The 59,088-nt window shown below is 50.2% G+C and overlaps 1 protein-coding gene across 1 annotated transcript; it reads left to right on the top strand.

Moving 5' to 3' along the window:
* The first annotated feature begins 275 nt into the window (after nucleotides 1-275).
* Nucleotides 276-28,543, top strand: NLRP12 (NLR family pyrin domain containing 12). The gene is made up of 10 exons (XM_039466534.2): nucleotides 276-680; nucleotides 10,898-10,978; nucleotides 11,637-13,338; nucleotides 15,962-16,132; nucleotides 16,611-16,781; nucleotides 18,181-18,351; nucleotides 19,224-19,394; nucleotides 23,219-23,389; nucleotides 24,187-24,357; nucleotides 25,780-28,543. The coding sequence occupies exons 1-10, from the start codon at nucleotides 389-391 to the stop codon at nucleotides 25,865-25,867; spliced, it is 3,189 nt and encodes a 1,062-aa protein (XP_039322468.2). The 5' UTR covers nucleotides 276-388; the 3' UTR covers nucleotides 25,868-28,543.
* The last annotated feature ends 30,545 nt before the right edge of the window (nucleotides 28,544-59,088 follow it).

Genomic DNA, 59,088 nt, shown 5'->3' on the forward strand with positions numbered 1-59,088 from the left:
TACGCTCGACCACACACACTCGTGAAACGAGGAAAACAAGAGAGCAGCGGAAGGAGAGGGACTGTTTTGTCCAGATTGCTGGGAAGAGACCACAGAAGTGAGAACCTTCTTCATCAGCCGGTGGTACCTAGCATTTCATCATTCCTCCCGACTTCCTGTTCTTCGGTGAGAGCACCCATTGGTGAGCGGGGCAGGGCAGGAGGGAACTGAAAGGTCAGGAAGCACTATTTCAGCAAGAGGTCTCTCCTCCCTGTCTCAGTCCTCCAGCCCCTGGCACAGCCTCCCCCTGAAAATGATGCTGTGGAAGAAGCGCTGGAGCTGCCCCGTGTCCCATGCCTAGGAACATCTCGGCCTCCAGCTCCTCTCCTCTGGGGCTCACGGCAACCCCATGCTACGCCCCGCAGGCAGGGACGGCCTCTGTCGCCTGTCCACCTACTTGGAAGAACTCGAGGCTGTGGAGCTGAAGAAGTTCAAGTTCTACCTGGGGACGGCGACAGAGCTGGGAGAAGGCGGCAGGATCCCCTGGGGACGCATGGAGACCGCGGGTCCCCTAGAAATGGCCCAGCTGCTCATCACCCACTTTGGGACAGCGGAGGCCTGGAGGCTGGCTCTCAGCATCTTTGAGTGGATGAACAGGAAGGACCTGTGGGAGAGAGGACAGAGAGAGGACCTGGTGAGGGGTAAGGAGGTGGCGGGACAGGCAAGGCTAGGACCCCAGCCAGGCACGGTGGCTCACACCTGTAATCCCAGCACTTTGGGAGGCTGGAGAGGGCAGATCACTTACGGTTGGGAGTTCAAGACCAGCCTGGACAACATAGTGAGACTCTGTCTCTATAAAAAATAATAAAGACTGGCCGGGTGTGGTGATACCCACCTGTGATCCTAGCTTCTCAGGAGGTTGCAGTGGGAGGATCACTTGAGAGCGGAAGGTCTAGGCTGCAGTGGGCGATGATCCTGCCCCTGTACTCCAGCCTGGATGACAGAGCAAGACCTTGCCTCATATATATATATATATACACACTTCAAATATATATTTTATTCAAATATATATTTTATTAAATATATATTATATTTTACTCAAATATATATTATATTCAAATATATATTTTAAGAGATGAGGTGGCCAGGCATGGTGGCTCACACCTATAATCCCAGCACTTTGGGAGGCCAAGGCGGGTGAGTCACCTGAGGTCAGAAGTTTGAGACCAACCTGGCCAACACAGCAAAACCCATCTCTACTAAAAATGCAAAAAGGCCAGGCGATGTGGCTCACACCTCTAATCCTAGCACTTTGAGAGGCCGAGACGGTTGGACCACCTGAGGTCAGGAGTTCAAAACTAGCCTGGCCAACATGGCAAAATCCCATCTCTATCAAAAATACAAAAACTAGCCAGGCACGGTGGTGCACGCCTGTAATCCCAACTACTTGGGAGGCTGAGGGAGGAGAATCGCTCGAACCCAGGAGGTGGAGGTTGCAGTGAGCCGAGATCACGCAACCTCATTCCAGCCTGCGTGACGGGAGTGAGACTCCATCTCAAAGAAAAAAATAAATAAAATAACCAGGTATGGTGGCACATGCCTGTAGTCCCAGCTACTTGGGAGGCTGAGGCAGGAGAAGCACTTGAACCCGGGAGGTGGCAATTGCAGCGAGCTGAGATCACATCACTGCACTCCAGCCTGGGCAACAGAGTGAGATCCCCATGTCAAAAAATATTTTAAAAAGAGATGAGGTGCCGGGCGCGGTGGCTCATGACTATAATCCCAGCACTTTGGGAGGCCGAGGCGGGCGGATCACAAGGTCAAGAGATCGAGACCATCATGGTCAACATGGTGAAACCCCATCTCTACTGAAAATACAAAAAATTAGCTGGGCATGGTGGCAGGTGCCTGTAGTCCCAGCTACTGGGGAGGCTGAGGCAGGAGAATTGCTTGAACCCGGGAGGTGGAGGTTGCAGTGAGCCAAGATCGCGCCACTGCACTCCAGCCTGGTGCCTGGCGACAGAGCAAGACTCTGTTCCAAAAAAAAAAAAAAAAAAAGAGAGAGATGAGGTATCCTCACATTGCCCAGGCTGGTCTTGAACTCCTGGGCTCACACGAGCTCTTGCCCTCACCTCCCAAAGTGCTGGACCACAGACAAGAATGACCACTCCCTGGTCACCAATTCCCTTTTCTTTCATACTAATCCCTGAGCCTGGGAGACCTGGAATTCTAATTTATAGACAGACAGACAGACAGATGGATACATAAATATAATTTCAACTTTTTTTTTTTGAAATGGAGTCTTGCTCTGTATCCCAGGTTGGAGTGCAGTGGCCTGATCTCGGCTCACTGCAACCTCTAACCCCCAGGCTCAAGTGATTCTCCTGCCTCAGCCTCCTGAGTAGCTGGGATCACAGGCACCCATCACCACACCTGGCTAATTTTTGTCTTTTTAGTAGAGACGAGGTTTCACCATGTTGGCCAGGATGGTCTCAAATGCCTGACCCCAGGTGATTCACTGCCTCAGTCCTCCTAAGTGCTGGGATAAGAGGCAACAGCCACTGTGCCCGGCTAATTTCAACTTTTATTTTAGATCCAAGGGGTACACGTGCAGGTGTGTTACATGGGTATATTGAGCGATGCTGAGGTTGGGGGTAAGATTGATCCTATCATCCAGGTACTTGAACATAGTAGTCAGCAGTGAGTTTTCCAACCTCCCCCGACAACGAGCCCCCGGTGCCCAGTGTTCCCATCTTTATGTCCATGAGAAGCCAGTGTTCAACTTCTGCTTATCAGTGAGAACACGCAGTCTTTGCTGTTCTATTCCTGCATGAGTTTGCTTAGGATAATGGCCTCCAGCTGCATCCATGTTCCTGCAAAGAACACGATTTGGTTCTTTTTTATGTCTGTGTGCGGAATTCTAATTTCATCCCTTTGGTCTTTGTTCATGCTGTCTTCCTCCTTCTCCATCTTCTTTGCCTGGAAAACTATTACTTATTTACTTACTGAAACCTTGAAGGTACTACCTTCTCTCCTTTTTTTAAAAAAAATTGTACTTTAAGTTCCATTGTACCTGTGCAGATCTTGCAGGACTGTTGCATAGGTACGCACATGCCACGGTGGTCCGCTGCCTCCATCCCAGTCACCTACTTCAGACATTTCTCCCAATGTTATCCCTCCCCAACATCCCCACTGCACCCTTCCCCCCGACCTTTTTTTTATACAGTCTCCGTCGTGTAGTGACACGATCTCAGCTCACTGCAACCTCCACCTCCTGGGTTCCAGCAATTCTCCTGCCTCTGCCTCCCAAGTCGCTGGAACTACAGGCATACGCCACCACGCCTGGCTAATTTTTTTATTTTTAGTAGAGACAGGATTTCACCATGTTGGCCAGCTCCTAACCTCAAATGATCTGCCTGCCACGGCCTCCCAAAGTACTGGGATTAGAGGGGTGAGCCACCGTGCCTGGCTTGAGCTGTGGTTTTTAGTATCATTTCTCACCTGTTTTCTCTAGTAAAACACGGACCCCCTCAAAGGCAGAGAGAGAGCATCCTGACTCCCCTGTGTGACTCTCTGTGATTCCAGTGTCTGGCTAGGTCTAGGAACAGAGTAAACCTTGATGAACATTTGCAGAACGAATAAGCAAGCCCTGCCAATAACTGGCTATACACAGTCACTTCTGCGAAGCTTAGTGACTCATGGTTAATGAGATGTGATTGTAGTTGTGTGCTGGGAAATGTTAAACATCTCTGAAAAAAACAGTCTTTAATGACTCTGAAAAAGCAAAGGCACTTGTTGGTAGCATTTATTTCCTTTTTTTTTTTTTTTTTTTTTGAGACTGAGTTTCTCTCCTGTTACCCAGGCTGGAGTGCAATGGCGCCATCTCGGCTCACTGCAACCTCCGCCTCCTGGGTTCAGGCAATTCTCCTGCTTCAGCCTCCTGAGTAGCTGGGACTACAGGCACACGCCACCAAGCCCAGCTAATTTTTTGTATTTTTAGTTGAGACGGGGTTTCACCATGTTGACCAGGATGGTCTCGATCTCTTTTTTTTCTTTTTTTTTTTGAGACAGAGTTTCGCTTTTGTTACCCAGGCTGGAGTGCAATGGCGTGATCTCGGCTCACCGCAACCTCCGCCTCCTGGGTTCAGGCAATTCTCCTGCCTCAGCCTCCCGAGTAGCTGGGATTACAGGCACGCGCCACCATGACCAGCTAATTTTTTGTATTTTTAGTAGAGACGGGGTTTCACCATGTTGACCAGGATGGTCTCGATCTCTCAACCTCGTGATCCACCCGCCTCGGCCTCCCAAAGTGCTGGGATTACAGGCTTGAGCCACTGCGCCCGGCGGTCTCCATCTCTTGACCTCGTGATCCACCCACCTCCGCCTCCCAAAATGCTGGGATTACAGGCGTGAGCCACCGCGCCCCACCTATTTTTTTTTTTTTTTTTAATTAAAGAGACAGGGTTTCACCATATTGGCCAGACTGATCTTGAGCTCCTGACCTTGTGATCCATTCACCTCGGTCTCCCGAAGTGCTGGGATTATAGGCACAAGCCATTGCACCGGGCCTTTTTTTTTTTTCTGAGATGAAGTTTTGCTCGTCACCCAGGCTGGAGTGCAATGGTGAGATCTAGGCTCACTGCAACCTCCTTCTCCCAGGTTCAAGCAATTCTCCTGCCTCAACCTACCCAGTAGCTGAGATTACAGGCGGGCATCACCACATCCAACTATTTTTCGTATTTTTAGTAGAGACAGGGTTTCACCATGTTGGCCAGACTGGTCTCCACCTCCTGACCTCAGGTGATCCACCTGCCTCAGCTTCCCAAAGTGTTGGGATTACAGGCATGAGCCACCGAGCCTGGCCAGCATTTTAAATTTCTGAGTGTAAATCATTTCAGCATGGTGAATTTCTGTTTTTTTTTTTTTTTTTTTTTTTTTTTTTGAGACGGAGTTTTGCTCGTTACCCAGGCTGGAATGCAATGGCGCGATCTCGGCTCTCCACAACCTCCGCCCCCTGGGTTCAGGCAATTCTCCTGTCTCAGCCTCCTGAGTAGCTGGGATTACAGGCACGAGCCACCATGCCCAGCTAATTTTTTTGTATTTTTAGTAGAGACGGGGTTTCACCATGTTGACCAGGATGGTCTTGATCTCTTGACCTCGTGATCCACCCGCCTCGGCCTCCCAAAGTGCTGGGATTACAGGCTTGAGCCACCGCGCCCGGCCCAGCATGGTGAATTTCAAGCTACCAAAATTACAAGTCAAGCAGCTGGTAATTCGTAGTTTTTTTTTGAAATGGAGTATTGTTCTGTCACCCAGGCTGGAGTGCAATGGTGTGATCTCAGCTCACCGCAACCTCTGCCTCCTGGGTTCAGGTGATTCTCCTGCCTCAGCTTCCCAAGTAACTGGAATTACAAATGTATACCACCACACCCAGCTAATTTTTGTATTTTTATTTTACCTATTTATTTTTTGAGACAGAGTTTTGCTCTTATTGCCCAGGCTGGAATGCAAATGACATGATCCTGGTTCATTGCAACCTCCACCTCCCGGGTTCAAGGAATTGTCCTCCAGGGTAGCTGGTATTATAGGCACGCTTTCCCATGCCCGGCTAATTTTTACATTTTTAGTAGAGATGGTGTTTCACTATGTTGGCCAGGGTGGTCTTGAACTCCTGGCTTCAGGTGATCCACCTGCCTTGGCCTCCCAAAGTGCTGGGATTACAGGCGTGAGCCACCATGCATGGATGAAATTGAACACTAGGCTCTTTGCAACCAGTGCCGTGACGGGAACAGATACACCTCTTATGTCCTCGTCAGATTTCATCTCGTACAACTTTTTCTCCCTTGTCTTTATTAGATCATTTGGAGGTGCCCTGTGCATGGGGGATATGAGGCTGGGCCACTTTTTTTTTTTTATTTGAGACGGAGTTTTGCCCTTGTTACCCAGGCTGCAGTGCAATGGCGGGATCTCGGCTCACCGCAACCTCCGCCTCCTCGGTTCAGGCAATTCTCCTGCCTCAGCCTCCTGAGCAGCTGGGATTACAGGCACACGCCACCATGCCCAGCTAATGTTTTGTATTTTTAGTAGAGACGGGGTTTCACCATGTTGACCAGGATGGTCTCGATCTCTTGACCTCATGATCCACCGCCTCGGCCTCCCAAAGTGCTGGGATGACAGGTGTCAGCCACTGCGCCCAGCCTCAGCTGCAATTTTCAAGGATTACCTTTAAAAGAAAACTTAGACCCAGATCGGTGGCTCACCCCTGTATTCCCAGCACTTTGCAAGGCCAAGGTGGGTGGATCGCCTGATGTGAGGAGTTCGAGACCAGCCTGGCCAACATGGTGAAACCCCGTCTCTACTAAAAATACAAAACTTAGCCAGGTGTGGTGACGGGCACCTGTAATCTCAGATACTCAGGAGGATGAGACAGGAGAATTGCTTGAACCCAAAAGGCGGAAGTTTTAGTGAGCTGAGATGGTGCCACTGCACTCCAGCCTGGGAGACAGAGTGAGACTAGGTCTCTAAGTAAAAATAAGTAATAAAATAGCATGAGATGACTGAACATACCAGAGCCAGCACTGAGCAGATGAAAGACAACAGTTTATTAGTTACACAGACGCACACGGAAGGTGTCTCGTATGCCAGGAGGGTGCAGAGGGCCGTGGGAGGTGGGCTGTGTGGTAATGAGGGTGCTTCCTGGCCCTGGCAAGAGGATGTGCTTTGCTTTTGTGAATCATCTCACGGACTAGCAACCAGCAGGGTGGTGAAAACTTGTCAGAGTGAGGACCAGACGGGGTGCAGCTGGGTCAGCTGCTAGGAGAACTAGCCAGGTGGGGAGCCTTTCCCACTGGGCGGGCAGCGTATCAGGTGAGAGCATAGGCACTCACTCTTAGGACTTCGGGGGTCTTCTTGGGACCAAAGATGCCAAGGAATGACTGATGTGTAGAATCTTTTTTTTTTTTTTTTTTTTTTTTTTTTTTTGAGACGGAGTTTCACTCTTGTTACCCAGGCTGGAGTGCAATGGCACGATCTCGGCTCACCTGCAACCTCCGCCTCCTGGGTTCAGGCAATTCTCCTGCCTCAGCCTCCTGAGTAGCTGGGATTACAGACACGCGCCACCATGCCCAGCTGATTTTTTGTATTTTTAGTAGAGACGGGGTTTCACCATGTTGACCAGGATGGTCTCGATCTCTTGACCTCATGATCCACCCGCCTCGGCCTCCCAAAGTGCTGGGATCACAGGCTTGAGCCACCATGCCCGGCTAGAATCTTATGATATATCCAGACAAAAGCCTTTTATGGCTTGGGCACCATGACTTACACATGTGTTTCCAAGACTTTGAGAGGCCAAGGTCAGAGAAACCCTTGAGACCAGGAGTTCCAGACCAGCCTGGGTCACATACTGTGACCTAACCTCTACCAAACAATAAAGATAAAAAATATTTTTCTGTTGGGTGCAGTGGCTCATGCCTATAATCCCAACACTTTGAGAGGCTGAGGTCAGGAGTTCAAGACCAGCCTGGCTAACGTGATGAAACCCCATCTTTACTAAAAATACAAAAATTAGTTGGGCATGGTGGCACGTGCCTGTAATCCCAGCTACTCGGGAGGCTGAGGCAGGAGAATGGCTTGAACTGGGACCCAGGAGGTGGAGGTTGCAATGAACCAAGATCAAGCCAATGCACTCCAGCCTGGGCTACAGAGTGAGACTCTGTTTTAAAAAAAAAAAAAAAAAAAAAAAAAAATCTTTTTAAGAGACAGAGTCTTGCTGTTGCCCAGGCTAGAGTGCAAGGCTGTGATCGTAGCTCATGACTACAGCCTTGAAGTCCTGGGCTCAAACAATCCTCCTGCCTCGGCCTCCTGCTAGGACTACAGGTGTACAACGCCACCACCAGCTTTTTTTTTTTTTTCTTTTTTTTTTTTTTTTTTTTTTCTTTTTTTTTTTTTGAGACGGAGTTTCGCTCTTGTTACCCAGGCTGGAGTGCAATGGCGCGATCTCGGCTCACCGCAACCTCCGCCTCCTGGGCTCAGGCAATTCTCCTGCCTCAGCCTCCTGAGTAGCTGGGATTACAGGCATGTGCCACCATGCCCAGCTAATTTTTTGTGTTTTTAGTAGAGACGGGGTTTCACCGTGTTGACCAGGATGGTCTCGATCTCTCGACCTCGTGATCCACCCGCCTCGGCCTCCCAAAGTGCTGGGATTACAGGCTTGAGCCACCGCGCCCGGCTTTTTTTTCTTTTTTTGAGATGGAGTCTTACTCTGTCACCCAGGCTGGAGTGCAGAGGCACAATCTCAGCTCATTGCAACGCCCCTATCCTGGGTTCAAGCGATTATCCTGCCTCAGCCTCCTGAGTAGCTGGGACTATAGGCATGTACCATCACACCCAGCTAAGTTTTTATCTTTAGTAAAGACAGGGTTTCGCCATGTTGACCAGGCTAGTCTTGAACTCCTGGCCTCAAGTGATTCACCCACTTTGATCTCCCACAGTGCTGGGATTAAAGGTGTGGGCCACTGCACCCAGCCTAATTTTTTTTGGGAGAGTTGGGGGTCTCATCTTGCCCACCCTGGCCTTGAACTATTGAACTCAAGCAATCTTCCTGCCTCAGTTTCCCTAAGTGCTGAGATGATAGGTGTGAGGCACCAGGCCTGGCCAGAATTACCTTTTTTTTTCTTTTTTTTTTTTTTTTGAGACGGAGTTTCGTTCTTGTTACCCAGGCTGGAGTGCAATGGCGCAATCTCGGCTCACCGCAACCTCCACCTCCTGGGTTCAGGCAATTCTCCTGCCTCAGCCTCCTGAGTAGCTGGGACTACAGGCGTGCGCCACCATGCCCAGCTCATTTTTGTACTTTTAGTAGAGACGGGGTTTCACCTTGTTGACCAGGGTGCTCTCGATCTCTTGACCTTGTGATCCACCCGCCTCAGCCTCCCAAAGTGCTGGGATTACAGGCGTGAGCCACCGCACCCAGCCTCAGAATTTTCTTTTTTTGAGATGGAGTTTTATTGTCACCCAGGCTGGAGTGCAGTGGCACAATCTCAGCTCACTACAACCTCCGCCTCCCAGGTTCAAGCAATCCTCCTGCTGAGCACTCCAGTAGCTGGGATTACAGGTACATGCCACTATGCCTGGCTAATATTTCTATTTTTAGTAGAGATGGAGTTTCACCATGTTCGCCAGTCTGATCTCGAACTCCTGACAGGTGATTCACCCACCTTGACCTCCCAAAGTGCTGGGGTTACAGGCGTGAGCCACTGTGCCCGGCATTTTTGTATTTGTGGTAGAGACAGGGTTTCATCATACCGGTCAGGCTGGTCTTGAACTGTTGACCTCGTGATCTGCCTGCCTCAACCTCCCAAAGTACTGAGATTACAGGTATGAGCCACCACCAGCAAAGTGTTTGTCATGTGCTGAGCTCCATGCACCATTAGAATATAAGGTCCTTGAAGTAGTAACCTCATGTCTTGTTTATTGCTATTTACCCAGTGACCAGAACAATGGCTGGGTAATGTTGGTGCCTAATGTATGTGTATTTTTAAATGGATGATGGGCTAGGCATGGTGGCTCACGCCTATAATCTCAGCACTTTACGAGGCCAAGGTGGGGTTGAAGACTAGCCTGGCCAACATGGCAAAACCCCATCTCTACTAAATACAAAAATTAGCCAGGTGTGGTGGCACAGGCCTGTAATCCTAGCTACTTGGGAGACTGAGGCAGGAGAATCACTTTAACCCGGGAGATGGCTGTTGCGGTGAGCCAAGATATCGTATATTGTACCACTACATTCCAGCCTGGGTGACAGAGCAAAGCAAAGCAAAGATGAATAGACGTGGCCAAGAGCTGAGAGAGGAGTCTGGACTGACTCAGAACTTCCGTCAAAAAGACTGATTGGGGCCGGGCGCGGTGGCTCAAGCCTGTAATCCCAGCACTTTGGGAGGCCGGGGCGGGTGGATCACGAGGTTAAGAGATCGAGACCATCCTGGTCAACATGGTGAAACCCCGTCTCTACTAAAAATACAAAAAATTAGCTGGGCATGGTGGCGCGTGCCTGTAATCCCAGCTACTCAGGAGGCTGAGGCAGGAGAATTGCTTGAACCCAGGAGGCAGAGGTTGCGGTGAGCCGAGATTGCGCCATTGCACTCCAGCCTGGGTAACAAGAGCGAAACTCTGTCTCAAAAAAAAAGACTGGCCGGGCGCGGTGGCTCAAGCCTGTAATCCCAGCACTTTGGGAGGCCGAGGCGGGTGGATAAGGAGGTCGAGAGATCGAGACCATCCTGGTCAACATGGTGAAACCCCGTCTCTACTAAAAATACAAAAAAATTAGCTGGGCATGGTGGCACGTGCCTGTAATCCCAACTACTCAGGAGGCTGAGGCAGGAGAATTGCCTGAACCCAGGAGGCGGAGGTTGCGGTGAGCTGAGATCGCGCCATTGCACTCCAGCCTGGGTGACAAGAGTGAAACTGTCTCAAAAAAAAAAAAAAAAAAAAAAAGACTGATTGGGGCCGGACACGCCTGTTACCCCAGCACTTTGGGAGGCCGAGACCAGCCAATGCAAAAATTAGCTGTGCACCTGTAATCCCAGCTACTCGGGAGGCTGGGGCAAAACAATCACTGAACCGGGGAGGTGGAGGTTCCAGTGAGCCAAGATCACACCTCTGTGCTTCATCCTGGGTGACAGAGTGAGACTGATTGGATGGATGGAGGTGCCAACGACCACGAGGGGCACCCAGGAAGGAGGGTGGGCTACAGGGAACAAGGGGTGAGCTGTTCCCCACACATGGCCTGTGCAGTGGCTACTGAACATTCCTGGGTGTGGGTGAGTAGGGAGTTACGGAGGCATTTTAATGTGATCGAGGCTAATGCCACACAGTGCTCCTAGCCAGATGCGTGCCAGCTGATCTTCCACGATTTCTCTCTCAGATACCCCACCTAGTGGCCCATCCTCACCTGGGAACCAGTCAACATGCCTTCTGGAAGTCTCTCTTGCCACTCCAAAGAAAGGTGAGCCTCAAGCCAGGTACCTACATGTATTAATCTACACAGAGCAGATGACCCAACGGAGCTTAGGCCAAGCACAGATGCACGACTTATTTCTTCTGAAACAGAGTCTCACGCTGTCACCCAGGCTGGAATGTGGTGGGCTGATCTCAGGTCACTGCAACCTCCGCCTCCCAGTTCAAGCAATTCTCCTGCCTCGGTTTCCCAAGTAGCTGGGATTACAGGCACTTGCAACCACGCCCGGCTAATTTTTTATTTTTAGTATAGATGGGTTTCACCCCCGTGATCCACCTGCCTCGGCCTCCCAAAGTGCTGGGATTACAGGCCTGAGCCACCATGCGGGGTGAGAAGAGAAGATCTTTACAGAGGACTAAGGTTCTCAGATTCCTTCTTGAAAACTGTCTCAAGGATACTGGGGAGCAAGTGGGTGCTAGGCCATGGTTTTTTTTGAGAAGTCTTGCTCTGTTGCCCAGGCTGGAGTGATCTTGGTTCACTGCAACCTCCACCTCCTGGATTCAAGCAATTCTCTCATCTCAGCCTCCCAAGTAGCTGGGACTACAGGCACATGCCCTCTTTGACCCAGACGAGGAGTACTTTTCCTCATGAACTCCTTAGAGGTTGCTGATGAGTATTCCACAAAACCTTCCTTCCTCTTCCCTAGATCCCCAGGAAACCTACAGGGATTACGTCCGCAGGAAATTCCGGCTCATGGAAGACCGCAATGCGCGCCTAGGGGAATGTGTCAACCTCAGCCACCGGTACACCCGGCTCCTGCTGGTGAAGGAGCACTCAAACCCCATGCGGGCCCAGCAGCAGCTTCTGGACACGGGCCGGGAACACGCGAGGACCGTGGGACACCAGACCAGCCCCATCAAGATAGAGACCCTCTTTGAGCCAGATGAGGAGCGCCCCGAGCCACCGCGCACCGTGGTCATGCAAGGGGCGGCGGGAATAGGCAAGTCCATGCTGGCTCACAAGGTGATGCTGGACTGGGCGGACAGGAAGCTCTTCCAAGGCAGGTTTGATTATCTCTTCTACATCAACTGCAGGGAGCTGAACCAGAGTGCCGCGGAACGCAGCATGCGAGACCTCATCTCCAGCTGCTGGCCGGAGCCCTGCGCGCCTCCGCGGGAGCTAGTGCGCGTTCCCGAGCGTCTCCTTTTCATCATCGACGGCTTCGATGAGCTCAAGCCCTCTTTCCACGATCCTCAGGGACCCTGGTGCCTCTGCTGGGAGGAGAAACGGCCCACGGAGCTGCTCCTTAGCAGCTTAATTCGGAAGAAGCTCCTCCCTGAGCTCTCTCTGCTCATCACCACGAGGCCCACGGCGCTGGAGAAGCTCCACCGTCTGCTGGAGCACCCCAGGCACGTGGAGATCCTGGGCTTCTCGGAGGCGGAGAGGAAGGAGTACTTCTACAAGTATTTCCAAGATGCAGAGCAGGCAGGCCACGTCTTCAACTACGTGAGGGACAACGAGCCTCTCTTCACCATGTGCTTCGTGCCCTTGGTGTGCTGGGTGGTCTGCACCTGCCTCCAGCAGCAGCTGGAGGGTGGGGGGCTGCTGAGACAGACATCCAGGACCACCACTGAGGTGTACATGCTCTACCTGCTGAGTCTGATGCAACCCAAGCCCGGGACCCCGCAGCTCCAGCCCCCTCCCAACCAGAGAGGGTTGTGCTCCCTGGCGGCAGACGGGCTCTGGAATCAGAAAATCCTGTTTGAGGAGCAGGATCTCCGGAGACATGGCCTCCACGGGGCGGACGTGTCCGCCTTCCTCAACATGAACATCTTCCAGAAGGACATCAACTGTGAGAGGTACTACAGCTTCATCCACCTGAGCTTCCAGGAATTCTTCGCCGCTATGTACTATCTCCTGGACGAGGGCGAGCGTGGGGCAGGCCCGGAGCAGGACGTTCACAGGCTCTTGGCCGAGTACGAGTTTTCCGAAAGGAGCTTCCTGGCGCTCACCATCCGCTTCCTCTTCGGGCTGCTGAACGAGGAGACCAGGAGCCACCTGGAGAAGAGTCTCTGCTGGAAGGTCTCGCCGCACATCAAGACGCGGCTGTTGCAGTGGATCCAGAGCAAAGCGCAGAGCGCGGGCTCCACCCTGCAGCAGGGCTCCCTGGAGTTCTTCAGCTGCTTGTACGAGATCCAGGAGGAGGAGTTCATCCAGCAGGCCCTCAGCCACTTCCAGGTGATCGTGGTCAGCAACATCGCCTCCAAGATGGAGCACATGGTCTCCTCCTTCTGCCTGAAGAACTGCAGGAGTGCCCAGGTGCTGCACTTGTACGGCGCCACGTACAGTGCGGACAGGGAAGACCGGGCCAGGTGCTCTGCAGGGACCCACACGCTGTTGGTGCAGCTGTAAGTATCCCTGGGGCTGCCCAGGTTCATGCATGCATGCATGCATTCACTCCTTCCTTCTGAAACGAAGTCTCTCTCGGTCTCCTAGGCAGGAGTGCCATGGCACAATCTCAGCTCACTGCAGCCTCTGCCTCCCAGGTTCAAGCGATTCTCCTGCCTCAGCCTCTGGAGTAGCTGGAATTTCAGGCGTGCACCATCACGGCCAGCTAATTTTGTATTTTTAGTAGACACAGGGTTTCTCCATGTTGGTCAGGCTGGTTTCAAACTCCCGACCTCAGGCGATCCGCCCGCCTCGGCCTCCCAAAGTGCTGGGATTACAGGCGTGAGTCACCATGTCCAGCCTTTTTTTTTTTTTTTTTTTTTTTGAGATGAAGTCTCTCTCGGTCTCCTAAACTGGAGTGCAGTGGCATAATCTTGGCCCACTGCAGCCTCTGCCTCCCAGGTTCAAGAGATTCTCCTGCCTCAGCCTCCTCAGTAGCTGGGATTACAGGCACCAACCACCATGCCATGCCAGGATAATGTTTTTAATTTTAGTGGAGACGGGGTTTCGCCATGTTAGCCAGGCTGGTCTTGAATTCCTGACCTTAAGTGGTCTGCCCGCCTTGGTCTCGAGGTTCATGCTCTTGACCAGTGCCTCTCAACTAGGGGTGACTTTGTTCTGATACTTGGCAGCTATCTGGAGACTATTTTTGGCTGTCACAACTGGGAATCAAGTAACACTACTGACATCTAGTGGATAAAACTGGGAGTGCTGCCCGCCTCCTGCAATACACAGAACACTCCCTCTGGCTCCAAGTGTGAATACTGCCACCGTAGAGATTAAACACCATGCCCTGGGGCTAAATTGAGGTTGATGTCAAGGAGAATGTATTCAATCAACAAATATTATTAAGTCCCTTTTTCTCAGCGTCACCCAGGCAGGAGTCCAATGGCGCAATCTTAGCTCACCGCAACCTCCGCTTCCCGGGTTCAAGCAATTCTCCTGCCTCAGCCTCACAAGTAGCTGGGACTACAGGCACATGCTACCACACCCGGGTAATTTTTTTGAATTTTTAGTACAGACAGCGTTTCACTGTATTAGCCAGAATGGTCTTCATCTCCTGGCCTGTGATCTGGCCACCTTGGCCCCCTTTTTCAAGACTGAGTAACCAAGCTCTGTAACCTCAAGTGATCCACACATCTCGGCCTCCCAAAGTGCTGAAGTTACAGGTGACAGCCACTGCACCCGGCTCTATGTCCCTTTTATCTGTCTACATAACAATCTTGTGTAGACAGAAAACAGTGTGAATAAGCCACTGCTCGCAACGGAGCACCCATCCTAATGAGAACAGAGACAGATAATAAAGAGGCAAACGAATAAACCAACTAATTGATTCAAAGTTTCAGATAGAGTCAGGTGCAGCCTGGACAACATGAGACCCCAACCTCTAAAAAAATTAATTAGCTGGGCATGATGGTGCACACCTGTAGTCTCAGTTTCTTGGGAGAATTGCTTAAGCCTGGGAGGTCAGCCCTGCAGTGAACCTAGATCTCACCATGCACTCCAGCCTAGACAACAGAGCAAGACCCTCGCCTGCTCCGCCCACCCCGCCCCAGCCAAAAAAACAAAAAAAAATTAAAAGATAGCATGCTTCGGCCACGCACGGTGGCTGCAACCATAATCCCAGCACTTTGGGAGGCCAAACCAGGCATATTACCTGAGTCCAGGAGTTCCAGATCAGCTGAGCCAACATGGTAAAACCCTGTCTCTACTAAAAATACAAAAATTAGGCCAGGCGCAGTGACTCACGCCTATAATCCCATCACTTTGGGAGGCCGAGGCAGGTGGATCACGAGGTCAAGAGATCGAGACCATCCTGGTCAACATGGTGAAACCCCATCTCTACTAAAAATACAAAAATTAGCTGGACATGGTGGCGCACACCTGTAGTCCCAGCTACTAGGGAGTATGAGGCAGGAGAATTGCCTGAACCCAGGAGGCAGAGGTTGCAGTGAGCCGAGATTGCACTCTAGCCTGGGTAACTAGGGCGAAACTCTGTCTCAAAAAAAAAAAAAAAAAAAATTAGCGGGGTGTGGTGGTGCATGCCTATAATCCCAGCACTTTGAAAGGCTGAGGTGGGTGGATCACCAGAGGTTGGGAGTTTGAGACCAGCCTAACCAACATGGTGAAACCCCGTCCCTACTAAAAATACAAAAACAGCCAGGTGTGGTGGCCCATGCCTGTAATCCCAGCTACTCGGGAGACTGAGACAGGAGAATTGCTTGAACCTGGGAGGTGGAGGTTGTGGTGAGCTGAGATCGCACCACTACATTCCAGCCCGGGCAACAAGAGCAAAACTCCATCTAAAAACAAAATACAAAATTAGCCAGGCCTGGTGGCACATGCCTATAATCCCAGCTACCTGGGAGGCTGAGGCAGAAGAATCGCTTGAACCCGGGAGGCAGAGGTTGCAGTGAGCTGATATCGTGCCATTTCACTCCAGGCTGGGCAACAAGAGCAAAACTCCATCTCAAAAACAAAGTAAGAATAATAGCATGCTTCATAAACTGTGAAGTGACATGCAAAGGCCATAATTGTCAAGCACCCAGTAACACCAGAGTGGCCTGTCTTTCCTCCATGCAGACCAGAGAGGACCGTTCTGCTAGACACCTACAGTGAACATCTGGCCTCGGCCCTATGCACCAATCCGAACCTGATTGAGCTGGCTCTGTACCGCAATGCCCTGGGCAGCCGGGGGGTGAAACTGCTCTGTCAAGGACTCAGACACCCCAACTGCAAACTTCAGAACCTGAGGTGAGTGCGGGCTGGTCTGGGACTTTCTGGTGGTCCCTGCCTTGGGCTCTCATGGGGCTCGGTCACAAATGTTGTCTCATGGGATGGTGTATTCGTTAGCTGGAGCAGCCAGTGATAAGTGCCACAAAGCAGGGCATGGTGGCTCACACCTGTAATCCCAGCACTTTGGGAGGCCGAGGCAGGCGGATCACCTGAGGTCAGGAGTTTGAAATCAGCCTGACCAACATGGTGAAACCCCGTCTCTACTAAAAATACAAAACATTAGCTGGGCATAGTGGCACGTGCCTGTAATCCCAGCTACTCAGGAGGCTGAGGCAGGAGAATTGCCTGAACCCAGGAGGCGGAGGTTGTGGTGAGCCGAGATCGCGCCATTGCACTCCAGCCTGGGTAACAAGAGCGAAACTCCGTCTCAAAAAAAAAAAAAAAAAAAAAAAAAAAAAGCAAAGGAAATGACTGGTTCTTTTTTATTTCCACCCAGGCTGAAGCGGTGCGGCGTCTCCAGCTCAGCCTGCGAAGACCTCTCTGCAGCTCTCATAGCCAATAAGAATTTAACAAGGCTGGATCTCAGCGGCAATGGTATTGGACTCCCAGGCATGACGCTGCTTTGCGAGGGCCTGCGGCATCCCCGATGCAGGCTGCAGATGATCCAGTGAGTCTCCATCCCCGGGAGCAAGTTCCTAAGCTCACTGTCTCTCTCCCGGAGCATGAAATTTCATAAAACGCTGGTACCCCCCAGATCTCCACCTCTGAATCAGGGCTGGCCCTTAACCCATTGACCTTCAACCCTGGCCCTGGACTCCACACTCAATTCCACAGGATGAGGAACCCCTGGGGCCACTTCCCCACCCCCCACCCCCACCTTTTCTTTATTTCCCCTAAGACAGGTTCTTTCTCTGTGGCCCAGACTGGAATGTAGTGGTGCGATCTTAGCTGACTGCAACCTCTACCTCCTGAGTTCAAGTGATTCTCCTGCCTTAGCCTCCCAAGTAGCTGGGATTACAGGCACCCACTACCACACCCAGCAAATTTTTTCTGTATTTTCAGTAGAGATGGGGTTTCCCCATGTTGGCCAGGATGGTCTTGAACTCCTACCCTCAGGTGATCCACCCATCTTGGCCTCCGAAAGTGCTGGAATTACAGGTGTGAGCCACTGCACCCAACCTACAAAAAAAAAAAAAAAATTTTTTTTTTTTTAATTAGCCAGGTATGGGCCAGGCGTGGTGGCTCATGCCTGTAATCCCAGCACTTTGGAAGGCCAGACGGGTGGATTACCTGATGTCGGGAGTTTGAGACCAGCCTGGCCAACATGTTGAAACCCTGATTCTACTAAAAATGCAAAAATTAGCCTGGTGTGGTGGCGCATGCCTGCAGTCCAGCCTATAGTCCCAGCTACTCAAAAGGCTGAGGCATAAGAATCTCTGGAAGGCGGAGGCTGCAGTGAGCCAAGATTTCGAAACTACACTCCAGCCTGGGCAACAGAGCAAGACTCCACCTCAAAAAGAAAAATTAGCTAGGTATGGTGGCACACACCTGTATTCCCAGTTACTCAGGAGGCTGAGGCAGGAGGATCGCTTGAGCGCAGAGGCCGATGCTTCCGTGAGTTGATATCACACCACTGAACACCAGCCTGGGTGACAGAGCAAGAAACTGTTTCTAAACAAATAATAAAATAGGCAGGGCGAGGTGGCTCACGTCTGTAATCCCCGCACTTTCAGAGGCTGAGGCGGGCAGATCATGAGGTCAGGAGATCGAGACCATCCTGGCTAACACAGTGAAACCTTATCTTCACTAAGAATACAAAAAATTAGCCAGGTGGGGTGGCGGGCGCCTGTAATCCCAGCTACTCAGAAGCCTGAGGCAGAAGAATTGCTTGAACCCTGGAGGTGAAGGTTGCAGTGAGCTGAGATCGCGCCACTGCACTTCGGCCTGGGTGACAGAGCAAGACTCTGTCTCTAAATAAGTAAAATAAAATAAACAGGCCAGGGCATGAGTGATCAGGACACAGAAAAGCAAGATGGCTCCGCCTTCAACCTCTCTTTCCTCCCAAGGTTGAGGAAGTGTCAGCTGGAGTCCGGGGCGTGTCAGGAGCTGGCCTCTGTGCTCAGCACAAACCCACATCTGGTTGAGCTGGACCTGACAGGAAATGCCCTGGAGGATTTGGGCCTGAGGTTTCTGTGTCAGGGACTGAGGCACCCAGCCTGCAGACTACGAACTTTGTGGTGAGTTCTTCCTGAGCTCAACTATAATAAAATGGCAAATCCCTTCATACTAAATGAAGGTATAAAAATGCATCCACAGGTAGGGCATGGTGGCTCACGCTGGTAATCCCAGCACTTAGGGAGGCCGAGGTGGGCGGATCACTTGAGGTCAGGAGTTCAAGACCAGCCTGGCCAACATGGTGAATGAAACCCGGTCTCTACTAAAAATACAAAAATTACCTCCGGGCGCGGTGGCTCAAGCCTGTATGTAATCCCAGCACTTTGGGAGGCCGAGGCGGTGGATCATGAGGTCAAGAGATCGAGACCATCCTGGTCAACATGGTGAAACCCCGTCTCTACTGAAAATACAAAAAATTAGCTGGGCATGGTGGTGCGTGCCTGTAATCCCAGCTACTCAGGAGGCTGAGGCAGGAGAATTGCCTGAACCCAGGAGGCGGAGGTTGCAGTGAGCTGAGATCGCGCCATTGCACTCCAGCCTGGGTAACAAGAGCGAAACTCCGTCTCAAAAAAAAAAAAAAAAAAAAGATTTCGGGGTTGGGCACAGTGGCTCACACCTATAATCCCAGTCCTTTGGGAGGCCGAGGTGGGTGGATCATCCAAGGTCAGGAGCTTGAGACTGGGACTAGCCTCACCAACGTGGTGAAACCCAGTCTCTACTAAAAATACAAAAATTAGCCAGGAGTGGTGGCAAGTGTTTGTAGTCCCAGCTACTTGGGAGGCTGAGGCAGAAGAATCACTTGAACCCGGGACGGGCGGGTTGCAGTGAGCCGAGATTGCAACACTCCACTCCAGCCTGGGGGACAGAGTGAGATTCTGTCTCAAAATTTCGTAAGTCTCCATGACGCTGTTAAATTGGATTTTGTTTTGTGCAGGCTGAAGATCTGCCACCTCAATGCTGCTGCCTGTGAAGGGCTGGCCTCAACCCTCAGCGTGAACCAGAGCCTGACGGAGCTGGACCTCAGCCTCAATGACCTGGGGGACCCCGGGGCACTGCTGCTGTGTGAGGGCCTCAGGCATCCCACCTGCAAGCTCCAGACCCTCCGGTGAGCCCCCATCCACGAACCCAGCCCCTCACCTGGGACTGCAGAGGCCATGCTGCCTCTGCTCAACTCTAGCTACTACAGCAACCTTTTTCACCCCCCGGAGATGGAGTCTTGCTGTGTTGCCCAGGCTGGAGTACAGTGGTGCCATCTTGGCTCACTGAAACTTCTACCTCCCGGGTTCAAGCAAGTCTCCCGCCTCAGCCTCCCATGTAGCTGGGACTACAGGCGCACACTGCCACTCCTAGTTAATTTTCTGTGTTTTAGTAGAGACGAGGGTTCACTGTGTCACCCAGGCTGGTCACAAACTTCCGAGCTCAGGCAATCAGCCCGACTTGGCCTTCCAAAGTGCTGTGACTACAGGCATGAGCCAGCACACCCGGCCCTACATCAGCATTTTTTGTTTGTTTGGTTTTGTTTTGTTTTGTTTTTTATTGAGACAGAGTTTTGCTCTGGTTGCCCAGGCTGGATTGCAGTGGCGCAATCTCAGCTCACTGCAACCTCCACCTCCCAAGTTCAAGCGATTCTCCTGCCTCAGCCTCCTGAGTAGCTGGGATTATAAACTTGTAACACCACGCCTGGCTAATTTTTCTATTTTTACAAAATACAAAATGAGAAAAAAAGTTAGAGATGTTGGTTAGCCTCGCCTCGAACGCCTGACCTCATGATCCGCCCACCTCAGCCTCTCAAAGCACTGGGATTACAGGCTTCAGCCAGTATGCCCGGCCCCCTCAGCCTTTGTTAAAGGCTTTTTCTGACACACAGTCCTTTACACAAGCAATTCTTGTTCCCTAGAACGCCCTCCTGCTCTGTTCCCTCTTTGCCCAGAGAAATTCAGCTTTTCTTCTGAACACTCTATTTAGACACTTTTGTTATCTTGAGACAGGGTCTTGCTGGCTGCCCAGGCTGGAGTGCAGTGAAGTGATCACGGTTCACTGTACCCTCAACCTTCTGGGCTGAAGCCGTTCTCCCATCTCAGCCTCCTGAGTACCTGGGGCCGCAGGCACACACCACACCTGGCTAAAATTTTGTGTGTGTGTGTGTGTGTGTGTGTGTGTGTGTGAGAGAGAGTTTTGCTCTTGTTGCCCAGGCTTGAGTGCAATGGCGCAATACCTGGGTAATTTTTATTGTTTTCTAAGAATAAGGTCTTGATTTGTTGCCTAGGCTGGTCTCAAACTCCTGGCCTTAGGAGATCCTCTGGCCTTGGCCCCCACCAGAGTGCTGGGATTCCAGGTATGAGCCACTACACCCAGCTGATACCCTGTCTAATCCCCAGCTATGATTTGGGTTCCTAGATTTGTGATCCTATGTGACCTCATAGGATCTCTCCCTCAGCATCACTTAATGAAATTTGAAGGCTGGGCTCGGTGGCTCACCCCTGTAATCCCAGCCCTTTGGAAGGCCAAGGTGGGTGGAGGAGCTAAAGTCAGGAGTTCAAGACTAGCCTGACATGGTGAAACACCGTGTCTATTAAAAATAGAAAAATTAGGCCGGGCGCGGTGGCTCAAGCCTGTAATCCCAGCACTTTGGGAGGCCGAGGCGGGTGGATCACAAGGTCGAGAGATCGAGACCAACCTGGTCAACATGGTGAAACCCCGTCTCTACTAAAAATACAAAAAATTAGCTGGGCATGGTGGCGCGTGCCTGTAATCCCAGCTACTCGGGAGGCTGAGGCAGGAGAATCGCCTGAACCCAGGAGGTGGAGGTTGCGGTGAGCTGAGATCGCGCCATTGCACTCCAGCCTGGGTAACAAGAGCGAAACTCCGTCTCAAAAAAAAAAAAAAGAAAAAGAAAAAAAAAGAAAAATTAGCCGGGCATGGTGGCAGGCACCTGTATTCCAGGCACTCAGGAGGCTGAGGCAGAAGAATCACTTGAACCCAGGAGGTGGAGGTTGCAGTGAGCTGAGATTGAGCCACTGCACACTCCAGCCTTGGCTACGAGAGTGAGACTCCATCTCAAAAAATAACTTTGTGATCTGTGTGTGTGTGTGTGTAGTAGCATTCTGCAAGGGTAGGAGCTATTCCAACTCTATCTCCTAGTGACTAGCACAAGATGTGGGTAGAGATGCTCAGAAATACACATTTTGAGTATTTTTTTTTTTAATCAAGGCACCAGCAAAAAAACAAAACAAAAAAAATTACACAAGCAATTCTCGTTCCCTAGAATTACACACAATTTTTTTTTTTTTTTTTTTGAGATGGGCTGTTGCTGTGTTGCCTACGCTGGAGTCCAGTGGCTATTCACAGGCAGGGTCACAGTGAACTACAGCCTCCAACTCCTGGGGTCAAGGGATCCTCCGGCGTCAGCCTCCACAGTAGTGGTTGGGAATACAGGTACACACCACCATGTCCAGCAAACTATCTGCTTTTTGCAGTTTCATTCTGTCATCCTGGCTGAAGTGCAGTGGCTCCACCTCGGCTCACTGCAACCACCACCTCCCAGGTTCAAGCACGTCTCCAGCCTCAGCCTCTTTAGTGGGATTACAGGCACACCCCACCACACCTGGCTAATTTTTCTATTTTTGGTAGAGCCAAGGTTTGGCCAGGCTGGTCTTGAACTCCTGACCTCAATGATCTACCTACCTAGGCTTCCCAAAGTTCTGGGATTACAGACATGAGCCACCCTGCCTGGCCCCAACTAATGTTTTTTCCCTCTTTTCTTTGTTTCTTTTCTTTTTTTTTTTTTGAGACGGAGTTGTTTTGCTCTTGTTACCCAGGCTGGAGTGCAATGGCGCGATCTCGGCTCACCACAACCTCCGCCTCCTGAGTTCAAGCAATTCTCCTGCCTCAGCCTCCTCAGTAGCTGGGATTACAGGCACGTGCCACCATGCCCAGCTAATTTTTTGTATTTTTAATAGAGACGGGGTTTCACCATGTTGACCAGGAGGGTCTCCATCTCTTGACCTCGTGATCCACCCGCCTCGGCCTCCCAAAGTGCTGGGATTACAGGCTTGAGCCACCGCGCCCGGCCTTTTTTTCTTTTCTTTTTGAGGAGTCTCATTCTATCTGCCAGGCTGGACTGCAGTGACGAAATATGGACTCACTGCAACCTCCACCTCCTGGGTTCAAGTGACTGAACCACCTCAGCCTCTGGAACAGCTGTGACTACAGATATGTGTCACCACGCTCAGCTGATTTTGGGGATTTTCTTTTTCTTTTTTTGAGACGGAGTTTCGCTCTTGTCACCCAGGCTGGAGTGCAATGGCACGATCTTGGCGCACCACAACCTCTGCCTCCTGGGTTCAGGCAATTCTCCTGCCTCAGCCTCCTGAGTAGCTGGGATTACAGGCACGTGCCACCACGCCCAGCTAATGTTTTGTATTTTTAGTAAAGACGGGGTTTCACCATGTTGACCAGGATGGTCTCGATCTCTTGACCTTGTGATCCGCCTGCCTCGGCCTCCCAAAGTGCTGGGATTACAGGCGTGAGCCACCGCGCCCGGCGGTTCAAGCAATTCTCCTGCCTCATCCTCCTGAGATGGGACTTGAGGCGCATACCACCACAGACAACTAATTTTTATGTTTCTAGTAGAGATGGGGTTTTACCATGTTGATCAGGCGGGTTTTGAACCCCTGACCTCGTGGTCTGCCCGCCTCAGACTCCCAGTGCTGGGGTCACAGGTGTGAGCCACCACACAGGGCTTCTTTCTGTTCTTGTATGCTTCCCATCCTTTCATCTTCCTAGTTCAGTCTTAGCTTTTTGTCATCTCAAGGGTAAAGACTGAGTGTGTCCCTGTCTGCAACCAGCACAGGACTGACACAGGGCCCTCCCGGCAGGTGTTTGCAGGAAGAATGCTTCCCAGTCTGATCTGGCATCCTGTCTTTGCAGGCTGGGCATCTGCCGGCTGGGTGCTGCCGCCTGTGAAGGTCTTTCTGCGGTGCTCCAGGCCAACCACCACCTCCGGGAGCTGGACCTGAGCTTCAACGACCTGGGAGACTGGGGCCTGTGGCTGCTGGCCGAGGGGCTGCAGCATCCCACCTGCAGACTCCAGAAACTGTGGTGAGCATCAGGGAGTGAGCCGGGGACGATGGAAGTGCTTTCCCATCCTGCATTTTCCTATTTACCAAGTATCCTGCCTTCTCCACAAAAGATTCAGGTAGAAGAGAGGTGGAAAGACAAGACCAGAAGTCTCTCTGAATTTATTCTTGATTTGGGGGTGCTGCCACATTAAAAAAAAAAAAAAATTTAGGCCGGGTGCGGTGGCTCAAGCCTGTAATCCCAGCACTTTGGGAGGCCGAGGCGGGTGGATCACAAGGTCGAGAGATCGAGACCATCCTGGTCAACATGGTGAAACCCCGTCTCTACTACAAATACAAAAAATTAGCTGGGCATGGTGGCACGTGCCTGTAATCCCAGCTACTCAGGAGGCGGAGGTTGCGGTGAGCCGAGATCGCGCCATTGCACTCCAGCCTGGGTAACAAGAGCGAAACTCCGTCTCAAAAAAATAAAAAATAAAAAAATTTAGCCAGGCATGGTGGCTTATGCCTGTAATCCCAGCACTTTGGGAGGCCGAGGCAGGTGGATCATGAGGTCAGAAGTTCGAGACCAGCCTGGCCAGCATGGTGAAACCTTAACTCTACTAAAAATCTGAAAAATTAGCCGGGCATGGTGGCGGGTGACTGTCATCCCAGCTACTTGGGAGGCTGAGGCAGAAGAATCACTTGAACCCAGGAGGTGGAGGTTGCAGCGAGCCAAGATCATCGCGGCGTTGCTGTCCAGCCTGGGAAACATAATAAGACGCCATCTCAAAAAAAAAAAAAAAAAAGTAGCCTTAACCAGCTCCTTATTTTCAACAGGCTGGATAGCTGTGGCCTAACAGCCAAGGCTTGTAAGAATCTGTACTTCACCCTGGGGATCAACCAGACCTTGACGGAGCTTTATCTGACCAACAACGCCCTAGGGGACACAGGTGTCCGACTGCTCTGCAAGCGGCTTAGCCATCCTGGCTGCAAACTCCGAGTTCTCTGGTGAGGGATGATGACAGATTCTCTCTGGAGGAGGCTGGACATTGGGCTGGGAGCATGAGGGGTAGCTAAGCTGATGGGTACTTTAATGCACTGGCCTATGCAATGAGGAGGCACACAGCTGAGGCTAAGCATTACCTCTTGAAGATACTGAGGTCATCCAGCTATGTGACCTTGGATAACCTCCTTGTCTGTGGAAGGGGACCACCGTGGCTTACCTATCGCACTGGAGCTTGCTGTAATTTCAGTGAGAATCTAGAATTACTCTGCTTGGATTCAAATTCCAGTCGCCCTTTTTTTTTTTTTTTGAGATGGAGTTTTGCTCTGTCGCCCAGACTGGAGTGCAATGGTGCCATCTTGGCTCACTGAAACCTCCGCCTCCTGGGTCGAGCAATTCTCCTGCCTCAGCCTCCCAAGTAGCTGGGATTATAGACACGCGCCACCACACCTGGCTAATTTTGTATTTTTAGTAGAAACGGTTTCTCCATCTTGGTCAGGCTGGTCTCAAACTCCTGACCTCAGGTGATCTGCCCACCACAGTCTCCCAAAGTGTTGGGATTACAGGCGTGAGCCACTGAGCGGCCTTTTATTTTTAACAGGATCTTGCTGTCACCCAGGCTGGAACGCAGTTATGCAATCAAAGTTTAGGCCAGGTGCAGGGCATGGTACCTGTTTTCCCAGTACTTTGACAGGCTGATGTGGGAGAATTGCTTGAGCTCAGAAGTTTGAGACCAGCTTGGGCAACATGAAAAAATCCCATCTTTAGGAGAAACACGCATGTGCGCAGGCAGACAGACAGACACACACACACACACACACACACACCCCCACCCACCCGTGGTCCCAGCTACTCAGGGTTCTAAGATGAGAGGATCCTTTGAGCCCATGAGGTTGAGGTTGCAGTGAGCCATTATTACACCAATGCACTCCAGCCTGGGCAACAGAGTGAGCCTCAGTCTCAAAAAAAAAATTACGCCAAATTCAGCTGGGCACAGTGGCTCACCCCTGTAATCCCAGCATTTTGGGAGGTCGAGGTGGGTGAATCACATGAGGTCCCATGGGAGTTCAAGACCAGCTTGACCAACATGGAAAAACCCCATCTCTACAAAAAATACAAAATTCACTGGGCTTGGTGGTACATGCCTGTAATCCCAGCTACTAGGGAGGCGGAAGCAGAATTGCCTGAACCTGGGAGGTAGAGGTTGTAGTGAGCCGAGATTGTGCCACTGCACTATAGCCTGGGCAACAGACCGAGACTCCATCTCCAAAAAAAAAAATTATGTGAGTTAAAACAGCGTGGGGACTTGTGTGTGGCATGCAGTAAGCTTGCTTTCCAACAGTATCTACCTGTAGGTAGATACTTTGGGCTTATTAATGGAATGCCACAGTAGTGGACTATGATAACATCAACTCTTGTGTCCACAGGTTATTTGGAATCGACCTGAATAAAATGACCCACAGTAGGCTGGCAGCACTTCGAGCAACAAAACCGTACTTGGACATTGGCTGCTGAGTGGTCCTATCTACTGGCTCCACTTGAAATCTGGACAGAGGAAGATGGGAGTGTGCTTATCATCCCCACAGCCTCATGATCAGGATCCTTCCTACAAACTCATGCAGACTAACATCAAAAGTCCCTCTGCGCAGGGGCCATGAGATCGAGACCATCCTGGTCAACATGGTGAAACCCCGTCTCTACTAAAAATACAAAAAAAATAGCTGGGCATGGTGGCGTGTGCCTGTAATCCCAGCTACTCAGGAGGCTGAGGCAGGGGAATTGCTTGAACCCAGGAGGCAGAGGTTGCGGTCGGCCGAGATCACGCCATTGCACTCCAGCCTGGGTAACAAGAGCGAAACTCCATCTCAAAAAAAAGTCCTGGCCGGGCACGGTGGCTCAAGCCTGTAATCCCAGCACTTTGGGAGGCCGAGGCGGGTGGATCACAAGGTCAAGAGATCGAGACCATCCCGGTCAACATAGTGAAACCCCGTCTCTACTAAAAATACAAAAAATTAGCTGGGCGTGGTGGCGCGTGCCTGTAATCCCAGCTACTCAGGAGGCTGAGGCAGGAGAATTGCCTGAGCCCAGGAGGCGGAGGTTGCGGTGAGCCGAGATCGCGCCATTGCACTCCAGCCTCGGTAACAAGAGTGAAACTCCGTCTCAAAAAAAAAAAAAAAAAAAAAAAAAAAAAAAAAAAAGTCCCTCTGCTTGGGACCAAATTAACGTGTGACGGCCCCTAACAGGACAGGTAAAACCCCAACAGGCGGCCAGGTGTGGTGCTCATGCCTGTAACCCCGGTACTTTCATGGGGGGGTGCGCGCAAGATGGTTGCTGAAGCCCAGGAGTTCAAGACCAGCCTAAGCCATATAGCAAGCCTCCACTATTACGAATTAGCCAACGTTCCAGCCTGGGTAACACGGTGAAATTTATTAGTACAACTTATTACCCAGGAGGAGGGCACATGCCTGTAGTCCCAGCTACTCTGGGAACTGAGGAGGATCTTTTAAGCCCAGGAGGACGAGGCTGCAGTGAGCTGTCATTGCACCACTGCACCCCAGCCTGGGCAACAGAAGATCTTGAAAAATGCCCAGTAGGGGGCCTCAGAAGGACACCCATCCCTGCAGAGCCCTGGCAGCATCCGGACCTAGTAATATCGAACTCTAGGGTGGGTGCCACTGCCACCTAGTGGACGACGATAGGAATGCACAGGACCAAAGCACTTGGTCCAAAGGCAAATTGTGCCAAGTTGAGGAAAGCCTGTTCTCCAATGTCACAGGCTACGTGGGGCACTCGGCACTTCGGAAGAGACTGGTATACAAGCTGACCCTGAGAATGCTTGTTATAGCCGGGGGTGGGGGGTGGTTCACACCTCTAATTCTAGCATCTTGGGAAGCCAAGGCAGCTGAATTGCCTGAGCTCAGGAGTTCCAGAACAGCCTGGGTAACATGGTGAAACGCTCTCTCTACTAAAATACAAAAAAAATTAGCTGGGCAGGCCGGGCGCGGTGGCTCAAGCCTGTAATCCTAGCACTTCTGGAGGCCGAGGCGGGTGGATCACGAGGTCAAGAGATCGAGACCATCCTGGTCAACATGGTGAAACCCCATCTCTACTAAAGATAAAAAAAAATTAGCTGGGCATGGTGGCACGTGCCTGTAATCCCAGCTACTCAGGAGGCTGAGGCGGGAGAATTGCCTGAACCCAGGAGGCGGAGGTTGCGGTGAGCCGAGATCGCGCCATTGCACTCCAGCCTGGGTAACAAGAGTGAAACTCCGTCTCAAAAAAAAAAAGTTATTTATCCAATATCCTTTATGTGCCTGAATTCAATCGTTTCTACAGCTGCTTCTGAAGCAAACAGAATTGACTACAAACCACCCCCGCCCACTCTCTGGCAGCCATATAGACCAAACCCTAACAAGCTTAAACTCAACTAAAGTGTAATTCCATCACTTTGGGAGGCCAAGGTGTGCGGATCACATGAGGTCAGAAGTTCTAGACCAGCCTTATCAACATGGTACCAATAGAATTTTTTTAAAAATACAAAAAATCTGCTGGGCCTGATGGCTCATGCCTGTAATCCCAGCTACTCAGGAGGCTGAGGCAGAATTGCCTGAACCCAGGAGGCAGAGGTTGTGGTGAGCTGAGATCACGCCATTGTACTGCAGCCTGGGTAACAAGAGCAAAAAAAAAATAACCTCAACAATTCCCAGGTTTCCCGTAGAATGACAGGCCCAGGTGGGTCAAGTAAAGGGGAAGTTTTATTGGTTACCATGAGGACTTCCCTCCGTCCAGGACACAACTGTTTTTTGAATTGCAGAGGCAAACAGCGGCACAAAACTCCCTTGAATATCAGAGCTTCCTCCACCTTCAGATATTGTGTGCAATGGGCAAAGCAGCTGGGTTTGGGAACAGCCCCGGGGGACAATGACCAGCAGCTCTGGAACCAATGATAGGGAGCCTCATACTTAAAATCCTAGATGGGCAGATCACCTGAGGTCAGGACTTTCAGACCAGCCTGGCCAACATGGTGAAACCCCATTCACTAAAAAAAAGTCGGGCATGGTGGCTTGTAGCTGAAATCCCAGCTACTGGAGGCCAAGGCAGAATTGCTGGTCCCAGGAGCCAGAGGTCGAAGCTGCTCGGGAGGCCAGCCTACTGCTGGGCACAGTGGCTCATGCCTGTAATCCTAGCACTTTGGGAGGCTGAGGTGGGTGGCACCTGCGGTTAGGAGTTCAAAACCAGCCTGGCCAACATGGTGAATCCCCATCTATTAAAAAAAAAAAACCTAGTAAGGATGAACTTACACCTGGTGCTGTGGTCACCTCTGTCATGTCAAGAGAGGCCATCCTGCCCTGGCAAGATAGTAAAGTCCCGTCTGTAAAGGAGGGATGACTGGTAACTAGTAAGGTTCAGTCAAAGCTGGCCAATGATAGACCCAAATCTCTACAAATATTCACGGAGCATGGGGGCACACTGCTGTACTGCCAGCTACTAAGGGTGGCATGCGGGGGGTGCTTATGCAGGATCTATGGAGCCAGGGAGGTCTTCACTGGGAGCAGCCTGGGTGGGAGTTTCATTTTTAAAAATCCCACCACCACCATCTACCTCCAGAACTTTGTTCTTGAGATGGGTCTTGCTCTGTAGTGGCACTCTAGTGACTTCTGCCTTCTGGGTTCAGCCTCCTGGGAGCACTGACCAGAGGCATGTGCCAGAACGCCCAGCTAATTTAACGGAGATAGGCTTTAACCATATTGGCCAGTGATCTGCCCCTCCAGCCTCCCAAAGTGCTGGGTTTACTAAAACTTCCAAGTTCTAGCAGGGATAGAAGGGAAACAATACTAGCCATTTGTAAGAAGCAATGTACTTGGGTAGCAGAGGAAGCTCTGGGAAGGCTCAGGTCTGGGATCCCAGCACTTGTGGGTGGCTGAGCCCATTTGAAACCAACAGACCAGCCGGGAAACAAGATGCTGCTGTTCACATTTTATTTCAGAATCAAATTAGGAGGTGAGAGAGTGGCACAGTGTAGCAGGGTGCAAGAATTCCACCCCACGCTCTGGCCAAACACTATAATCAGCTGACATACAGGCTGTGTACCAGTTGAGGAACAGGGTAGGCAAATTCCCTTTAAACAACCAGGATTCCTGACGCCCCATCAAGCTTTTCCTTTACTGTTCATCTGTGGTCAAATGGCAGATCCTGCCCACCCCAGAATACATCCATTGTTATTAATGTAAGAAGGAGCATACACTGGTAAACAAACCCGGGAACTCCAGGTCAGAGCAGAAACTGCTGTCAGAGCCCACAGGGTGGGCCGGCCGGCTGCGTTGAAGCAGGATCGTTCCTGATTCCCTACTCACACAGGGCTCCCCAAAATGGAAGCACTTCCCACTACAGACAAAAGGAATAGCGCCTCTATTTTGGGGATCCCAGCATGAGCTGCTCGCAAGGGAACTGCCACCAATTTACCTTTCTTGCCAGAGGTTGGCCTCCAAACACATGTTAAATGTCACCAATAAATACTACTTGTTAAAAGGAATGTTAGCCGGGCCTAATGGCTCTGCCTGTAATCCAGGCATCTTGGGAGGCTGAAGTGGGTGGATCATGAGGTCAGGAGTTAAAGCCTGATCAACTTGGTGAAAACAGTCTACTAAAAATGCAAAAATTAGCTGGTTGTGGTGGCAGGGATATTTAATTTCAGCTGCAGTGAGCAGGGATGACTGTCCAGGCTGGAGCAAAACTTTTTAAAAAGGAAAATTTGAGGCTGGGCATCGTAGCTCACGCCTATAATCCAAATACTTTGGAGACCAAGGTGGGCAGATCACCGGAGGTCGGGAGTTCAAGACCAGCCTGACCAATACGGTGACACCGTATTTTTTAAAAAAGGAAAATTTGTTAAGTTGAAAGTTCTAAAAGCACAACACTGTCAAGTATTAATGCAGTTTACTTAAATCACAAAGGAGGCTTTAGTTATGCCTCTAAAGTGCTGGAATCCATGCCACGGCACCCAGCCAATTAATGCCCTACCAAGCTTTTCCACCCATGTTTTCCTGCCCACCCCAGAAAACAACTTTTTAGTGTCAATGAGAACATACACTGGTAACCCGCAGAACAGAAACCCCGGAATTCCAGGTCAGAGCAAAAGCTGCAGTCAGAGCCGCGGGGTGGCCCGGCAGGCTGCCTTGAAGCAGGATTGGTCCTGATGCCTATTCACGCAAGGATTCCCCAAAATGGAAGCACTTTCCAGTACAGACCAAAAGAAAAGTGCCTCTATTTTGGGCATCCCAGCATGAGGTGTTAGTCTGCCACCAATGAACCTTTCTTGCCTGCAACAGGTTGGCCTCCATCATCCAAACACATGCTAAATGTCAGCAAGAGCAAAGTTACTCAAGTTGCAAAAGCAAAAATCATTCCATTCCTTCTTGTGCATCCAGCCCCTCTCCCAGCTGCTGTTTGAACGTTCCCTTCCTCAGTATCGAACCCAGATTTTCCCTTAGTGATACCGAGTGAAAGCTCAGGAGCGCCCTCCCGAGGTTTTCCGGAGGCATGACACCCAGGTGCTCTACAGGAAGTTCACCCAAAACACTTTCCGGGTGGGAATGGAAACCCCAGGTTATTGGTTCCGGCAGGACACCGAGCTCCGCGGCCTCCGTCGACCTGGGCGTCACCGGTGACACTCAAATATGGCAGCACTTTCCACCTGGACACCGGGAATAGTGCTCCACATTTGAGGCCCACCGCGTGAGCAGCTCCACCTGCAACACTTCCGGCCCCGAATCCCGCCCCAAGAGGTTGAGTTTCCTCGGTCGGTAGCACTCAAAAAATGGCGGCACTTTCACCACACAGCAGAAAGTGCCCCCACAGTTTGAGTGGCACAGGCCGAGGGGCAGCGGCGAGGACGCGGTGGCACGTGGGAACACTTACCCTCCAGGTTCTTAAATCAGGAACGTAGAAAATGCCCTTGATGGACGGACCTGAAAAACATGAAGGGTTAATCTGAGAAAACCACTGATGAACAGAGCTGAAACCAGGCACGTAATAGGAATCGTGCCCGGGGCGGGAGACGCAGGTGTGAAGATCTCTTGAAGCCAGGGGTTCGAGGCTGCAGGGAGCTGCGATCGGGGCGCTGCACTCCAGCCTGGGTAATACGTTTAAAAAAAAAAAAGATCACGAGGTCAAGAGATCGAGACCATCCTGGTCAACATGGTGAAACCCCGTCTCTACTAAAAATGCAAAACATTAGCTGGGCGTGGCGGCGGGTGCCTGTAATCCCAGCTACTCAGGAGGCAGAGGCAGGAGAATTGCTTCAACCCAGGAGGCGGAGGTTGCGGTGAGCCGAGATCGCGCCATTGCACTCCAGCCTGGGTAACAAGAGCGAAACTCCGTCTCAAAACAAAAAAACAACAGGCTTTCCACTTAGTCAAAATTTCTTCCAGATGTAAGCGATTGAGTAGGTTCCAAGTAGGAAGAGTAACGAACACGTGTGCAGGGATGGGGGGCCTTAATTCCGAAGACGGAAAAACAAACCTATAGGCATGGCTGGGCGCGGCGCCTCCAGCCTGCAGTCTCACCTACTGAGGTTAAAGTGGCAGGGTTACCTGAGCCCAGGAGTTCGAGACCAGCTTTTTTTTTTTTAAATGGAGTTTCGCTCTGTTGCCCGGGCTGGAGATACAATGGCACCATCTTAGTTCACTGCAACCTTTACCTCCAGGGTTCAAGCGATTCTCCTGCCTCAGCTTCCCGAGTAGTTGGGATTACAGGCGTCCGCCACTACACCCAGTTAATTTTTGCGTCTTTGGTAGAGACTGGGTTTCGCCATGTTGGTAGGCTTGAGACCGACTTTGCTAAAAATACAAAAATCAACAGGGCAAGGTGGCGCGCGCCTGTCGTCCCAGCTATTCGGGAGGCTGAGGCAGGAGAACCGCATGAATCCGGGAAGCAGGGGCTGCAGTGAGCTGAGACGGCTGGCCACGGCACTCCGGCCTGGACGATAGGAGGTAGACTCCGTCTGAAAAAGAAAGTTAAAAGCACGTGGCAATACTCACAGAACCAAACCATGACACCACGCGGCAGCTCTTCCAGGAATAGCAGAGATGGCCGCTGCTCTGCTGCTGGGCTCTTATATAGGCCGAAGGCCCATTCAACTTTGATAGGATTATCCCCCACCCCTTCCCACCCTCTCCTTCTCCTGGTCTCCGCCCCAAGCCACCCTGCCCCCTTAGATCGGAGATTACCTTAGTCAGACACACCTTCTTGTCTTTTTTAAAACAGATTCTTGTTTAAACACTGATTCAAATAGACAATTAGATGATTCCTATTACTAGTAACGCCAAAATGTGTTCATTATAAATACGTTGGAAAACAGAGAAATACCCAGAAGAAAATCATTCCACCATCTGGGGGTTCAGTCATCCACTCAACAAATACTTAAATACAATATTGTGGCAGAGTGCAGTGGCTCACTCCTCTAATCCCAAAACTTTGGGAGGCTGAGGCGGGCTGTACCTTGAAGTCGGGAGTTCAAGACCAGCCTAGGCAGCATGGCAAAACCGGGTCCAAAAAGTACAAAAATTAGCTGGGCATGGTGGCGGGCATCTGCAATCCCAGCTATTCGGGAAGATGAGGCAAGAGGTGGGAGAATTGCTTGAACTTTAGAGGCAGTGGTTGCAGTGAGCCAAGATTACTCCGTTGCACTCTAGCCTGTGCAACAGAATGAGACTCCACCTCAAAAAAAAAAAAAAAAAAAAAAAAAAAAAGGAGAATGCTAGCAGCATTTAGTGGACAGAGGTCAGGGATATGGCTAAACATCTTGTAATGGATGAGACAGCCCCCCCCCCTTATATAGAATTATGCAGCTTCAAATTTTGGGAGACAGAGCTAAGAAACTGTGGTCTAGAGGAAGAGTAGAAGGAAGGAAAATCAACAACCCAAGCATTCAGACATATAATTTCTGTTCCTATTGCTTGCTTGCTTGCTTTTCTTTCTTTCTTTTTTTTTTTTTTTTTTGAGACGAAGTTTCGTTTTGCTCTTGTCGCCTAGGTTGGAATGCAAAGGCACAATCTCTGCTCACTGCAACCTCTGCCTCCCAAGTTCAAGCAATTCTGCCTCATCCTCCTGACTAGTTGAGATTACAGGTATGCACCACTACACCCAGCTAAGTTTTTGTATTTAGTAGAAACGAGGTTTCACTGTGTTGATCAGGCTGGTCTCGAACTCCTAACCTCGGGCGATCCACCAGGATCAGCCTCCCAAAGTGCTGGGATTACAGGCATGAGCCACCACATGCAGCCTATTGCTTTATTTCATATCAATGTCTATGCCTATTCATAAAAACGTTTATATTGGGAAACACACTTTCGTGCTCTTCAAAAGTCAATCATTTCAGTCCAGGTGCAGTGACTCATACCTGGAATACCATCACTTTGGGAAGCCCAGGCGGGCAGATCACTTGAGCCCAGGAGTTGGAGACCAGCCTGGAAAACATCTGGTCTCTACTAAAATTACAAAAAAAAAAAAAAAAAAAAAAAAAAAGCCCAGCGCGGTGGCTCAGAGTGAGACAATGTCTCAAAAAAAAAAAAAAAAAAAGAGAAGAGAAAAAAATAATGTGGCAGTGGATAATTTTGAGAGCAACTGTGATAAAAGAGGGGAACCATTTCTGATTTTATTTCCTGAAACCCCTAGAGTTCCTTTGACCTTGAGGCAAAGAGAGGAACTCAGAAGGGTGAGGGGTGGAGAGGTAAGGAGGGGCTTGAAAATGGAAGGGCTCCAGATAATGAATGCAAGAGGGAAGACTTGGGACCACAGGAATTGTGATCTTAAACTGCGGTGGGAGTCTGTGCTCCACCTTTCTGTTAAAACTAGCTCCTCAGAAAAACAAAAAACAAAACAACAACAACAACAACAACAACAAAAAACTAGCTCCTCGTGTGGTGCGGAGAGCAAAAAAAAAAAGAAAGAAAAGAAAAGAAAAAGAAAACTAGCTCTTTCATCAATGAAAAAGGCACAGCAGGGCCCTGCGCGGTGGCTCAAGCCTGTAATCCCAGCACTTTGGGAGGCCGAGGCGGGTGGATCACGAGGTCAAGAGATCCAGACCCTCTTGGTCAACAAGGTGAAATCCCATCTCTACTAAAAATATAAAAACTAGCTGGGCATGATGGCGCGTGCCTTTAGTCCCAGCTACTCGGGAGGCTGAGGCAGGAGAATTGCCTGAACCCAGGAGGCGGAGGTTGCGGTGAGCCGAGATCGCGCCACTGCACTCCAGCCTGGGTAACAAGAGCGAAACTCCGTCTCAAAAAAAATAAATAAATAAAAATAAAAATAAAATAAAATAAAATTTAAAAGACCCAAGATCCAACGTGATATTGTGCTTTTTTTGTATAATTTGTATAAAAATATAGAGACGAGGTGGGCCAAGCACGGTAACTCAAACCTGTAACCCCAGCACTTTGGGAGGCCAAATCGGGCAGATCACCTGAGGTCAGAAGTTCAAGACCAGCCTGGCCAATATAACAAAACCCCATTTCTACTAAAAAATACGAAAGCCAGGCATGGTGGCGGGTGCCTGTAATCCCAGCTACTCAAGAGGCTGAGGCAGGAGAATCGCTTGAACCCAGGAGGTGGAGGTTGCAGTGAGTCGACATCGCGCCACTGCATTCCAGTCTGGGTGACAGAGTGAGACTCCATCTCAAAAAAGCAAAAAAAAATTATACCAGAAGGAATCAGAAATCCCAGATATTTAGGACATCAGATTTCATAGCTGGTACTTCTTGGGAGGAAGGGATAGATAAAGGAAACTTTGCCTAATCAGAAATTCTTCCTGCTGAAGTGCAAGGTCATCATTTGCAAACCAGCAGACCTGCTTGTCATGATAATCGCCCTGATTCCACACCCTGGAAACCCACCCCTCCACAGAATCTGCCCTGGCTCCACATAACAATGAGAATAGCTTTATTTTTGTAAGCAGCCTAACAGTCTTAGACATCCTTTTATGTATGATATTCATTCCTGTAATCCCATTTTTCTATCAGTTATGTTTATCTACAACCTAGGGGTAGGTGAATGATAAACCTCTTTCTGGCATGAAGGGAAAATTAACATTTTATCTACCTTTTCTGCTAGGGGATGAGTTCAGGAAGGAAAGTTTCTTTCCAGACGAAATTAAACGCTTCCCGGGGTTAATGGCTGCCTATTTGGTTTGCTTCCAAGATTTAATACACATCATTTAATATATGGAAGACAAAAATATGTGCAGGGATCCTTCCTCGATATGGGGGTGTCGGGGAACATTACATAAGACAGACCATTGGCCGGGCGCGGTGGCTCACACCTATAATCCCAGCACTTTGGGAGGGCCAGGCGGGTGGATCACGAGGTCAAGAGATTGTGACCATCTGATCAACATGGTGAAACCCCGTCTCTACTAAAAATACGAAAATTAGCTGGCTATGGTGGCCCATGCCTGTAGTCCCAGCTACTAAGGAGGCTGAGGCAGGAGAATTGCTTGAACCCAGGAGGCGGAGGTTGCGGTGAGCCGAGAGGAGACCGTGCCACTGCACTCCAGCCTGGGTAACAAGAGCGAAACTCTGTCTCAAAAAAAAAGAAAAAAAGAAAGATCAGGCCGGGTATGGTGGTACACGCCTATAATCCCAGTACTTTGGGAGGCTGAGGCGGGTGGATCAAGAGGCCAAGAGATCAAGAGATGGAGGCCATCCTGGCCAACATGGTGAAACCCCTTCTCTACTAAAAATACAAAAAAAAAAAAAAAATGCTGGGCACGGTGGCTCAAGCCTGTAATCCCAGCACTTTGGGAGGCCAAGGCGGGTGGATCACGAGGTCAAGAGATCGAGACCATCCTGGTCAACATGGTGAAACCCCATCTCTACTAAAAATACAAAAAATCAGCTGGGCATGGTGGCACGTGCCTGTAATCCCAGCTACTCAGGAGGCTGAGGCAGGAGAATTGCCTGAATCCAGGAGGCGGAGGTTGCGGTGAGCCGAGATCGCGCCATTGCACTCCAGCCTGGGTAACAAGAGCGAAACTCCATCTCAAAAAAAAAAAAAAAAAAAAAATAGCTGGCCATAGTGGTAGGCGCCTGTAGTCCCAGCTAGTCAGGAGTCTGTGACAGAAAAATGGCTTGAACCTGGGAGGCGGAGGTTGCAGTAAACAGAGATTGCACCACTGCACTCCAGCTTGGGCAACAAGAGGGAAACTTGTTCTCACTTCAATTTTTGCTGTATGCAAAAAAAAAAAAAAAAGAGAGAGAGAGAGACGGAAATCCATCACGAAAACAAAAAAAAAAAAGAGAAAAAGAAAAGAAAGAAAGACCAGGTGTGGTGGCCCAAGCCTGTAATCCCAGCATTTTGGGAGATGAAGTCTGTCAGATTGCTTGAGCTCAGGAGTTTGAGACCAGCCTTGGCAACATACTGAAAACTCATCTCTACAAAAAATACTATATGTATACTAGCCAGGTGTGGTGGCATTTTTTAAAATTAGAGATAGTGTCTTGGCTATGTTGCCCAGGCTGGTCTCAAAACTCCCGGTCATGCGGTGGCTCAAGCCTGTAATCCCAGCACTTTGGGAGGCCGAGGCGGGTGGATCACGAGGTCAAGCGATCGAGACCATCCTGGTCAACATGGTGAAACCCTGTCTCTACTAAAAATAGAAAAAATTAGCTGGGCATGGTGGTGCGTGCCTGTAATCCCAGCTACTCAGGAGGCTGAGGCAGGAGAATTGCCTGAACCCAGGAGGCGGAGGTTGCGGTGAGCCGAGATCGCGCCATTGCACTCCAGCAAGAGTGAAACTCCGTCTAAAAAAAAAAAAAAAAAAAAGGTTGATCGTGGTGGCTCACTTCTGTAATCCCAGCACGTGGGAAAGCAGAGGCAGAAGGCTAACCTGAGGTCAGGGGTTCAAGACCAGCCTGGCCAACATGGTGAAACCCTATCTCTAATAAAAATGCAAAAATTAGCTGGGTGTGGTGGCAGGCGCCTGTAATCCCAGCTCCTCTGGAGGCTGAGGCAGGAGAATGGCTTGAACCTGAGAGGCTGCGGTTGCAGTAAGCTGAGATTCGAGCCATTGCACTCCAGCCTAGGCAACAAGATCGAAACTGTCTTTAAAAAAAAAAAAAAAAAAAAAAAAAACAGAGCCTTTGGGCCCTGCTTATTTATTTATTCATTTTTATTTCACAAAGAGTCACAGTTTTACTGTGTACCCCAGGCTGGAGTGCAGTGGCAAGATCATGGCTCACTGTAACCTTGAACTTCTGGGCTCAAACAACTCCCGGCCTTAGCCTCCCTAGTAGCTGAGACCACAGGCACATGCCACCACACTTGGCTAATTGTTTGCAATTGTAGTAGGTATCGGTTTTTGCCACGTTACCCAGGTTGGTCTCAAACTCCTGAGTTCAAGTGAGCCTCGTGCTTGCGCCTCCCAAAGCGTCGAAAGTATAGGAGAGAGCCAGGGAGCTGATCCTGTGGCTACTTTCTGGCTATAGTAATTGCAGAGATAAGAAATTGTGGCAGAGACTACGTGACCGACAAAACCTAAACCATGTACTATCTAGCTCTTTAGAGAAAATGTTTGCTAACCTCAGTATATAGATAAGGAGTGGACAAAGGCAGGGCGCGGTGGCTCACGCCTATAATCCCAGCACTTTGGGAGGCTGAGGCGAGCGGATCATGAGATCAAGAGATGGAGACCATCTGGCCAACATGATGAAACCCCATCTCTACTAAAAATATAAAAATTAGCTGGGCATTGTGGTGTGTGCCTGTAGTCCCCCCTACTCAGGAGGCTGAGGCAGGAGAATGGTTTGAACCCAGGAGGCAGAGGTTGCAGTGAGCTGAGATTGTACCAGTGCACTCCAGCCAGGCAACAGAGTGAAACTCATCTCAAAAAGAAAAAGAAAAAGAAAAAAAACACACACAATTTTAAGGCTGGGCATGGTGGCTCATGCCTTTAATCTCAGAACTTCAGGAGGCTAAGGCCGGCACATCACTTGAGGTCAGGAGTTTGAGCCCAGCCCACCCAACATGGTGAAACCCTGTCTCTACTAAAAATACAAAAATTAGCCAGGCTTGGTGGCACAGGCCTATAATTCCAGTTACTCAAGAGGCTGAGGCAGGAGAATCACTTGAACCTGAAAGGCTGAGGCTGCAGTGAGCCCAGATGTTGCTCCACTGTACCACAGCCTGGGAGGCAGAAAAAGAATCTATCTCAAAAATTAGAAAATAATAAATAAATAAAGTTAAAAAAAAAAAATTAGCCAGGCATGCTGGCGGATACCTGTAATTACAGCTACTCTGGAGGCTGAGTCAGGAGAAGCACTTGAACCCAGGAGGAGGAGGTTGCAGTGAGATGAGATTGCACCACTGCACTCCAGCTTGGATGACAGAGTGAGACTTTGTCTCAAAATTAAATAAATAAATAAAAATAAGACTGGGCGACGTGGCTCATGCCTGTAATCCCAGCACTTTGGGATGGTGAGGCGGGCAGATCACAAGGTCAGGAGTTTGAGACCAGCCTGGCAAACATGGTGAAACCCCGTCTCTACTAAAAATACAAAAATTAGTCGGGCATGGTGGCGCTCTCCTCTAGTCCCAGCTACCTGGGAGGCTGTGGCAGGAAAATCGCTTGAACCCGGGAGGTGGATATTTCAGTGAGCTGAGATCATGCCACTGCACTCCAGCCTGGGCAACAAGAGTGAGACTCCATCTAAAAAAAAAAAAAAAAAAGGTGATAAATACATGTCTAATTTATAATACTATATCAAGATAATGTGTTATTAAAGAGAAAATAAGCAGGGCATGGTGGCTCACGCCTGTAATCCCAGGACTTTGGGAGGCAGAGGTGGGCGGATCACCTGAGGTCAGGAGTTCGAGACCAGCCTCATCAATATGGTGAAACCCCATCTTTAAATAAAATAAAAAAAAAAAAAGAGAGAAAATAGCCAGGGATGGTGGGTCACACCTGTAATCCCAGCACTTTCGGAGGCTGAAGCAGGTCAATCAACTGAGGTCAGGAGTTTGAGACCAGCCTGACCAATATGGTGAAACCCCATCTCTACTAAAAATACAAAAATTAGCCAGGCCGTGGTGGCAGCTGCCTGTAATCCCAGCTACTCAGGAGGCTGAGGCAGGATAATCACTTGAACCCGAGGGGCGGAGGTTGCAGTGAGCTGAGACTGCGCCATTACACTCCAGCCTGGGCAACAAGAGCAAGACTCTGTCTCAAAAACAACAATAAAACAAAAGCAAAAATGGGATTTAGCCAAAGAGCAGAAAGACGGGGTCATGGATGGAAAGCTACAAAGGAGGCATGCAGGATAGAGGACTTCTGCTTCAACTGGCCTAACAGGATTCTTGCTAAAGGTGGGCCAGGACTCCTGCATCAAAGATGGTAGATGAGGCACTTCATCAGATACCAGGGGCAATCAGATGGGAAGAATCAGCAGATGACTCAGCAGGAATGTCTGCTCAGTCTGGGCTGGGCCGGTCAAAGATAAGATAGTGGCTCAAGCCTGTAATCCCAACACTTTGGGAGGCCGAGGGGGGCGGATCACGAGGTCAAGAGATTGAGACCATCCTGGTCAACATGGTGAAACCCTGTCTCTACTAAAAATACAAAAAATCAGCTGGCCATGGTGGCGCGTGCCTGTAATCCCAGCTACTCAGGAGGCTGAGACAGGAGAATTGCTTGAACCCAGGAGGCGGAGGTTGCGGTGAGCCGAGATCGCGCCATTGCACTCCAGCCTGGGTAACAAGAGCGAAACTCCGTCTCAAAAAAAAAAAAAAAAGATAGCAGCCAAAGCCTAAATTTGGTCACGGGGGAGTCTCCAGGTATATGCTCAACATCTGTTTCTTTTTCTTTTCCTTTTTAGATGGAGTCTTGCTCTCTCTTGCTCAGGCTGGAGTGCAATGGCCCAGTCCCAGCTCACTGCAACCTCCGCCTCCCGGGTTCAAGAGATTCTCCTGCCTCAGCCTCCCAAGTAGCTGGGATTACAGGCACCCATCATCACAATCAGCTCACTTTTGTATTTTTACTAGAGATGGGGTTTTGCCATGTTGGCCAGGATGGTCTTAAACTTCCGACCACCCACGATCCCCCCACCTCGGCCTCCCAAGTGCTGGGATTACAAGCTTGAGCCACCGCGCCCGGCCGTTCGGCTCATTTTTAAATTTTTTGTAGAGATAGGGTCTTGCTATGTAGCCCAGGCTAGTCTTGAACTCCAGGGCTCAAGCGATCCTCCTGCCTCAGCCTCCTAAAGTGCTGGGATTATAGACTTGAGCTACCACAGCTGGCCCACTTTATATATATATATATATATATATATATATATATATATATATATATATATATATAATCTTTTTTTTTTTTTTTTTTTTTGAGACGGAGTTTCGCTCTTGTTACCGAGGCTGGAGTGCAATGGCTCGATCTTGGCTCACCGCAACCTCCGCCTCCCGGGTTCAGGCAATTCTCCTGCCTCAGCCTCCTGAGTAGCTGGGATTACAGGCACGCACCACCATGCCCAGCTAATTTTTTGTATTTTTAGTAGAGACGGGGTTTCACCATGTTGACCAGGTTGGTCTCGATCTCTCGATCTTGTGATCCACCCGCCTCAGCCTCCCAAAGTGCTGGGATTACAGGCTTGAGCCACCGCGCCCGGCTGATATATATATATATTTCTGGGGGATGGAGTTTTGCTCTGTTGCCCAGGCTGTAGTGCAATGGACAATCTTTGCAACCTCCGACTCCTGGGTTCAAGCGATTCTCCTGCCGCAGCATGAGGAGTAGCTGGGACTCCAGGCAGGTGCCACCACACCCAGCCGAGTTGTATTTTTCGTAGAAACAGGGTTTTACCATGTTGGTGAGGCTACTCTGAAACTCCTGACCTCGTGATCTGCCCGCCTCGGCCTCCCAACGTGCTAGGCTGACATGCATGAGCCTCTACACCCGGCCCCTGCTTTATTAATATTATCATGATTATTTTCATTCCCATCCCCCAACCCCTGCTTTTTATATTTGCATTGGATGACTCCTCACTGGAGCTATGGATGATCTCTGAAGTGGCTGAACCCTACAGACGTCAAGGACTCCATCTTCCAGCTGCCTGAACTAGAGCCTGCCCTGCTAGGCACCCAGAACCATACAATTTATATTGGGGTTCCATGCTCCAAAGTACTTCGCTGATGGTGTGCTTGTTAGAAAATGTGGGCAGGGGCCGGGCGCGGTGGCTCAAGCCTGTAATCCCAGCACTTTGGGAGGCCGAGGCGGGTGGATCACGAGGTCGAGAGATCGAGACCATCCTGGTCAACATGGTGAAACCTCGTCTCTACTAAAAATACAAAAAATTAGCTGGGCATGGTGGTGCGTGCCTGTAATCCCAGCTACTCAGGAGGCTGAGGCAGGAGAATTGCCTGAACCCAGGAGGCGGAGGTTGCGGTGAGCCGAGATCGTGCCATTGCACTCCAGCCTGGGTAACAAGAGTGAAACTCCGTCTCAAAAAAAAAAAAAAAAAGAAAAAAAAAAAGAAAATGTGGGCATGGCTGAGGCAGAATTGCTGGAACGTGGGAGGTGGAGGTTCCAGTGAGCCAAGATCACGCCACTGTACTCCAGCCTGGGCGACTGAGTGAGACTCAGTCTCAAAATAGGCCGGGTGTGGCCGCACTTTGGGAGGCAGAGGCAGGTGGATCACCTGAGGCTGGGAGACCAGCCTGACCAATATGGAGAAACCTTGTCTCTACTAAAAATACAAAATTGGGCCGGGCGCGGTGGCTCACACCTGTAATCCCAGCACTTTGGGAGGCCAAGGCGGTTGGATCACAAGGTCAAGAGATTGAGACCATCCTGGTCAACACAGTGAAACCCCGTCTCTACTAAAAATACAAAAAATTAGCTGGGCATGGTGGCGCGCTCCTGTAATCCCAACTACTCAGGAGGCTGAGGCAGGAGAATTGCTTGAACCCAGGAGGCGGAGGTTGCGGTGAGCCGAGATCGCCCCATTGCACTCCAGCCTGGGTCACAAGAGCGAAACTCCATCTCAAAAAAAAAATACAAAATACAAAATACAAAATTAGCCGAGCGTGGTGGCGCATGCCTGTAATCCCAGCTCTTCAGGAGGCTGAGGCAGGAGAATGGCTTAAACCCAGGAGGCTGAGGTTGCAGTGAGCCAAGATCATGCCATTGCACTCCAGCCTGGGCAATAAGAGCGAAACTCATCCATCTCTGCTGGACGATGCTGCTGTGAAAAATGGCCTCAGTGAAGAGGCTTGGGTCTAAAGAGAGGTGGGGGACTTCACTGAGGAAATGGAAACAGAACTCGGGGCAATCGTGGGGACAGGTCTGGAAATATGACTACATTCCAAGTCATGAACCACAATTTGCAACTTCGGGAAAAGAGATTTCAGGTGCCCATTTATTATTATTATTATTATTTTATTTTTATTTTTATTTTTATTTTTATTTTTTTGAGACGGAGTTTCGCTCTTGTTACCCAGGCTGGAGTGCAATGGCGCGATCTTGGCTCACCGCAACCTCCGCCTCCCGGGCTCAGGCAATTCTCCTGCCTCAGCCTCCTGAGTAGCTGGGATTACAGGCACACGCCACCATGCCCAGCTAATTTTTTGTATTTTTAGTAGAGATGGGGTTTCACTATGTTGACCAGGATGGTCTCGGTCTCTTGACCTCGTGATCCACCCGCCTCGGCCTCCCAAAGTGCTGGGATTACAGGCTTGAGCCACCGCGCCCGGCTATTATTTTATTTTATTTGAGATGGAGTCTTGCTCTGTCGCCCAGACTGGAGTGCAGTGGCACGAACTCGGCCCACTGCAACCTCCACCTCCCGGGCTCAAGGAACTCTCTGCCTCAGCCTCCCGAGTAGCTGCGATGGTAGGGCGCACACTACCACACCCAGCTAATTTTTGTATATTTAGTAGAGATGGGGTTTTACATCTCTTCACAGGCTGGTCTCAAACTCCTAACCTCAGGTGATCTGCTTGCCTCAGCCTCTCAAAGTGCTGGAAGGTGCAAGCCACCGTCCCTGGCTATTACTGTTTTATTTTAAGCTCCCTCCATCCATCTGCCATTCAGGTGACCTTTTTTTTTTTTTTTTTTTGCGGGGATGAGGGAAGCTGAGTCTTGCTCTGTCACCCAGGCTGGAATGCAGATGCGCGATCCCGGCTTACTGCAACCGCCACCTCCTGGGTTCAGGTGATTCTTCTGCCTCAGCCTCTCAAGTAGCTGAAACTACAGGCACATGCCACCATGCCTGGGTAATTTTTGTATTTTTAGTAGAGACGGGGTTTTCCATATTGGCTAGGCTGGTCTCAAACTCCTGACCTTGTGATCTGCCTGCCTCAGCCTCCCAAAGGGCTAGGAGTACAGGTGTAAGCCACAATGCCTGGTTGCCTTTTTTTTTTTTTTTTTTTTTTTTTTTTTTTTTGAGATGGAGTCTGGCTCTGTTGCCCAGGCTGGAGTGAAGTGGCACTCTCTCAGCTCACTGCAACCGCCGCCTCCCAGGTTCAAAGGATTCTCCTGCCTCGGCCTACCCAGTAGCTGAGATTACAGGCAAACACCATCACACCCGGCTAATTGTTGGATTGTTAGTAGAGATGGGGTTTTACCATGTTGGCCAGAGTGATCTTGAACTCCTGACCTCAGATGATCTGCCTGCCTCGGCCTCCCAAAATGCTGGGATTACAGGCATGAGTCACCGCGCCCGGCCTCAGGTGCCTATTTTTTTTTTTTTTTTTTTTTTTTGAGACAGAGTTTCGCTCTTGTTACCCAGGCTGGAGTGCAATGGCGCGATCTCGGCTCACCGCAACCTCCGCCTCCTGGGTTCAGGCAATTCTCCTGCCTCAGCCTCCTGAGTAGCTGGGATTACAGGCACGCGCCACCATGCCCAGCTAGTTTTTTTTTTTTTTTTGAGACGGAGTTTCGCTCTTGTTACCCAGGCTGGAGTACAATGGCGCGATCTCGGCTCACCGAAACCTCTGCCTCCTGGGTTCAAGCAATTCTCCTGCCTCAGCCTCCTGAGTAGCTGGGATTACAGGGGCCTGCCACCACGCCTGACTAACATTTTTGTACAGACAGGGTTTCATCACGTTGGCCAGACTGGTTTCGAACTCCTGACCTCCAGTGATCTGCCTGGAGGCATGAGCTGCTGCACCTGGCCAAGAAATTTTTTTTTCTTGTTTTTACTGACAGAGAGCAGGGGTAGCTCATTAACAGGAGAATTCCTCCTCTATCACTGTGGAGGCCCTGAGGGGAAAGGGTGGGGGACAGTCTCATTGTCTCCATCTGCTGAGGTTTTTAGTTCCTGGAGTTCTCTTTTACTGAATATTCCTAAAGACTTTACAGAAGAATTTAGCTGTTTAACAAGTATTTATTAAAATCTGTCTCTCTCAGACCCAGACCCCAACTCAATCTTAAGAAATAGAGATAGAGGCCGGGCGCGGTGGCTCACGCCTGTAATTCCAGCACTTTGGGAGGCCGAGGCGGGTGGATCACGAGGTCAAGACATCGAGACCATCCCGGTCAACATGGTGAAACCCCGTCTCCGCTAAAAATACAAAAAATTAGCTGGGCATGGTGGCGTGTGCCTGTAATCCCAGCTACTCAGGAGGCTGAGGCAGGAGAATTGCCTGAACCCGGGAGGCGGAGGTTGCGGTGAGCCGAGATCGCGCCATTGCACTCCAGCCTGGGTAACAAGAGCGAAACTCCGTCTCACACACACACACACACACACACACACACAAAGAAATAGAGATAGAATTTCTTAGTACCCAGGCAATGTACGCTGGCTCTCGCCTGACAGAGGGAAACTCTGCTTTTCCTTCCTTCCTGTTTTTGAGATGGAGTTTCACTCTTGTTGCCCAGGCTGGAGTGCAATGGCGCGATCTCGCCTCACTGAAACCTCCGCCTCCTGGGTTCAAGCGAGTCTCCTGCCTCAGCCTCCCAGATAGCTGGGATTACCGGCATGTACCTCCACGCCCCACTAATTTTTTTTTTCTATTTAGTAGAGACTGGATTCCACCATGTTGGTCAGGCTGGTCTCGCACTCCCGACCTCAGGCCATCTACCTGCCTCGGCCTCCCAAAGTGCTGGGATTACAGGTGTGAGCCACTGCGCCCAACTGACTCCTGTTTAAAAAAAAAAAAAAAAAAAAAAAAAAAGTTCTCTACTACCGGGAGTTCGTATTTAAGTGGACAGAACTGTAGGCAGCTGACTACAGTTCAGCTAGGGCTCCACCGGGACGGGGGGTGGTGGAGGGGTGAGGCCTCCAGTCGGGAAGCCAGGAAAACCTCCCGAAGAAAGTTCTGGGAAGAGAAGCTCGTTAGCTTGTTTCTCTTTCAACCTGGGTCCTATAGCCGGTGGTCTGCAAATCAAGTGAAAATACATCTACAGGTGAAAAGGTTTATTTACAGATGCTTGAAGCAGTCCCCACTTATGGAAAACTCAAGGAGCAGCCTGGAGAGAAAGTTTACATACATTAACTTCACAAATGAGGGCGTTTCTTGGGCTTCCAATGGGATTCTCATGCTAATGAAGGCTGCTGTGTCTTCTTTGCAGCTGAATTTTTTTTTCCACCCCCCCCCCTCCCCCCCCGCCAAACTGGGTCTCTTGGTCCGTCACCCAGGCAGGAGTGCAGTGGTGTGGTCACAGGTTCGAGACCAGCCTGGTCAACACAGTGAACCCTTGTCTCTACTAAAAATACAAAACCTTGGCTGGGCCTGATGGTGGGCACCTGTAATCCCAGCTCCTCAGGAGGTTGAGGCAGGAGAATCCCTTGAACCTGGGAGGCGGAGGTTACAGTGAGCCGAGATCGAGCCATTTTCCAGCCTGGGTGACAGAGCTAGATTCCATCTCAAAATCAAAAAAGCAAAACCAAAAAACAAAGAAAAAGAAAAAGAAAAACGTTGTCCAGGCTCTTGTGGAATTCCTGGACTTAAGCAATCACCCTGCCTTGGCCTCCGAAACTGCTGGAGTAGATTACAGGTGTGAGTCACCGCACCGAGCCAAGAGCCTTATTTTTTTCTTTTAGAGGGAGTCTCGCTGTGTCGCCCGGGCTGGAGTGAGCGCTGTGGCGAGATCTCGGCTCACCGCAACCTCTTCCTCCCCGTTTCAAGCGATCCCTCTGCCTCAGCGTCCTGAGCAGTGGTGATTACAAGCCTGAGCCAGCACACCCAGCTAATTTTTGTATTTTTGGTAGGTGGGAGGCGGGGAGGGTTTCACTGTGTTTGCCGGGCTGGTCTGGACCTCAGGTGATCCACCCACCTCGGCCTCCCAAAGTGCTGGAATTACAGGTGTGAGCCACCGTGCCTGGCCCAAGACTTGATTTTTTTTTTTTTTTTTTTGAGACGGAGTTTCGCTCTTGTTACCCAGGCTGGAGTGCAATGGCGTGATCTCGCTCACCGCAACCTCCGCCTCCTGGGTTCAGGCAATTCTGCTGCCTCAGCCTCCTGAGTAGCTGGGATTACAGGCACGCGCCACCATGCCCAGCTAATTTTTTGTATTTTTAGTAGAGACGGGGTTTCACCATGTTGACCAGGTTGGTCTCGATCTCTCGACCTTGTGATCCACCCACCTCGGCCTCCCAAAGTGCTGGGATTACAGGCTTGAGCCACCGCGCCCAGCCCCAAGACTTGATTTTTTAAAAAAATCTTCGCTCATTGGGAGTATTTAGGTTGGGGAGCAACCAGAAAGTCTCTTATCACCGACCCATTTCACAGACGGGAACACTGAAACCCAGAGGGGATATAATCTTCTCTAGACTTGGCAGTCCCAGCTCTCACCCTGGCTAACTGCACTGGGGAGCACATTTCATAAGAAGGCGAAGAAGCAGGAAAAGGGAACACATAAGGTAGAAATAAACTATGAGAAAGAGGTGCAAATCCCTGGGAAGCAAATGTCTGCAATCAGGAGCTCACCACACAGGTTCCACTGCTGGGGGCACCGTCCCCATCAGACTGGGAGCTCCTCTAGCAAGGGCATGATCAGCCACGGTCTCTGCTGTGAGACAGCTTAGATGCTGGCATGCAGGAAGCTTGTCACGTGAGTGGATGAGTGAGTTAAGGACCCCTGATGAGGCAGACCTGGGGGGGAATCTATGACTCAGATGATGGATATATCAGGGTGAATGACGGCTCCTACTGATTGGGCATTAACTATTTGCTAAGCAGCGTGCCACGTGCTTGCTTAGTGAGTATCCCATCCTTCATTTCTTTTTCTTCTTCTTTTTTTTTTTTTTGAGATGGAGTTTCGCTCTTGTTACCCAGGCTGGAGTGCAATGGCGCGATCTCGGCTCACCGCAACCTCTGCCTCCTGGGTTCAGGCAATTCTCCTGCCTCAGCCTCCTAAGTAGCTGGGATCACAGGCACGCGCCACCATGTCCAGCTAATTTTTTGTATTTTTAGTAGAGACGGGGTTTCACCATGTTGACCAGGATGGTCTCGATCTCTTGGCCTCGTGATCCACCCGCCTTGGCCTCCCAAAGTGCTAGGATTTCAGGCGTGAGCCACCGCACTCAGCTCTTTTTTTTTTTTTTTTTTTTTTTTAAATAGAGATGGGGGTTTCACCATGTTGGCCAGAGTGGTCTCAAACTCCTGACCTCATGATCCACCCACCTTGGCCTCCAGAAGTGCAAGGACTACAGGTGTGAGCCAGGCTTCTTTTTCTTTTTTGAGACAGTCTCACTCTGTTGCCCAGGCTAGAGTGCAATGGCACAATCTCAGCTCACTACAGTCCCTGCCTCCTGGGTTAAAGTGATTCTCCTGCCTCAGCCTCCCAAGTAGCTGGGATTATAGGTGCATGCCAGCATGCCTGGCTAATTTTTGTATTTTTAGTAGAGGTGGGGTTTTGTTATATTGGCCAGGCTGGTCTTGAACTCCTGACCTCAGGAGCTCTGCCCATTTTGGCCTCCCAAAGTGCTGGGATTACAGGAGTGAGCCACTGCACCCAGCCAATTTTTTTTTCGAGATAGAGTCTGGCTCTGTTGCCCAGGCTGGTTGGCTCACTGCAACCTCTGCTTCCCGGGTTCAAGTGATTCTCCTGCCTCAGCCTCCCAAGTAGCTGGGATTACAGGCGCGCCACCATGCCCAGCTAATTTTTTGGATTTTTAGTAGAGACGGGAGTTTCAACGTGTTAGTCAGGCTGGTTTCAAACTCCTGACCTCGTGATCTACCTGCCTCAGCCTCCCAAAGTGTTGGGATTACAGGCATGAGCCACCGCGCCCAGCCAGCCAATTTTTATGTTTTTAAAAACTGCTTGACATGCATGAAAAAAAGAAAAACCTGAATTTTTGAAACCAGGCGTAATCACATATAGCCACTAATTTATTTAAAAAGGAAGAGAGGGCGGGCGTGGTGGCTCACGCCTGTAATCCCAGCACTTTGGGAGGCCTAGATTGGCGGATCATGAGGTCAGGAGTTCCAGACCAACCTGACTAACATGGTGAAATCCTGTCTCTACTAAAAATACAAAAATTAGCCGGGCATGGAGGCTGAGGCAGAAGAACCGCTTGAACCCGGGAGGTGGTGGAGGTTGCAGTGAGCTGGGATCGCACCACCGCACTCTAGCCTGGGCGATAGACAGAGACAGCATCTTAAAAAAAAAAAAAAAAAAAGGAAGATATAAGAAAAACGAGGCCGGGCGCGGTGGCTCAAGCTTGTAATCCCAGCACTTTGGGAGGCCGAGGCGGGTGGATCACAAGGTCGAGAGATCGAGACCATCCTGGTCAACATGGTGAAACCCCATCTCTACTAAAAATACAAAAAATTAGCTGGGCATGGTGGCACGTGCCTGTAATCCCAGCTACTCGGGAGGCTGAGGCAGGAGAATTGCCTGAACCCAGGAGGCGGAGGTTGTGGTGAGCCGAGATCGCGCCATTGCACTCCAGCCTGGGTAACAAGAGCGAAACTCCGTCTCAAAAAAAAAAAAAAAAAAAAAAAAAGAAAAACGAGGGGAATGCTGGATCCCATATTCTCCCTCCTGGAAATTCACTGTGCCACATCTTAGTGTTGAAGGCAGGAAGGACGTGCCATCCCAAAATCTGTTGAATGGGTAGCCTGACTATTTCAAGCTGAAAACACTGGGGAAATCGTAGTTTCAGAAGGGCTTAGCTCACTTGCCTCTTCCTGCAGGCAGCAAGCCAGAGATTCTTCTGGGAGGGGCACTCCCTAAGCCTGGAAGAGATAACAGCCCCTATCACCAGAGACTGAGAACTCAGGGCTTTCATGGACCTGAATTAAGATGCTAATACCATAGCTCTCAGCTTCCACTAGATTCACCTACTCGCACGCATCTCCTGGCAACTCCCCTAGAAATCTATCCCCTTTGTATAAAAGCATCTGGCTGGGCATGGGGCTCATGCCTGTAATCCCAGTGGTTCTGTCAAGAGGCGTGTGAACCAGAGAATTCCATCTTGAATAGGAGCTGGGTAAAGTGAGGCGGAGATCTACTGGGCTGCATTCCCAGATGGTGAAGGCATTTTAAGTCACAGGATGAGATAGGAGGTCGCCACAAGATACCGGTCATAAAGACGTTGTTGATAAAACAGGTTGCAGTAAAGAAGCCGGCCAAATCCCGCGGAAACCAAGACAGCCAGGAGTGTGACCTCTGCTCGTCCTCACTGCTGCACTCCCGCCAGTGCCATGACACATCAGGATGTTACTCTGTATAGTTTAAAGAGGGGAGGCAGGAATAACCCACTCATTTTTTTTTTTTTTTGAGACGGAGTTTCGCTCTTGTTGCCCAGGCTGGAGTGCAATGGCGCGATCTCGGCTCACCGCAACCTCCGCCTCCTGGGTTCAGGCAATTCTCCTGCCTCAGCCTCCTGAATAGCTGGGATTACAGGCACATGCCACCATGCCCAGCTGATTTTTTGTATTTTTAGTAGAGACGGGGTTTCACTATGTCGACCAGGATGGTCTCGAACTCTCGACCTCGTGATCTACCCGCCTCGGCCTCCCAAAGTGCTGGGATTACAGGCTTGAGCCACCGCGCCCGGCGTATAACCCACTCATTTTTTTTTTTTTCAAGCATATCATCAATAAATAACCATAAAAATGGGCAACCAGGCTAGGTGGGTGGCTCACATCTGTAATCCCAGCACTTTGGGAGGCTGAGGCAGGCAGATCATGAGCTCAGGAGTACGAGACCTGCCCGGTCAACACAGTGAAACCTCGTCTCTACTAAAAAATACAACAATTAGCCGGGCATGATGGCGTGCACCTGTAGTCCCAGCTACTCAAGAGGCTGAGGCAGGGGAATGGCTTGAACCCAGGAAGCAGACGTTGCGGTGAGCTGAGATTGGGCCACTGCACTTCAGCCTGGACGACAGAGTGTGCAACAAAACAAAAACAAAAACATTAGCTGGGTGTCACAGTGGGCACCTGTAGTCCCAGCTACTTGGGAGGTGAGGCAGGAGAATCGCTTGAACCCTGGGCGGCAGAGGTTTCAGTGAGCCGAGATCGCCCCATTCTACTCCAGCCTGGGCGACTCCGTCTCAAACAAATAAACATAAAAAATAAAGCATTTTATTTTGGTTCCTTCTACACTCTCTCGTGAAGATCCCCGTGTGATGTATTAATACATGAAAAAGTAATAACACGTGTGTATCCTTTTCCATTGTTAAGCTGACTCTTGTCAGTCTGGTTTCTAGATCCAGCTGAAGAGCCCACATAAATGACAAACAGGATTTGGAGGTGACTTCTCACTCCCTTACAGTGTCCTAGGGGGTCTGAGGAGGGAAAAGAAAAGAAAACAATGAAACCCAGGTGATTCTGCATTTCCAAATCCCTCCCACGTAGCTGGGACCACAAGCTCAGGCCACCTAACTCACCCAACTCCTTCCAGAAGCTTTTTTTTTTTTTTTTTTTTTTTTTTTTGAGACGGAGTTTCGCTCTTGTTACCCAGGCTGGAGTGCAATGGCACGATTTCGGCTCACCGCAACCTCCGCCTCCCGGGTTCAGGCAATTCTCCTGCCTCAGCCTCCTGAGTAGCTGGGACTACAAGCACGCGTCATGCCCAGCTAATGTTTTTTATTTTTAGTAGAGACGGGGTTTCACGATGTTCACCAGGATGGTCTCGATCTCTTGACCTCGTGATCCACCCACCTCGGCCTCCCAAAGTGCTGGGATTACAGGCTTGAGCCACCGCGCCCGGCCTTTAAATCTTTTTGCAATTTTAAATTTAAAAAAAATTTTTTGAAAGGGAATCTGGCTCTCTGGCCCAGGCTGGAGTGCAATGGCGAGATCTTGGCCCACTGCAACCTGTCTCCCATGTTCAAGTGATTCTTCCACCTCAGCCTCCCGAGTAGCTGGGATGACAGGCACCTGCCATCATGCCTGGCTAATTTTTATATTTTTGTAGAGATGGGGTTTCACTATGTTGGCCAGGCTGGTCTCGAGCTCCTGACCTTGTGATCCACCCTCCCAGCACTCCCAAAGTGCTGAGATTACAGGTGTGAGCCCCCGCGCCCATTCCCAGGACCATTTTTTTTTTTTTTTTTTTGAGACGGAGTTTCGCTCTTGTTACCCAGGCTGGAGTGCAATGGCGCGATCTCGGCTCACCGCAACCTCCGCCTCCTGGGTTCAGGCAATTCTCCTGCCTCGGCCTCCTAAGTAGCTGGGATTACAGGCACGCGCCACCATGCCCAGCTAATTTTTTGCACTTTTAGTAGAGACGGGGTTTCACCATGTTGACCAGGATGGTCTCGATCTCTCGACCTCGTGATCCACCCGCCTCGGCCTCCCAAAGTGCTGGGATTACAGGCTTGAGCCACCGCGCCCGGCGCTTTTTTTTTTTTTTTAATATGGAGTCTTGCTTTGTTGCTCAGGCCGGAGTGCAGTGCGACCACCTTGGCTCACTGCAACCTCCGCCTCCCGGGTTCAAGCCATTCTCCTGCCTCAGCCTCCCAAATAGCTGGGATTACAAGCAGCTGCCCCGACGCCCGGGTAATTTTTTTTTTTATTTTTTTTAATTTTTTTTATTTTTAGTAGAGATGGGGTTTCACTGTGTTGTCCAAGCTAGTCTTGAACTCCTGATCTCAGGGGATCTGCCCGCCTCGGCAGTAATCCCAAAGTGTTGGGATTACACGCGTGAGCCACCGCTCCCGGCCGAGAGGGCTCTGAAAGCGGGGGTCCTCTCGCTGGCAACTGGTGGAGTCCGGGTTTGAACCCAGGTCTCTGGCACTTAACGCCTACTCATCTATCACGGCGGTAGAGCCCAGACAACCCTGGAGTTGTTCATCCCTGCCCCCTGCTGGCCAGAGGAGGAAATGCTTGCCGGAGCGGAGCCCCAGCTGCGCCTGAGCGGGGCCCCCTCGCTTGGCGCGTCCTCTGGTGGCCGCGATGGAAAAGCGCATCTTGAGCTACTGAGTTTTGGAAGCTTGTAATTTATATTCCATTTCGAAGTCCAGTTCGTATTTAGGTCACATTTGGTTTACTGACCTGCGTCTATTATACCTATTGCATACGCACTCGCTGTTACTGGAGTCTAACATCTTCCCTAGCACGCAAAGTCTATTTGAGTCCTTCTTGCATATACTGGCTGTGTTTAATGTATATATTTAAATTATATGCATGACCTCACAGTTAAAAATGTTATCTCTTGGGAGTTTCAATTTGCATTTCTCTTATGGACTAAGATTTAAATAAACTTAGGATTTCAAATGTTTGAAAGCTATTTATATTTCTTCTCCTGCTTATGGTGCTTTTTCTGTTAGATTGTTGGCATTTTATCGATTTGTAGCTGTTTATATAAAGAAAAGCTCCCTGTAAAATAATTATTTATTTTAAAAAAAATTTTTTTTTTAAGGCAGGGTCTCTGCTGCCCAGGCTGAATGGCAGTGGTGCGATCTCAGCTCACCACAACTTACACATTTTGGATACAAACTATTCTGGTGCCTCAGCTTCTCAAGTAGCTGAGACTTCAGGTAAAAGCCACCATGCCCGGCTAATTTTTATATTTTTAGTTAAGACAGGATTTTACCATTGTAGGCATGCTGGTCTTGAACTGCTGATCTCAGGTGATTCGCACGCTATGGCCTCCCAAAGTGCTGGGATTCCAGGGGTGAGCCACTGTGCCCGGCCTATTTGTTTTTTTTTTTTTTCTTTGAGACGGAGTTTCGCTCTTGTTACCCAGGCTGGAGTGCAATGGCACGATCTTGGCTCACCGCAACCTCCGCCTCCTGGGTTCAGGCAATTCTCCTGCCTCAGCCTCCTGAGTAGCTGGGATTACAGGCACACGCCACCATCCCCAGCTAATTTTTTGTATTTTTAGTAGAGACGGGGTTTCACCATGTTGACCAGGCTGGTCTCGATCTCTTGACCTCGTGATCCACCCGCCTCGGCCTCCCAAAGTGCTGGGATTACAGGCTTGAGCCACCGCGCCCGGCCCCCTATTTGTTTTTTAAAGACAGGGTCTCACTTGTTCCCCAGGGTGGTCTCAAATTCATGGGCTCAGACAATCTTCCCTCCTTAGTCTCCCAAAGTACAGGCGTTAGCTACCGCTCCTGCCCAAATTAATTTAAAAAACAAAGCACAAACGAACTCAAGAATCCGTGGGATTCCACCTTCCAGAATGTCCACAGTGCAAACGCTTGGCTGCGACCCACGGCCTCTCCTTTGGTGGCCACCACGTTTCTCCACCGTCTGGTGGAGAATGTGACCTAAATCTAAATTGAACTTCAAAATGGAATCTAAATTCCAAGCTTCCAAAACTCGATAAAATAAACAGCAGTAGCTCGTGATGCGCTTTTCCATGGGGACCACTAGAGGGCACAATGCTACCAGTAACCAGCATCTCAAGCATCTTTTTTTTTTTTTTTTTTTTTTTTGAGACCGAGTCTTTCTGCTTTGTGGCCCAGGCTGGAGTGCAATGGCGTGATCCCAGCTCACTGCAACCTCCGCCTCTCGCGTTCAAGCAATTCTCCTGCCTCAGTCTCCCGAATAGCTGGGATTACAGGTGCCTGCCACCATGCCCAGCTAATTTTTGTATTTTTTTTTTTTTTTTTTTTTTTTTTTTTTTTTGTGAGACGGAGTTTCCCTCTTGTTACCCAGGCTGGAGTGCAATGGCGCGATCTCGGCTCACCGCAACCTCCGCCTCCTGCCTCAGCCTCCCTAGTAGCTGGGATTACACGCACGCACCACCATGCCCAGCTAATTTTTGTATTTTTAGTAGAGACGGGGTTTCACCATGTTGACCAGGATGGTCTCAATCTCTTGACGTGATCCACCCGCCTCGGCCTCCCAAAGTGCTGGGATTACAGGTTTAAGCCGCCGCACCCGGCCTAATTTTTGTTTTGTTTTTGTTTTTTTTTTTTTTGGCTGTGTTTCAATTAAACTTTATTTACAAATCAGGCTGTGGCCAGATGTGGCCCACAGGCTGTAGTTTGCAGACCTCTACTTTAGACCATTGTTTGTTCACAAGGCCTTGGGTTCTTTGAGAACAAGAGCTCCTTGGTTGATTCCCCAGGGGATGGCAGGGCCTTGGGAACCTGGGTAAGGTGATTTTTGTATTTTTACTAGAGACATGGGTTCACCATGTTGGCCAGCCTGGTCTCGAACTCTGGACCTCAAGTGATCCGCCTGCCTTGGCCTCCCAAAGTGCTGGGATCACAGGCACTTTGCACTGTGGCCAGCCTATGGTTTTCTTTTTGGAGATAGGGTCTCACTTTGTTGCCCAGGCTGGAGGTTCAGTCATAGCTCACTGCAGCTTTCAACTCCTGGGCTCGAGCGATCCTCCCACCTAAGCTTCTCAAAGTGCTGGAATTACACGCGTGAGCCACTGTGCACACCTGTGGCTTCTTTGGGGCCTGGCATGATGGCTACCACCTGTAATCCCAGTGCTTTAAGAGGCTGAGGTGGGAGGATCGCTTGAGCCCAGTTGTTGAAGACTGCAGTGAGCTATGATTGTGCCACTGCCCTCCAGCCTGGACAGCATAGCACAACCCTGCCATTATCCAGGCGTGGTGGCACATGCCTATGATTTTGGCTACTGGGAAGGCTGAGGCAGAAGAGTCACTTGAACTTGAGCGACAGAGGTTGCAGTGAGTCGAGATGGCGCCATTGCACTCCAGGTTGGGTGACAAAGGGAGACTGTCTCAATCACAGCAACACCACCACCAAAAATGATAAACTGTGGAGATGTGAGAAGACAAAGGGGCTCGGGCTACAGGAAGCGGGTCGGAAACCGTGGGGAAGTCGTGGAAGATAAGGGTTAAGTTAGCAGAGTTGTTTAGCATATGGACTCCTATCTTCTGCTGATGGGAACATGCTTCCTTTCCTGTCGCAGGAAGGGCATTTTTCTCATAAGAAATTTTACGATCTGCTTTTATGTGGGAAGGGGGAAGTCAGATGCATCTGTTTTTTCTCAAGGAAGCCCTGGTCCAAATAATCCATAGGCTAACGTGATGGACTTTGGGGTGACATGTCCCGAGCCCTTTCTTTTTTCTTTTTTCTTTTTCTTTTTTTTTTTTTTTGAGACAGAGTCTTGCTCTGTCATCCAGACTGGAATGCAGTGGCCCGATCTTGGCTCACTGCAACCTCCGCCTCCCAGGTTCACGTGATTCTCCTGCCTCAGACCGCTGAGGAAATGGGCCTACAGGCAAGCCTTCCATGGCGCCCGGCTACTTTTTTTTGTAATTTTTAGTGGACATGGGGTTTCACCATCTTACCCAGGCTGTTTTGAACTCCTGACCTTGTGATCTACCCGCCTCAGCCTCCCAAAGTGCTGGGATTGCAGGCATGAGCCACCGCGCCCAGCCTGAACCTTTTCAATATATACTAGCCCCTTGCTGACTGACGGTTGAGAAATCACCATTCTCTCCCTGGAGTGTTTGTTGCTGGGGAACCTATCCAGCGAACCGTGGTCTCCCAAACCCCTGGCATTACAGCCAGCACTTTGGGAAGCCAGGGCAGATGGATCGCTTGAGCCCAGGAGTTTGAGACCAGCCTGGGCAACATAGGGAGACCCCCTCATCTCTACAAAAAGTACAAAAATTAGCCAGAAGTAACTTAAGCATATCCTAAGAATGACAGTATTTAAACAAAAAAAATTAGCCAGCAGTGGTGGCCTGTGTGCCTGTAATCTCAGCTCCTCAGGAGGCTGAGGTGGAGATGACTCGAGGTGGAGGTTGCAGTGAGCCAAGATTGTGCCATTGCATTCCAGCCTGGTGACAGAGCGAGACTCCCTCTCAAAAAAAAAAAAAAAAAAAAAAAAAAAGTTCCGGTTTCATTTGGTTCCTCTGAGCCCCCACTGTGGGTCTCAGTAGCCCTGGCGACGGGGGAGGGGCGGCAGCGACCAGCCAGCAGAGCTTCCCGAAGGCTCTCCGCATGCCACTCCCCGCCGCCAGGATGCCCCAGAGGAAGGTCAGCTCCACAAGGGGCCGCCAAAGAAGAGCCCACTGGGAGGCTGGTGCGGTGGCTGTCCCTGTAATCCCAACTCTTTGGGGGGCCGAGGCAGGTGAATCACTGGAGGTCAGGAGTTTGAGACCAGCCTGGCCAACATGGAGAAACCCCAACTTTACTAACAATACAAAAATAAGCCAGGCGTGGTGGCGGGTGGCTGTAATTCCAGCTACTCGGGAGGCTGAGGCAGGAGAATCGCTTGAACCTGGGAGACGGAGGTTGCAGTGGGCTGACATCCAGCCATGCCAGCTTGGGTGACAGGGCAAGAGTCCTCCTCAAAAAAAAGAAGAAGAAAAAGAAAAAGTAGAAGCGAAGCTGAAAAAGGCAGCATCGGGCCGGGTGTGGTGGCTCAAGCCTGTAATCCCAGCACTTTGGGAGGCCGAGGCGGGTGGATCACGAGGTCGAGAGATCGAGACCATCCTGGTCAACATGGTGAAACCCCGTCTCTACTAAAAATACAAAAAATTAGCTGGGCGTGGTGGTGCGTGCCTGTAATCCCAGCTACTCAGGAGGCTGAGGCGGGAGAATTGCCTGAACCCAGGAGGTGGAGGTTGCGGTGAGCCGAGATCGCGCCATTGCACTCCAGCCTGGGTAACAAGAGCGAAACTCCGTCTCAAAAAAAAAAAAAAAAGAAAAAGATAAAGGCAGCATGGAAAGATAAATCTTTAGACAAAAAATGTGTGAACAAAAGGGCAAAGGAGTGCAAAGAGAAAACTTCCAGTGCCCCAGGGGGGTCACCTTGCAGTTCTCAGGGAGGAACGTGGGGTTTGCCACCCCATGAGCTTCCCAGACATCAGGCTCTGCCCGCCCCACTCCATTCCCAAAGGATGTTCTGCCCAGTTCTCCCAGCCTCCTGCTTCCCTCCAGGGACCACCCTTCAGGGGTAAGATTCACACTGCAGACAGCCAGGACCACCCATTATCCTCAACAGGCCGCCCATTCAACACTGGTCTAGGTGACATGCCCGCAAGGGGCAGATCCAGAGCTAGAGAGATGCAGAGAGGCTGCAGGGTCTGGGTGGAAGAGCGGGGAGGGAACTGACTGCACATGGGAATAAGCCTCTGTGGGGTGATGAAAATCTCCAAACTAGAGTGGTGGTGGTTGCAAATATCATAATGTTCAGCTGCTGTCCAAACTACTAGAGTATAAAGGGGCAGAGGCAGGAAGATCTCTAAAGCCTAGTTTAACCTGGGCAGCATAGCTAGACCACTGTGTTTATAATATAAAAATTAGGCTTGCCACAGTGGCTCACACCTGTAATTCCAGCACTCTGGGAGGCGGAGGTAGGTGAATCATTTGAGGTCAGGAGTTTGAAATCAGCCTGGCCAACATGGTGAAACCCTGTGTCTACTAAAAATACAAAAATTGGCCAGGTGTGGTGATGCATGCCTGTAATCCCAGCTACTTGGGAGGCTGAGGCAGGAGAATCGCTTGAATCTGGGAGGCAGAGGTTGCAGTGAGTTGAGATCCCACCACTGCACTCCAGCCTGGCGACAGAGCAAGACTCCGTCCCCCCAAAAATTTAAAAATAAAAAATAAATCATATGACTCAAGACAGTTGCAAGTGTGCAAAAAAAAAAAAAAAAAAAAAGAAAAAAAGAAAAAAAAGAATAAATCGAGTTTGCATTTATGACGTTGTAATGTACCCTACACTTCAGCTTCACTTACCCAACTCAAACCCCATGCACTCCACCTCTGTGCTCTTGCTGACCGGTGCACATCCCATCTGCAAGGGGTAATGAAGTCCCCTTCAACTCTACCTCAATACAAGTCGTGTCCTACAAACCAGTGCAGGCGTATCTTCCATGGTGTGGAAGGTGTTGAGTGCTGGAGGGAGAGACGTCTCTCACTATGGTGACAGGAAGCGCTGCCGTGCACCCCAGCTGTTACAAGGGGGCCCCTTCTAGGGTCCTCCAGGTTTTTGTGAAAATGTCTCTGGTTCTGTCCCATGCAACATTTATCACTGTGGCTGAGCTTCATCTTGTCTACTATAGTTGGATTCTTTTTTTTTTTTTTTTTTCTCTTAAGATGGGGTTTCTCCATGATGGCCAGGCTGGTCTTGAACTCCTGACCTCAGGTGATCCACCCACCTCAGCCTCCCAAAGTGCTAGGATTACAGGCGTGAGCCACCGCGCCCGGCTTTGGATTCTTATATTAGCTACGGCCAACGCTTCACACCTTACCAAGCAACTGGCATTTAGATGTGTGGTTCTGCCTGGTGGAATAGGACAGCCAGTGCAGCTGCAGTCAGAAGAACTCACTGGGGTTGGCATTAGCGGATGAGGGCTGGATCCACCACACCCTTCCTGCAGAGAAAGCAGGTCTATTCCGAGAAATGA

Source organism: Saimiri boliviensis, chromosome 14 (assembly GCF_048565385.1).
Source record: "Saimiri boliviensis isolate mSaiBol1 chromosome 14, mSaiBol1.pri, whole genome shotgun sequence".
Classification (NCBI taxonomy): Eukaryota; Metazoa; Chordata; class Mammalia; order Primates; family Cebidae; genus Saimiri; species Saimiri boliviensis.

Coding starts and splice junctions, on each gene's coding strand:
- NLRP12 (XM_039466534.2), top strand. CDS start 389: ATGCTACGCCCCGCAGGCAGGGACGGCCTCTGTCGCCTGTCCACCTAC. Junction 13,339..15,961: donor CACACGCTGTTGGTGCAGCT/GTAAGTATCCCT, acceptor TCCTCCATGCAG/ACCAGAGAGGACCGTTCTGC. Junction 16,133..16,610: donor TGCAAACTTCAGAACCTGAG/GTGAGTGCGGGC, acceptor ATTTCCACCCAG/GCTGAAGCGGTGCGGCGTCT.